This window comes from Aristolochia californica, unplaced genomic scaffold, assembly GCF_029961685.1.
Source record: "Aristolochia californica isolate CCGP_79_NKW_82.1479 unplaced genomic scaffold, dmAriCali1.0.hap1 SCAF_1, whole genome shotgun sequence".
Classification (NCBI taxonomy): domain Eukaryota; kingdom Viridiplantae; phylum Streptophyta; class Magnoliopsida; order Piperales; family Aristolochiaceae; genus Aristolochia; species Aristolochia californica.
This window is the reverse complement of record NW_027181770.1, coordinates 9576191-9648279: the sequence shown is the minus strand read 5'-3', so window position 1 is coordinate 9648279 and position 72089 is coordinate 9576191. Positions and strand designations below refer to the sequence as shown.

The window sequence follows — 72089 nt, the reverse complement described above, 5'->3', positions numbered from 1 at the left end:
TACCTAATTACTCACATTTACAAGTATTTGGATATTTATGTTTTGCCTCCACTCATACTCAAAAGCCATCCTAATTTGATGCACGTGCAACCCGTTTCATTTATCGTAATTACCCCTAAGGAAAAAATGGATATACAATAAATGCTCTTGAACTTCACAGAGTGTACATATCCTGAGATGTTACTTTCTTCGGAAAAAAATCCCTTTTAAACACATTTTCCTTGCCAATGAGAGTCACATGATTCCTCTCATAGACTCCATTTTTTAGATAATACGATCCCAAACACACCTCAAAGCCACATTGAGCCAACCCCACCTACTCACCCAGAAAGTCATGAACCTGCAAATGTTGTTAATGCTCATTCCCAACAAATACCTTCTCCCACTCCTACGCTACCTCCTGCTCATTGCCTATGCACTAGACTAATGAAGCGACCTACCTTCCTCCAGAATTTTCATGTGGCAGCGAGCTTACCGTCACTGCCTAGACAATCATCTGCATCCAGCATGGTCACAAATTTGGGTACACCATATGAACTCCCTCAAGTTCTTTCTTATGTTCTATTATCCACCTCTCATAAAGTTTTTGCCAACCCATTAACCATTACCAAATAACCAACTAGTTTCTTACGGGTCATGAAGAATTCTAAATGGTGTAAAGCCATGCATGATGAAATTCAAGCTCTACAAGCTAACCATATTTGGACACTCATGTCTCTTCCACCTGCAAGATACCCATTGCATGTAAATGGGTATACAAAGTGAAGCTAAAATCAGATGGAACCATCAAGTGTTACAAAGCCCGCTTGAGTTCAAAAGGATATAACCAGATTGAAGGATTCTATTATTGAGAAATGTTTGCCCCAGTTTCCAAACTGGTTATTGTGCTTATTCTACTTGGTGTTTCAACTACAAGGATGACATCTTCACCAACTTGACGTCAATAATGTGTTCTTGCATGGTGATCTTGATGAAGATGTATACATATCATACTTTCAAAATTTGGACAAAAGGGGGACATTGAAGTGTGCAAACTCAACAAGTTATTATGTGGCTTAAAACAAGATCCTAGACAGTGGTTTTTGAAGCTTTCAGAAGCCTTAAAAGCTACTGGTTTTCACCAATCAAAGGTAGACTATTCATTATTTGTCCAATCCCATAAAACAAGTTTTACAACAATATTTGTATATGTTGATGATGTGATTTTAGAAGGTAATAATCTGCAACATATTGAAGATGCGAAATAGTTATTATCCAAGCAATTCACGCTTAATAATTTTGGTCAACTTAAATACTTCTTGGGCATAGAAGTAGCAAGGTCTTCGAAGGGGATCTCCCTCTCTAAAAGGAAATACACTTTGGATAAACTAGAAGATGCTAGATTTCTAAGAGCTAAACCTACAAGGTCCCCAATGGAGCAAAACTTGGCTCTTACGCAATCCGATGGAGACCTCCTAAATGATCCTTCATCATATAGGAGTCTTGTGGGAAGATTGATCTACTTGACCATCATTAGACCCGATTTGGTCTACATCATCTATGTTTTAAGTCAATTTATGGAGAAACCAATTACACCACACCTTGAGGCAGCACATAGAGTCCTTAGATACTTGAAACAAACACCAGGACAAGGTATTTTTCTATCCCCCATAAGTCCACTCCAATTAAATACATTTTGTGATGTAGATTGGACTCGTTGCAAGGACACTAGAAAGTCAGTAACATGGCATTGTATATTTCTTGGACAATCACCCATTTCTTGGAAAATAAAGAAGCAAACAATGGTGACTCGATCAACTATAGAGGTAGAGTATCGCTCTATGGCTACTACATGTTGTCAAATTACTTGGTTGAAGAATGTTATGAAGGACCAGGGAATCAAACATACTCAGCCGATGATGTTGTATTGTGATAATCAAGTTGTTCTACATATTGCCTCAAACCTAGTCTTTCATAAACGAACCAAGCATATCGAAATTGATTGTCACGTAGTTTGTGAAAAGATTCAAACATGTTTGATTAAGACAACACAAATATGAACCAACAACCAAACTACAAACTTATTCACTTAGGCGTTGCGTTCGTCCCAATTTGAGGCATTACTCGACAAGTTTGATGTCTTTAACATACACTCTAACTTGAGGGCGAGTATTGAAAACAATCATGTAAAATAGGAAAGTAAATATTTCTTTGCCATTGTCAAATTCGTCAGAGCTAATTGATAGGCATAGTTGTATCATTTTTCTATATAAAGATGTATCCTCATTGCGGAATCATATAATATTCTTTTCTCAGAAATCCCATGGACCATTTGATCTTCACGAAGATTGTTTATGCGAATGAGGCTATGTTGTGTCTTCTGGTCGAGTGCAATGGCCTTTCAATGTAAGAGGTTGCCTTCTCCAGTGACATTATTGGTGAATAACCAACGCTAGTGCATGATTTCATCTCTTCACATTGCTTGCAGCGGCAAATCAGATAGTTTCAACAAGACGCCCTCAGTTGTTTTTCGGCTATTCCGTCTCTACCACTACTAAGTATCCTATCTTGGTCATGAAATATCTTACCATCTTTACCAAAGTTAGAACCCCAACAACAAACCAAATTATCTACTGTCCATTTTCTGCTTTGGAGCATAGACTTGTTTGTGTTCTTCAGTAGTTTTTCTACGGAGATGGTTTTCGAACTCATTACTCCTCACAGTCGGTTGTTGTGTGAGAAGCATCACAATCTCTCGTTGTCTAAACCTCCCAATGGCAACAGAGAAATTTGAACAACTGTATTAAATAGCAAGAAGGAATGATATCAAGAATAGTCATCTTCCTATTTAATGTTGGGAAATTTAGTAAACTAACTAATTAAAGATTTTTAATTAAAAAAAATCCCAACTCTTAAATTTATTCGTCAAAATACCCAATTTTGACTAAAGTAAAAATATTCTGCCACACTAGAAAGGTCAACCAACCAACTCAACCATGACAACGAGTGTGGCACGGAAAGACGACTCCAATTTTTTTTAAAAAAAATTGAATTTAATAGAAGCATAGTGGAAGTGACGCCTCCACTTTTTTAGTTGAAAAATTAATGAAGGCATCACTTTTATGATGCTTCCTCTTTTTTAAATTAAGATTCATTAGAGGAATTGAAGTACTGTCTCCATGTTCATTTTGGTTTATCACATTATTTAAAATATATTCTTCTTTTATTCTAATTAAAAACTTCTCATTGTTGATTTAAGATATTTTTAATTAAAAAGTATTTTTTAAATATTATTTAGTTTTTAAAAATCTTACTTGTTGGTACCTATTTTATTACCTTCTATATATTGTAATAAAAATATAAAATTTATGTATAATAGTGGTCCAATCTAATTATAAAAGTCAGACTAAAACCGAGGTGATGGTTGGCAAGGCAATTGCTCCTCCCTTGCCTGAACCAATGAAGAGCAAAAAGAGGGGGGAGGAGTTAGTCAACATTGAAGTTGATGTTGAAGTTAGACTTGGGTGTTAGCATAGATGAGTTCAAGTGCACTGGAAAACAAATTCTAGTGTTGTTGAATTTATGGAAAAGAGAAATAGTTCATTGACTTCATTAATTTATTATAAGTAGAGTACATGAACCTCTATTTATAATAGAGGAAGGTAACAGAGTCCAATTACAATAAAACTACTTTTGTCCGAATTACACCCAAACTCTGACTCTTAAAGATAAATCATAGCATAATTAAATAACTCAATATAGATAAAAGATAAACATAACTCAAACTAGAACTCTTCTAGGACGTGACCATAAGATAATGATGTCTTTGCCTTTGTGAGTCCTTCTTGATCTTCCAACTTATGTGATAAGGATGCCAGCTAGTGGTAATCATGGTAGGTCCTACTTCTTATGGGCCCATCTTATGGTCTTTTCTTGGTATTGTAGCTCATCTTATAATACTCTTAGATATGTGGGTCTTCCTTGGTCGTGTGGGTTGGAGCCCATCTTCCAACACTCCTCCTCAAGTTGGTGGTGAGAGAACATCATGAACTCCTAGTTTGTTGCTAATGATGTATAAAATCTTTTTGTATAAAATGACACATCTTCCAATATGGCTTCATCTTCCAACACTCCCCCTCACATTGTTGTGTCCTTCCATGAGGCCCTACTGGCATAATATAAGTGAGAGTAAAAATAAGTCCTAGCCGGTAAGACATTGCTCCATACTCCAGTCACTATGAACCATACATAGTCAGTGATGAGGATTGAGATTCATTGGCTAATGGACGTCTTGTCAGGCAACTCAGTCTAGTTTTGATTGGACTCAACTTACTATTGAAGTTGAACTATTCCAATTTATGCAAAAAAACTATCTAAGTCTAGTTTCACTAAATACCTATGGTAGAACCTCATATGACTTCAAAGTCACTATAAACCTTACATCATCAGTGATGAGGGTCGGGATTCGTTGGCTAATAGACGTCTAGTCAAACGACTCAACCTAGTTTTGATTGGACTCAATCTACTATTGAAGTTGAACTAGTCCTCTTTAAGCAAAAAAAAAAAATATCTAATTCCAATTTCATCGAATACCCTTAGTAGAGCCTCATATGATTTCGTAGTTACCATAAACTGTATATTTTCAATGATGAGGGTAGGCATTTGTTGGCTAATAGACATCTGGTCAAACAACTCAGCTTAGTTTTGATTGGTCTCAACTTACTATTGAAGTTGAACTAGTCTTATTTATGCAAAAAACTATGTAAGTCCAATTTCACCGAATACCCCTAGTAGAGTTTCATATGATTTCACAACTATTGTAACCCGTACATTGTTAGTGATGAGGGTAGGGATTTGTTGGCTAATAAATGTTTCGTCAAATGACTCAGCTTAGTTTTTGTTGGACTTAACCTACTATTGAAATTTAACTAGTCTTATTTTATGCAATAAAACTACCTAAGTCCAATTTAACTAAATACCCCTGATAGAACCTCATATGACTTCGCAGTCACTAACCTGAGTCTCTTTGTATCGTAGCTCCCTAGTTTGAGGAAGAAAAGTACAAAGTCTTATAGTAGTGTTAATAAAAGCTATGGTGACTTGTTCAAAACTTTCCAGGATTGGTAGAAAGTGTTTGGTCAGAGTTGTCGATAACCAAAGTCAAGTTTTTCAAAGACATTCAAGGGACACAAGATAATAACATAAATGTTAATGATTTAAGTCCAAGAACCATCCAAGAAGTGCAAGTTCAAGAAAAAGTCACTAAAAAAATGAAAAGTTACAATATTTGAAGGCCCCAAATTTTCAAGCAATTGTGAAATTCCAATTCAATTATTGAGCAACTCTAGAGAGAGAAGCAACGTAGAAAAAACAAAATTTAAACATTCTCGATTTTTAATAGATAGTAATAAATTTTAATAATTTAAAATAATAATAACATCTTTATGATATTAATTATGATATTAGCCAATGTTCTTTAACCAACAAGTCTTCTTAATTTTAGAGAGTAATTTCATAGATTAAAAATGGAGGTTGATGTTCACTCGTTGGCTGATAATTTTAACCAACAAGTCTTCTTAATTTTAGAGAGTAATTTGGCATGCAATTTTATAGGGGAGATGCCTGACTTTTCAATTTTTTTACTTCAATAAGTAACACTTTTTAATTTATTTTTTCTTTGTAACCTTAATCAGTCTGTTTCCGTTAGTTTTTATTTCTTTCTTGTTTTTATTATTCTAAGGAACAACAACCCAACATGATGGAAAGAAACCATAAAAAGTACAAACGTTGAGAACTGCGCTCAATTCATCCATTTTCCCTATGTATGGGAAAGGAAACCAACAAGAATCTATCACCTCTGGACGACGTAGTGAGCCAGACCAAAAACAAAAGCAAGAGTCTCAAGCTAGAGGACTCTTATTAGTTCATATAAATAATATATATCTTTACGTGTGGCATATGGATCTCTACTCATCCAAATACATAAAATTTGACCACTATCACACTTGAAGACTCTTCGTTGCTTAGGGTTGATATTGTATTTAAAATTGTTATATAAGGATTATTTTGAATATGAGATCTAGCATAAATGTTTCTCAATTATAGAATTCCTGTATTTTTGTAGCAAATTCGATCTATCTAGTAATTTAGATCGAACACTAGTTAATGAAAATAAGTGATTATTATTATATTAGTATTTTATCATTTTGTTGAAATATTTTATTATATTAATAAATAATTTATATGGTCAGAGGAGGACGCCCCTTCATCGATTAGTGATCGTCCCCTAGATGAAACTAAAAGGTGAAAGGAGGCCACATTTCTTCCTTCATTCACATAGAAAAAGAGGGAAAGAATAGTGAGGAAGAAGAGGTCCCCCTTCCCCTTACAATTTCACCTAAAGGGGGGGTTAGTCAACTTGAAGTCCGAGATGAAGATCAATCGCATGACGCCATTCATAAGTTGAAGTCGTTAGTGGAGCGTAGATGACATTTCATCTAGATGTTGGGGATGAAGCGGTCCTTCATCTCCACGTTTTCAAATCCTTGATCTCATTGAAGACCATTTTTTATCTTCTTCGAGATGAAGGACGCACGCGGCTTTGTTTTTTTTTTCCTCCCTCTCTCTCGCACTCCCTCTCTCGTGTCCCTACGCCCCTGACGTCGTTGCTCCCTCCCTTCTCTCAGACTCTCGTCTCCGGCCTCCGTCTCTCGGACTCGCCCTCTCTCTCGCACCTCATCTCTTGTCTTCGTGCCTTCCTCTCTTCTCTCAGACTCGCTTTCCTTTTTTCTCTCTCGCTTCTCTCTCTCTCTTATCCCTCTCGACCTCCCTTTCTTCTGTCTCTTCTCCCTCACTTCTCCCTTTCAGCCTCCCACTCCCTTCTCTCTCTGGCTATTCTCCTTTCCCCCAAAATACCTTCAGATTTCATTCGATTTCCTCATTTTGATTTCGATTTTCTTTGATTTTGACATTTGGGCATCGATTGCTTAATTTCTACTTCGATTAGGCATCGATTTCCCCATTCGGCTTCAATTTCACCCTTCGGCTTCGATTTTCCCCAAATTTCAGAAGGTATGACTAAACCCTAATTTTTTCCATTAAATTAGTGTTTTATTTGATTTAATTTTAGTTTTAGTGCCTAATTGGGGGTTATTTGTGCATAATTGTAGGATTTAGGGTTACGGTTTAGGGTCTAAATTCTTAATTCAGGTTGGGGTTTATTTTTAGGTTTTGGTGCTCTGTATTTAAGGGACCTGGAATTAGGGTTTAGGGTTTATGGTTAAGGATTTATGGAATTTCTAGGGATTAGGGTTTTTAAGGTTTTGGGAGTTTTGTGTTTTTAAGGTCTAGGGTTTTTTGGGTTTAGGGTCTGGAATTAGGGTGTAGGGTTTAGGGTTTAGGGCTTTTAAGGTTTAGGGTATTAAGTTATGGAATTAGTGTTTAGGGTTTAGGGTTTAGTAGGTGATAGGATTTAGGGTTTAGGGACTTTAGGGTTTGATTGCTTAGGGTTTAGGTTTTATTAGGGGTTTTTTAGTCCAATTCAAACAAGCCTGAGTCGCCTACACGGGCGTCCATTAGCCAACGAAACCCGACCCCCATCACTAACGAGGTACACTTTGTAGTTACCGCGAAGTTATATGGGGTTCTACCAGGGGTGTTCAGTGAATTTGGACTTGATGTGTGTGTTTTCTCATTGTTTAGTGCATAAGCAGTAGTGAAAATAGTTTAATTAATTTTGAAATGTTTTAGAATGTTGTTGAGGATTTTTGAAGTGCTATGGAATTGTTTTGCCATGTGGTGAGGAGGTTCTGGTGTTATACATATCCACCACATGGTATTTTCTTTTTTTTTTGTGGTTTCGATTTAACCCTTCGGCTTTGATTTTCCTCAAATTTCATAAGGTAAGCCTAAACCCTAATTTTTTTTATTAATTTAGTGTTGTATTTGATTTGCCTTATAGACTACTTGTGATTGATATATCCTACTTTTGATATTATTGAGAACTTGTTGACCAATGCCATTTCAACCATTGTTATAAGATTTTGTTTTCCAATCTTATTTTTTTGGAGTAGGAGACTTTTGAGTCTGGAGGCCTGCTTGAGAATGTCTCATCAGGGTAATATTTATATCCCTATTCAGAATTTTTAGATTGTTAAAAGTAAACTAGTAAAGAATTGGCCCTTTTATTTTTTACCATAATCACGAATTTATTCTAGATGTTCTTACTTGCAAGTCAGGGCAATGCGGATGATGTAACAATTGCAGTATTGAAGGAGTTGCCTCCTCTATAAGAGAAAGATCACTCTAGGGGAAGATTTGGAGATCAGTTCATAGGGGGAAATGGGCGAGGAGGTAGATTCAGTGGTGGTCGAGGTGGCTTATCTGACAGAAGAGGACATAGTGGTGGCTCTTTTCATAGAAGAGGAAATAGTGGTGGTGGGAGGTTTTCCAATGGGCTCTAGCAGTTAATAAAGCTTTTATAATCTGATTTATTTGTTTCCTTTACCCAATTTTGTACTTCTATTTGGAAGTAATGCACAAGGCTTGTATTATTTGACAAGAGCATAAGTGTTTTCTTATATTTGTATGTAAGAAAAAGAATTTTTTTCCAAATAAACTATTTCCTAGCATGGACCAAAATTTCTAGTTGTTGAAGTTATATGCTTGGGTAGCAATAATACAAAATGGTTGACAAACAATTAAACTAAACAAATTTAAATATGGGATACTTGGTGCAAACAATTAAACTAAACAAATTTAAATATGGGATACTTGGTGCAAACAAAAACTTGAAAGCAATGGCTCACCTAATTACTGTATTAATGCACAATATAATGTAATAATTAAGTAATATAATATCTAATTTAATTAATGAATATATTAATATATTTTAATTATACATTAAATTACTAATTCGTGTAGTAGTAATGCATGTTTTACCTAATTTGAGGTTTAAGGATTATGTTTTACTTAAGTGTACTGTAAGGGTTTAGGGATTCTCTTGTTTTTTATATTTTTCTCATGGTGGGGCACTAACACTAGAAATTATTTTCCAGTGTACATGAAGATGATGATTCAGGTGGCGAGCTTGGTGGAGGAGGTGATGCGGTCCAATTAGATGCAATGGATGATATAGATAGCGACGATTGCGATGGTCTTGAGGATGTGGGTAGCCAAGTAACATACTTTCGGAGGCAGAGTGCATTACAATCCACAAGAACCGCACAATTTCGAGATGTCATATCGACTTCTATGTGGAACGATAAATGATGGTTGTATTTTATTACTTTTGAACATGCGTCGTTCATATGTACTAAACTTGTAACTTGATGATTTTAATATTAAAGGCACGAACTCGTTATTTGAATAATCTTTCTTTTAGGTTATTAATAAAGTTGTATATGTATTTATTTATTATTTTTGTTCAATTTTATTACTATATTAAACTTCAAATTTAAGTCTCTGGTAAATAAAATCTAATTAAAGTATGCATTTGATTCATTAATTACTTTTAATTTTGTGAAATTTCCAGTTTATTGACTAATCCCCCCCCCCCCCCCCCCCCCCCCCCCCCTTCCTATAGAGCATCTTTGACCCTCCTCCTAGTTAAGGAAGGAGGGTTGTCCTCCAATTTTTTAAAGGAAGGTCATCATGGCCTTCATCCCGCCTCTAGAAAATAAACCTTCCTTCTTTTTGTTGTTTTTATTTTCTTATTTTAATTTTCTCTAGCTCTCCTTCCTCTTTATAATTTCTATTAAATTTTAAAAAACTAAAATGAAAAATTTCGCACAAAAAATAGACTTTCCTACAAGAACTATGGCCAATTCTCAAGGACTCAAGTTGTCTTCCGATCAATGTTGTTAGGAATTAGATACCCTAATTCAAAACTAGCGATAGCAATAATAATCACAAAAGAAGAAAAAAAACTAGATTTATACAAGTTTGCCTCAACGTGAGCCTACATCATGTTTTCCACCATTGCAACAATTCACTATGAAGATGAAATAGTTTACAAGAGAAATGGCACATACTCAAATATTTTTCTCTAACCTCTCTCAGCCGCAACTGATGATTCTCCTCGATGATGATAAACCCTAATAGCAGCGCCCCAAATAGAAATAGAAAACTAAGGCAACTGCAATACAAGAATAAAATCCCCAAACTACCCTTAATGAGACAACAGTCAATATATCGTGGGCAATTGACTCAGCGCAAGGAGTTAATTACGCTCCACAACTTAACAAATGCCACTAGTGTTAAAGGCGTTCAAAGCAATGTCCATCTCAAGAAGTTCTATTTTCAACCTTCAAATTGAAACCCGTTATTAACCAATTTTACATTCTTATTCAGCACATATGTAGTGGATAATGAGATGGATTAATGGATATTTTGTTATCCATTTTGATTATCCACAACCTATTTCAAATAGTTAAGGAAATTTTAGTACCTATTTATTTATCTGATTATTCGTAGATATTGGGTAAAAAGGTAAACAAATGGGTAAATAGAGTTTATATAATATAATGTATAAATACTATTTACAAATTTATAAAAATATTATCAAATATATGATTAAGTTATTGAACCAATCATCTTTAAATTAAGTTATCTTCCATACGAGAGGGACTATTTTCATATACTTACATATGTAGGACCGGAGTTTACAACGTTATTTCTTCATTTATTGGGTAATCGGTAATCTGGCATGAAATAACTTTTATCCATATTTATTTTATTTAATAACTAATATATGGATAAATGGGAAAATCCTTACATGAGAAAATAATTTTGTTTTGTATCTATTTCTAAATGGATGAGTAGAATAGTAAAAAGGATAACCGAATAGAATTGCATGAATGATTTTTTTGAGTCATTTTCCAAAAAGAAATACATATATTTCAAGATAAACTAAAAAAAGTGTTTATGCATCTATTTATGAAAAGGGAAACAATTAATTGGTCATCGAGTGTAAAAGCATTCAAATTTTAATACTCAAGATTATTTAATTTTTGCTTCATTTATCAGACCTAAAGGCTAATACTCAAGATGCCTGAACTCCTTCATATTCCACTATCGACAAAAAGAAATGACAAGCTTCCCCTTTTGTGTCCTTCCCTTGAGATCTTTTGTTTTGGGAGTTTAACGTATGTTTAGGTTTGCAAAAAACTTGACATTGCATATGCAATAGGAATGTTAAGCAGATATCAAAGTAACGCAGGTTTGGACCATTGGAGAGTTATAAAGAAAGTCATGCAGTACCTTCAAGGGACTAATGATTACAAGCTTACATATAGGTGATTTGATCATCTGGAGGTGATTAGATATCCAGACTCTGATTTTGATGGTTGCCTTGACTCGAGAAAGTCAACATTAGGATATGTTTTCTTATTAGCTGGAATGGTCATTTATTGGAAAAGTGCAAAAAAATCTTTGATTGCTACTTCTACCGCATAAGAAGAGTTTGTAGCATGTTTTGAAGCGAAATCATAGGTTATATGGTTGAGGAGTTTTATTTTAGGCTTGAAATTGTTGACATAATTTCCAAGCCATTGAGGATTTCGGTGATTATCCTGCTATAGTATTTTTGGCCAATAACAATAAGAGCGGAAGTCGTAGTAAACACATTGACCTTAAGTATTTAGCTATTCGAAAACATATCATAGAAAACAAAGTGGTTGTGAAACACATCAACATTGGATTTGATGATTGTAGATCTGTTAACAAAAACTCTACCACCTATTGCTTATAAGGGAGATATTGAACATATGGGACTCAATTCTACTATGTAGTTTTTATGTGATTGAGAGACCCTTTATGTTTGTATTGCATTTTTTCAATTGAAAATAACTCCATTAATTTCATATTTGTCTTCTCTTTTTTTGTTGTATACATGAAGTTTAGATAATGGCAATGTATGTTTAAATTTTGGTGATCCTAAATGAGCATTGGAAAGTTCATTCACAAAGATATGTTCCACATATGGTTCTCATTCAAAAGAGAAAGTTGTATTGTGATGCATGGAAGGTAATACTTACTCTAGAGGACTTACCGTCATGATTTATGTAAGTTAAATTCTTTTGATTGGGTTTAAGGATATTGTATTTATGGGAACAATTGTGAGGAAGTATCAATATTGAATGATACATATTAAGTATTGAATGGGTCATGTGGGAGAATGTTAGACATGTTCTTAATTTGACCCATTATTATGAAGTATTTTTTTCCTTAGATGTAGGGATAGTGAGACACTTGCTACTGCTTATCAATTATAATTTCTCTTCTTTTGATGAGAAAGAGGCTTTGAGAAGTTGCACGTGAAGTTTTTCACGGTGAATGAAAATTGGATATTTGGTCTTGCAAAGAAGCTTGTATTCTCCATCAATTGCACTTTGGATAGACTAGACAAGCGTTCTAGAAATTCCTGAAATCTAATTGTCATGGCTGGAGGTATGTATCTTCAGCTTCCGCTTTCAGTTTCTGAAATTCATGACATGTTTAGAAATTCTGCTTTCATCCACTTCTTCCACTTGCAACAGTTGTAGTATCCCTAAGCCACCTCCACTTCTTGGCAAAGCTCATGTTGGAATGAAGCTACCTCATTCAGGATATAGCTATGTCCCAAAAGAAACAAAAAAAAAAAAAAAAAATTGTTAAGCTTTTCGAAGAAGGATATAGAGTGGATGTCCATATAGTCACAAATAAGAAAGCCATCATTCTGGCTCATTCAAGTGATCTTGAAACACAAGACTGCGTTTTTTTAGGGGGAACTTGCATGACATTTTTTTTTTTTCGTTGAGCTACTTTTTCATCCTGAGCATGAGCAAAAGGTGGAACATTAGTCGCATCTTAACAAGTTTGGATTACTTTTACAGGGAATTGCATCACCTATTCTAAGGAATACATCAGATCAGGCTAAATTTAAAGATATTTGTGTGCTTCATCCATTCTTCCTGGTCGGTTTGCAACTAATATTCCATTCACCTGTTTATTCATTTTATTGAATGAATGTTACAGATGGTTTTAGCCGATTTCCTTGGTTGTGCTCCTGCATTATTATTAGGATTTTTAGCTTAGAGCAGGGTAATGTTTAACTGAATCTAGTTTTCCTGAATGTTCCCTTGTTCCTTTATATGCAAAAGCCCTCCGTAAACTGCCGCATTGGACCCACTATATTTTCATCAGAAGTCTGTGTTCATGGTTAGGGACTGGCCAAGTTTAGTGCTTTAGTCAGAATGTTGCTATTGTTTATTGTTTGTCCTTTACTTGATGGTCTTGTCTAATACATTCTCTGTGCAATCACTGAAGAAGGATGGTATCAAATTACTAGAGCAGGCTTTTCATTAGAAAGATAATGTGATTGATGTGCTTCAGCTGGCAAGAGAGTCTGACTTTCCCTTTTCTGTGTGGCGTATGATCGTCAATAATTTCAAAACGGTCTCCACCCACAACTGAAGGTTGGAAAGTAATGAAGCAAGACCCTGGCCTGGAACAGGAGCTTCTATGGTTAGTCGTGGAGGCTGACTCTGTAAGTTACATTGGCTAACTACTTCAGAATGGTTTACTGTCGTTCTGCATGTTTAGCTCGACAAATTTCAAACAGATATTTCAGCTATTTCAAAGAAAGACTTCCTCTGTCTATCTGTTCTCAATGTCCATTTAGCTTAAACAATAGAGACTGAAAAAGATCGATGGGAGAAAGAAATATCTGAAAATTTATGAAGCTCCTGAGGCCCTCTTGCATATTTATAGAGATGGTTGCAGAACCATCTAAGGGAATGTTTGACAGCCATAGAAAAGAAAAAAAGAAAAGAAAAGAGAAAAAATGATTTTATTGTTTGGTAACGAAGAATCAAGAGAGAAAATCATGGTTTCTCTCTTAGTTATAATGTGTTTTGTCCTTGAATGATGGAATTCGGAGAGAGAAAAAGAAAGAGAAATAGGGTAGAAAATGTTATCAGGCTCTCCTCTCTCTCTCAACAACCTTGCGCTATTTTGCCGTGAAGTGACCTTCTCGTCTATATAGCTCTGCTTCTTCTATTCTTGAGCCTCGCCTCTTTAGCTGGATGTTTCCAGATATGTCTCTCTTTCTCTCTCTCACTCTCCTCTATACTTCCTACCACCTTCATAAGCCTCTCAGCCTCCTCCCTTTGACCTCCCTCCACCTTGTTAACCTCTTCTACTCTAGTAGTGAACAATCACTTAATATTTGATACAATTCCTCTTTTTCTCTTTGTTTTTCCTTCTTTGTGATTTTGTTCTTTTCTTTCAAAATCACCAACACGTAAGCTTCTTTTCTTTTCTATAGCTGATTCTCTGCTTTCAACTTTGTGAACTTCTCCTTTTTGTTCTACATATCGCCAGGGTGGACCTAGAAGGAGGTAAGGTACCTCTATTTTCTTCACTTTCCCACCATTTTTGTCATGTTTCCCTTGATTCGTTGGATCCCCGATCTAAAATATTCTATTATAGCTTAAGTAAGATTTAATTTTGACATACCTAGTGGGCATTTTGATATTTTCATAGTTCTCCATTTCAGTTAAGCCTAAAAGCTTCCTATTATTTGAGCCTGGTTTAGTCTCTAGTCTCCTTCATCCCTTTCCTGTTGTTTCACATAGCTGTCCACCTGACAAGACAAAAGTAAAGTCAAGCTGCTGGAGAGAAGAAAAGAGTTTTTGTATGCATTTTTATTATTTTATGACGTAGTCGAAGTGTTTGACGAAATGTCTCACAAGTTGGTTCTAAATTTTTTGGTTCTGATGTGTAGAGGATAAGCATATTAAGTGTCCTTATTGACTGAATGCTACAACATATTCAAAAGTGGCATCATATTTTATGAGTTAAGCTGGTTAGGAATCAATCATTTAGAACTTGTTTTGTGTTGAATGTTTTTCTTTGCCTTCTCTACTTCTTGGCTTCTTCTACTTTGTGACTGTTTTTTTGAGCTATTAAACTTGGGTGTTAGTGTAGACGAGTTCAAGTGCACTGAAAAATAGATTCCACTATTAGTGCCCCCGAATGAAAGTTATGATATAAACAAGAGAATGAGTAACCTTTTATAATATACTTAAATTGAACATATACTTAAACAGATAATTAACCAAAATAAACATGGTTACGTGATTTAACATGTCGTATTAAAATATGTTAATATCCTAATTAACGAAAAACTATATTATATTACTTAATGATTATAGTTTATTATAAATTAATACAATAACTACGTGTGACTAGAATAAATTATTAAAAAATTAATAAAAAATTAAAAAATAACAGAAGCGCATATAATAAATAAATAAATTATTTTTTAATAACATAAGAAATATTTTGACATTAAAACTCACTAAGGGGGGGTTAGTCAACATGACTCATGACATGATCTTCATGCGCATTACTTAGTTCATATCCTGATGTCGTTAAGGAACGCCAAACTTTATGTCATGTACATGATCATCCATGACTCAGGAGTTCATGTCCTAAGAGTAAACGGTGGAAAGTGTTTTTTGCCCGATTTTGAAATTCATGTACATGACTTACGCGCGGGGCTCTCTCTGGCGCACACCGTCTCATTCCCGCAACCCCTTTGTTGTCTCCCTAAACATCGAGCTCTCTACTCCCTCTCTCGTCTCCACCGTCCCTCTCCGGTCTCCCTCTCTACGGTCTCTCCCTCTCAACCTCCATTGTAGAGTACGGAAAATCGAGAGGCTCTGCGACGGAGATCGAGAGGGAGGGAGGCCTTCCTCCCTCGGCGACGGCTTCTCTTCTCTCTCAGTGTTCTTCTCCTCCCCCCCTCCCCTCGTCAGCCATCCTCCCTCTCCTCTCCCTCTCGACCTCTGTGGCAGAGCACAGGAGGTCGAGCATCTGTTGTAGATCTTCTCGGGGTCCCTCTCGGTGTACCGTCAGAGCACCGCCTCTATTGGCGTAGCCCGCCGCCGTCGTCGTTGCCCACTGGCCTGTCGTCGTCGCCCGCTGGCTCGCCGTTGAGGAAGATGACGATGGTTTAATTTTTCCTAAGTTAGGAAAAATTAAACTATCGTCATAAAAATTATTAATTTATAAATTTTATTTATAAAAATAATTATTTTTATTTATTTAATATATTTATTTTATAATTACTATATTAAAATAATGATTTAATAGTCATAATTAAAATATTGTTAAAATAAATATTTGATAAAATATTTTGGCATAATTATCTGATTGCTATAGTTAATAAAACCAATGGTTTTAAATTTTGTGATAATATATTATTAATTAATAATACATAAAATATATTATGTACTAATTTATAGTGTGTTAAAGTTATGATTAGATCAATTTTTCTCTTCTATTATTTATTTTTAGATTAAAGTATAACATATGTTATTAATAAATTAATAACTCAACGTATTACTTTCTTTTTTGTTATTTATAACGTTATTCATTTATTATTTTTAATTAATCATGTGCATAATTCATTGGCTCATGTAATTACCATATTAATGCACAATAAAATATCTAATTCAATTAATACATATATTAATATATTTAATTATACATTAAATAACTTATTCGTGTAGTAATAATGGTTGTTTTACCTAATTTGGGATTTAAGGATTATGTTGTAATTAAGTGTACTGTAAGGGTTTAGGGATTCTCGTGTTTTTTATGTTTTTCTCATGTTGGGGCACTAACACTGGAAACTGTTTTCCAGTGCACATGAAATCGTCAACACTAACACCAAGTGCGAAGATGATCTTCATGTACATGACTGGCATGATCTTCATGTACATGACTGATATGATCTTTATGTTGGACATAAACTTGAACTTCAAAAATCTATTTGGGGGACTAACCCCCCCGAATTAAACTTAAATGAATTGATTCAACTTCAACTCATCTTTGGATGTTATTGTAGGTGAGTGCAAGTGCACTAGAAAACAGATTCCAATGTTAGTGTCCCCAAATGAAAAGTATGATATAAAGAAAAGAATGAGTAACCTTTTATAATATACTTAAATAGAATGTATACCTAAACAGATAATTAACCAAAATAAACATGCTTACTACACTTATAAGTTATTTAATATATAGTATTAGAATATAATAATATCCTAATTAATGAAAAAATATATTATATTACTTAATGATTATAGTTTATTATTAGAATAAATTATTTAAAATAAATAAAAAAAGTTAAAAATATTATAAGTGAATATAATAAATAAATAAATATATTAATTTATCAATAACATAATATATATTTTACATATTATTAATTAATAATATATTAACAAAAAATAAAAAACTAATGGTTTAATTAATTAGATAATTAAACCAATTATGACGATGGCTTAATTTTTCCTAACTTAGGAAAAATTAAACAACATCTTCCTTAGCGCGCATCGTCTTCCTCAACGGTAGGCCAGCGGGCAATGATGATGGCGGCGGAGGCGACGCTCCGACGGTACGCCGAGAGGGAGAAAAGAGGGAGGCCGAGAGAGAAGAGAAGTTAGGAGGCCGAGAAGCTCTGCGACAAAGGCTCGGCCTCCCGTGCTCTCCGACGGAGGTCGAGAGGAAGACGCGAGGGAGGCCGAGAGGCTCTGCGACAGGAATCGGCCTCCTGTGCTCGCGTGCTTCAATCAGTTGATTCACAAAATAGGTATGAATCAGTTTTCCTCGATTTTTGTCTGAGCGAATGAAGTGGTGTAATCTCACTTCTATGTAATTCATTCTACATTAACGCCATTATTTAATGAACTAAGTAATGTGGGGGGAATTTATTCCACTTCATTGTGGACTAACCCCCCCTAGGTTATTCTTAAATATTTTTGCCAAAATAAAAAATATTTTAATCCTCTTCAGCTAAGTGAGAGAGGCTAAGTATTAAGGAAATGTTGGGTCTCATCCATAGGAAAATTAAGTCAATCCATAGGAAATTATTTTCATAGATATTTTTATTTTATACGGCTACCAAAGCTATACCTCCACAACCTCTTGGACTAATGAGGTATTTTGGTTTTTGCCTTGTTCCAGAAATGAGAGAAATAACAATGATTTTTATATATTTCTGGGTGTTATTGCAATAACAATTGTTGTTTTTAGTTTGTCAAAATTGTCTTTGATTACTTCTCAACCTTCTTTTAGTATATCATACTGTAATTGATATTCTTGCAGGGTAGAAAAGCTTCATGTGTTACTTTTTTATGTAGTTGAAACCATAGGCTTCAACCCTCTTCATGCAGTTATTAGATATGGTTTCAAATGTGATATTCTTTGAGCTATGAATACAATCTGAACTTGAAGATCCTAGGGTGTCTAAAGTAGTGAAAATGAGTTAGAAAATTCAAGTGTGAAGTTGAATATGAGCATTTGGTTTGCTCTATGATAAATCACTCTACATTCCAAGTCATGTAAGAGAGGAATTTTTACAAAAACAGGCCCCATTGACACCCTAAAGGGTGTCTAGTGTATTTTTAATTATTCTGCTAACACCACCCACTCTTTGTAAATGGACTTCGTTAGGATAAATATTAGTGTAAAGATGGGGGACTATATTTTCATGGAATACCTGCTTTAAGAGAGAAAATTGGTGACTCCTGAGCTGCCTTGATCATCTCAAACTGCAAGGATATGTTTAAGGACTAATAAATGTTGATGTAATTTGGAAATGTCAAAGAATTAGGTGGAAGATTTTTTTTTCATTGATGGTGTTATTATTGAAGGGTTGGAATCCTTGAAAAAGCTCAACTTACGATATGGTTGCAACAATGTTGCTTACTTATCATAACAAATCTAGTCTAATTAACTCAAATCGTAACATATATATATATATGTATATGTTATTAATAATCTATCCTAGATTATTAATTAAATAATGCATTTATTATATTATTATCTTCATTAATTTTATTACTATATTAACTTAGAAATTTAAGACTGGTAATTAAAATATTGTTAAAGAAAGCATTTGATCGATTATTTTGGTTTAATTATCCCATTTTTATAATTAATTAAACTAATTATTTTTAATTTGTAAAAATATATTATTAATTAATACTATGTAAAAAACCATCTTCTGTTTTTTTTTACTTATTTATTTATTTTTTATAATTTATTATAGTCAAACGTAATTATTATATTATTTTATAATAAAATATAATTATTAATTAATATAATATAGTATTTTATTAATTAGTATATTAATATATTTTAATAATTAGTATATTAATATATTTTAATAATACATTAGATCACTTATTAGTGTCGTAACCATGTTTATTTTGGTTAATTATCTGTTTAGGTATATGTTCTATTTAAGTATATTATAAAAAGTTTATCATTCTCTTATTTACATCATATTTTTCATTTTGGGACACTAATACTGGAATCTATTTTTAAGTGCAGTTGAACTCATCTACACTAACACCCAAGGAAGAGTTAAAGTTGAATCAAATCATTGCCTTGAATTTAAAGTCTAACTTCAATTTCAATGTTGACTAACCCCCTAGGTCCAAATCTCTCCTTCTGGAGTCTTTGTAATTCTCATAAAGAATCTTCGACCAGTCAGGGATATTTATTGGCAATGACGAAACCACAATGTGATCGCCGTTGTCGATCCTCTTCTTCGATTTCTTTGAGATTCAAGAACTGGGTATCGACTTTTTGAACTTAGTGCGAGTGTCGCTGAAATTCCACAGGTCAACCTCTTCCTCGATCTGACATAGGAAATTTGGAAGGGAAGGTCTAAGGGGGAGACGCAGAGCTACAACAGACAGAGAGCAAGAGGAAGATGAGAGGGGAAAAAGAAGAGAGGGTCGAGAGCGAGAGTCAGAGAGAGATGGGAGTTCAAGTGGATGAACCAGAATTTTGGTGGGAATCCTAATTCACCCACTTTACTCATGGGCGAGTTCAAGTGGATGAACCCGTTCATCCACTTGAACTAGCACCCGATGCATACACTAACACATATGGGTCAAGTGACAGTGTAATCAAATTCACTTTCAGGTGGGGTTAGTCAACATTGAAGTTGAAGTTGAAGTTAGACTTCTAGGGGGCGTAGTCCAAAATGAAGTGAGATGAATTACTCCCGCATTATTTAGTTCATTAAATTATTAGTGTCGATGAGTTCAAGTACATTAGAAAAGAGATTTTAGTGTTAATACCCCAAAATGAAAAAAATGATGTAAACAAGAAAATGAGTAACTTTTTATAATATACTTAAATAGAACATATACTTAATCAGACAATTAACCAAAATAAACATGGTTACTATATTAATAAGTGATTTAATGTAGTATTAAAATATATTAATATACTAATTAATGAAATACTATATTATATTAATTAATTATTATAATTTATTATAAAATAATATAATAATTATGTGCGACAATAATAAATTATAAAAAAAATTAAAAAATAACATAAGCGAATTTAATAAATTAATTATTTATTTTTTAATAACAAAAGATATATTTTAACATTAAAATCACTAATTTAATACAATAATAAATTATATATATATATTATTTTATCAATAACACAATATATATTTTTACATATTATTAATTAATAATATATTACCACAAAATTTAAAACCATTGCTTTAATTAATTATAACAATGTGATAATGAAACCAAAATAATTGATCAAATGTTTACATTAACAATATTTTAATTACGACTATTAAATCACTAATTTAATACAATAATTATAAAATGAATATACCGAATAAATAAAAACAATTATTTTATTAATAACAGAGGATGGATTTTTTATGTAGTATTAATTAATAATATTTTTTTACAAAATAAAAAATGATTAGTTAATTAATTATAAAAATGGGATAATTAAACCAAAATAATTGATCAAATGCTTTCTTTAACAATATTTTAATTACTAGTCTTAAATTTCTAATTTAATATAGTAATATAATTAATGAATATAATAAATAAATTATATATATATATATTATAATTATAATTATAATTAAAACTTAAAAAACATGCTTGAAAATGAACCGATTTACTCGTAATAATTCATAATTTATAGCATAAAAGCAAACTTTTATGCCTTGGAATATAACAACGAGTTTGTGCCTTAAATATTAAAATCATCAACTTACTAGTTTTGTACATATGAACAACAAAATATTTGGTCAAAAGTAATAAGATACAACCATCAATGATCATTCTACATGTGAGTTGCTATGTCATCTCGAAATTGTGCGGCTCTTGTGGATTCTAATGCACGCTGCCTCCGAATGTTTGTTGATTGACTATCTTCATCTACAAGACCATCGCTATCATTGTTATCTTCATCATCATTTACACCTGCTAATCGGACCTCATCACCTCCTCCACCAAGTTCATCACCCAAATCATCATCTTTCAATTCAAACATATCATTGTAATTCTATCAACGTATATAATTATGTAATATGCAACAAACTATTACAATTTTTATCTGATTTATCCTATAAACTTTTAGAAATTTAACAGGTGACTTCTCTAATGCCTTTTGCAAATAAAGCGGACCACCAATCCCACAAGAACGTGGTGCATGTCTATTGCAATGGCTGAGATAGTATCTTCCCATGGCATAATAATTTTGTTTCTTCCTGAAAGTCATAAACACAAACAAAAACCCCTATCTTCAATCATAACCTATTTTCAATCACACCTCTACACAACCATATCCAATCACACATCCATTTTCATCTACATTCCCACGTTCCTACCTTCAATCACAACCATACACAACTATGTCCATTCAATTGTCCACGTCCATATTCATCCACAATATTCATCTACAATATTCATCTACACAATAAGAACCCAACAATCATGAAAACCCAAATCTTAACCATAATGACATTCATAATCTATCAATGATAAGTCTTACAATGTCATAATTAAAAAAAAACATCATTAAAATACAAAACACTCGTCCCAAAGTAGATAGTATAATTAAAACTCATTACTACATTTCACCAGAACAATATTTAAGCTACTAGTGTAGCTCTTCCACTGTCAACTTCGTACACATGTCACTCTTAATTTGCATATCCAACCATTTAGGAGCGTAAAACTTCAACTGTGTCAGTAAGTCTGGGATTTCCGTGAAGGCTTCGAACCAATTATTTATGACATTACCATCTTTAGGTTTGATAGCATCACTAAATATTGCGGCGATTTCCTTTATTGCATCAATATGCAAGTCTTGTCAGTGGACATTTCGGTTCTCTTTCTATAACGAGTTGAAGTTGGCGGGTTACCACTTTGAGACTGATCAGGGGCCGACTCATTCTCGCTAAGGAATGGTGGAGTATCCCTACCTAAATCGATATCCTCGAGTGGGTTCAAGGGTGAATGTTTTAACTCACACTGGACATCATTGCACATGTCTACGCTTATTGTTCCCATGGCCATTGAGTTTCCCACTGCCAAAGCCAATTTGTCGTAAAGTGGGCACCCTTTACGTATATACTTCTCAACATCTTTATGCTCCTACAAGAAAGAAACACTTTTTAGACTTCTTGGAATAGAGTTCTAGTAATGCAAAAAATATACAAAATGTTTTACAATTCAGCGTGATTTACTGACTTTGATGTAGTCTTGTCATACAGAATAACATGCAATAACTCGCTATGTGGTTGCATCCCAGTCGAACCCACTAGTGTTAAGACAATTCGTTACTATTTGGTAAGTTTTCTTCTATGATCTTGTTCGATTTTTTAGCTGTTCCACAATTTTTTATTAATTGTGTCTTCATTAAACCTATTGACACAGTTCATATACACCTCATGCTTCCAAACGATTTGGCAACTTGTTCCCGATATACTTGCTCAACCAAGAGATCAAACATTTTGCTGTCATTCTCGAAGGTCCAAATGTCATATGATCGAGGAGTTTGTTGTCTTCTTCCAGACATTTATAATCTAAATCCGAGATGGTCCTCATGGAAAAAACTTTATCAGAATACTTTTACCCGTCATAGTAAATAGGGACACATGGAAACACAAATAACCACTAAAAAAAACCACGTGGTGGATATTTATAAGTCATCCAAATCTCCTCACCACATGGCAAGATCATTCCATAACACTTCAAAATTATTCAACAACATTCTATAACATTTACAAATTAATTAAACTAATTCCATTGCAGATGACTAGAACAATGCAAAAAGACACTCAAGTCCAAATTCACCGAACACCCCTGGTATGGCCCCATATGACTTCGCAGTCACTACGAAACGTACCTCGTTAGTGATGGGGGTCGGGTTTCATTGGCTAATGGACGCCCCGTGTAGGCGACTCAGCCTAGTTTGAACTGGACTCAACCCACCAAGTAGCCCCATAAACCCTAATAAACCCTCCATTAGCCCCTAAACCCTAAACTTTTTACACTAAACCCCCTAAAGCCCCAAACCCTAAATCCTATAACCCCAAACTCTAAACCCCCAAACCCTAATTTCTATTAACCCTACCTTGACCGTGTTTTTATTAAAAAAAACTCTAACCCTAAATACCATAAACCCTACCTTAACCATTCTCTAAATACCCTAAACCCGAAATTATACCCTACCTTAACCCTAACTCTAAATACCCTAAACCCTAAACCATAAAGACGAAATTGAACCCTAAATACCATAAACCCTAACCCTATATCCCGAAATTATGCATAAACTAAACAATAAATAAAAATACCGCACACATTAAGATTAAATCAAATACAATACTAAATTAATAAAAAAAATTAGGGTTTAGGGTTTACCTTCTGAAATTTGGGGAATACCGAAACCCAATGTGGAAATTGAAGCCAAATGGGGAAATCAAGGGAAATTGAAGTAGAATCGAAGAAATTGACGCTAAAATGGGAAAGTCAAAGGAAATCAAAACTGAAATGGGTTAAATTGAAGGAAATCAGGAGGTTTTTTAGGGGAAAAGAGAAAAGCGAGAGGTAGAAGGGAGAGGGAGGCTGAGAGAGACAGGGAGAGAAGATGTGAAGACGATGAAGGGAGAAGATATGCGAAGACGATGAGAAGGGAGAAGAGATACGAAGATGACGAAGGGAGAAGAAGCCGAAGGGAGTGCGAAGATGAGAGGAAGAAGAGAGAACGGGAGAAAAAAAATTTCGGGAGAGGAAGGCTGAGAGGAAGAAGAGAGTGCAAATGAGAAAAAAAAATTGGCGGGGGAGGGAAAGACACGTCCCCAACGAGGCTTCAAGTGGATGATTCACAAATTTGGTGGAATCACGATTCCACGATTTTAGCCTGAGACGATTACCTGAATTTTTCAGATGATGTTGGCACTGGTGCACTACTAACAACCTAATTGAATGAACTATGTAATGTATGTGAACTTTGGGGGGGTTAGTGCCCCAAAGTGGATTCTTGAAGATCAAGTCATGTCCAACATGAAGATCATGTCATGTCATGTACATGAAGATGAGGTAAGAATTTGTGTTAGTGTTGACGACTTCATGTGCACTGGAAAACAGTTTCCAGTGTTAGTGCCCCAACATGAGAAAAACATAAAAAATAAGAGAATTTCTAAACCTTTACAGTGCACTTAATTACAACATAATCCTTAAACCCCAAATTAGGTAAAACAACCATTATTACTACACGAATAAGTTATTTAATGTATAATTAAATATACTAATATATTTATTAATTGAATTAGATATTTTATTATACATTAATATGGTAATTACATGAGCCAATGAAATACCTACACGATTAATTACAAATAATAAATAAATAACATTATAAATAACAAAAACGAAAGTAATACGTTGAGTTATTAATTTATTAATAACATATGATATACTTTAACCTAAAAATGAATAATTTAAGAGAAAAAATTGATCTAATCATAACTTTAACACACTATATATTTGTACATAATATATTTTATGTATTATTAATTATTAATATATTATCACAAAATTTAAAACTATTGGTTTAATTAACTATAGCAATCGGATAATTATGCCAAAAATAATTTATCAAATATTTATTTTAACAATATTTTAATTATGACTATTAAATCACTATTTTAATATAGTAACTGTAAAATAAATATATTAAATAAATAAAAATAATTATTTTATAAATAAAAATAATTATTTTATAAATATAAATTAATAATTAATAATTTTTATGACGATAGTTTAATTTTTCCTAACTTAGGAAAAATTAAACCATCGTCGTCTTCCTCAACTGCGAGCCAAAGGGCAACGACGATGGCGACGGGGACGGGCTAGTAGGCGACGGCGACGGCCAGCGACGACGGCGGGCAACGACGATGGCGACGGGGACGGGCTAGTAGGCAACGGCGCCGGCCGACGACGGAACGAAAGAGGGTTGCGGCAACACCGAGAGAGGGCTGCGGGAACGAGAGATGGTTGCGGAAAGAGAGAGGGTTGCGGCAACACCGAGAGAGGGCTCCGGCAACACCGAGAGAGGGTTGTGGAAGGAGAGAGGGCTATGGAAATGAAATGGCAAAGAGGGTGTGCGGCAGAGAGCCCCCCGAGAGACAGCCCCGCTCGACGAGAGAGAGCCCGCGCGAGAGTCATGTAGATGATTCTCAAAATCGGGCGGAAAGCACTTTCCGCCCGTTACTCTTGAGACATGAACTCTTGAGTCATGTATCTTCATGTACATGACATGAATTTTGGCTCTCCCTAACGACATCAGGACATGAACTGCGTAATGCGCATGAAGATCATGTCCTGAGTCATGTGCACTAACCCCCCCTTTATTTCACTTGTGTGCACTAACAGCCCCATAAACGCCTTTTCCATTTCCACACCTTTTGTGCTCGTCTTCCTCAAACTTCCTAATAGAATTTACTCGACTTAACAACTTGAATCCAAGAAACACTTAAAGCCCGTCCAACAACAACTTAATCTACACTAATGGGGGAGTCAGTCAACAAAATGAAAATTTGAAGTTCATCTTCATCTCTTGATTCAAATTTATTTCATTCATCTACATGAATTTCATCTTTGAACTTGGTGTTAGTGTGGACGACTTCATATGCACTGGAAAACAGTGTCCAGTGTTAGTGCCCCAACATGAGAAAAATATAAAAAACAAGACAATCTCTAAATCCTAACAATATACTTAATTAAAAACATAATCCTTAAATCCCAAATTAGGTAAAACATGTATTATTACTACACGAATAAGTAATTTAATATATAATTAAAATATATTAATATACTAATTAATTTAATTAGATATTATATTATTTAATGATTGTATTTTATTGTACATTAATATAGTAATTACGTGAGCCAATGAAATACACACATGATTAATTATAAAAAATAAATAGATAACGTTATAAATAACAAAAATGAATGTAATAAGTTAAATTATTAATTTATTAATAACATATGATATACTTTAACCTAAAAAGGAATGATTAAATAGGAAAAATTGATCTAATCATAACTTTAACAAACTATATATTTGTACGTATTATTAATTAATAATATCTTTCGGTTAAATTTAAATTCATTGATTTTATTAAATAAAAATGGGTTAATTAAACTAAAATAATTGATCAAGTGATCGATTTAACAATATCTTAATTCCACTATTAAATCACTAATATAATAAAATAATTAAAAATTAATATAAATAATAAATAAATAATTATTTTATTAATAACAGAAGATGGCTTTTTTACATGGTATTAATTAACAGTATATTTACACAAAATTTAAATAATTAATTGATCATATGAATATTGTAACTATATTTTATTTACCAAACTTAAATATCTAGTTTAATAGTAAAAATTTTTAAAAAAATAATATATAAATAAATATACAACTTCATTAATGATCTGAGAATTTTTTTTCTAATAACGAGTTTGTGCCTTTAGTATTAAAATCATCAAATTACAAGTTTAGTACATAAAAATAACACAAGTTCGAAAGCAATAAGAAACAATCATCATTTATCATTCCACATACAAGTCGCTATGTCATCCTGAAATTGTGCGGCTCTTGTAGATTCTAATGCACGTTGCCTCCAAATGCTTGTTGGATTGGGTATCCTCTTCTACAAGACCATCACTATCATCACTGTCTGTATCATCCATTGCACCTAATTGGACCCCATCACCTCCCCCATTACAATTTTTGTTTGCATCTTAAAAGAAAACGGAGGAGCGCCATTCAACATTTGAAATCGAGTTTTTAAAGCACCAAAAGTTCTCTCAATAGTATTCCGCAAAGATGAGTAACTTTGGTTGAATAATTCTTTTTCATTCCTAGGAATATTATCTCCAAATTCTTGTAGATGATACCGAGTTCCTCAATATGGAGTCAAAAATCCTGAAAGATTTGCATAAACTGCATCAACTAAATAATATTTACCTACAATAGAAATTATATTTTGCATAAAATAAATTAAGATAAAATAGATAAAAGATTACTGCATAAAAATATATTATTTACCTTCAGGTACAAATAGTCTATCTCGGCGAGTCAATGCATCATTCAATACACGGGAATCAGCTGCTGATCCCTCCCATCCAGCAAGTACATAAATGAATTGCATATCAAATGTACATATTGCCATCACATTTTGTGAGAGATAGCTCTTTATGTTCCAGAACCTTTGTTGTTCTTCAAGTGGGATGTTTGTTTTGATATGAGTTCCATCAGTAGCCCCAATACAATCTTAATTATACAATTTCAATTAATATTGACTAATTTTGTATAGTAATCTACATTTGTTTAGTTAGAGGGCAAGTGATGTTACCTTGAAGTATGGATAAAATATTGAATTGTTTAAAATGTTCGAATGTGTGCGTTACGAAGGCCATTTGATGTAATCAGAGTGAAGTTTGAGAATAGCATCCAACACTTTGTTGAAATGCCTACTTATAGTCCAATTCGATCTATCAAACATCTATGTTATGACACTATAGGATTGTTGTTGACCAACAGTCATGAGGAAATAGGCAAGTTGTTCTTCCACTGAGATGGTATTTGTGGCTGATAAAAACCCTCTACTATTAAGTATCTCTGCCAATTTGCGAAATATAATTTGATTAATCCTGTAAAAATTTCGAAATTTAATAGGAGATTTGTCTAGTGCCTTTTGAAAATGCAACATACCATTAATCCCACAAGAATGTGGTACACGTCTATGACAATGGCATAGATAGTGTCTTCCTATGACGACAATAATACATGTCAATCCAACAAAAGTTGCAACCCTTTCTTCATCTGTCATAATAGCCATGGAAATCTGAAAATTTAATCTTCCTAAAAGTCATAAACAAAAATAAACATCAATCTTCAATCATAACCTATCCATCCATACTCAACAATCATATTCATAGCCATGAAAATCTTTAATTAACCACATCCATACTCAACCACCATATTCATCCACATAATATATTAACACAATAATCATATAAAATAAAAATATTAACCATACTGATAAGTATTGCAACATCATAATTCAAATATCGTCACTAATACATAAAAACTTTCCAAAGAAGGTATTGTACTTAAAACGCATTACAAATACTTTCTTGCAAAATATTTAAGCCACCGACCCGCTTTTCCACTGTCATTGCCGTAAACATGACCTTCTTACTTGGCGTATCCAACCATTCAGGAGCGCAATACTTCATGTCGTTTGACAGGTCCGGGATTTCCTTGAGGGCATTGACACAATCTTTTTCGACATCGCCCTCGTTAGGCTTCATAACATTATTCAATGCCTGAGCGATACGGTTAAACGCATCAATGAATTTACTACTGTCATTAGTGGGTAATTTGCTTCTCTTTCTACGAGATGGTGTGTTACTTCTTCGAGATTGCTTAGCTGTCGACTCATTTCTACTAATGAATTGCGATGGAGTTTCCCTAACTACGTCGACATCCTCGGGCTCGTCCATTGGGACAAGATCTGACTCATGGAGGAGTTCATCGCCCAAATCTACAAGAGTTATACTAGCTGTCCCCATGGCTATTGAGTTTCCCACTACCAAAGCCAATTTGTCGTAAAGGGGGCAACTTTTGTTGTCTATACTTTTTTGTATCTATATGCTCCTACAAGAATAAAACATCCTTTAGACAACTTGGAATAAAGTTCTAGTCATGTGAAAAAAATTAAAAAAAGTTTTACGGTACATCATGATTTACTAACCTTTATCTTGTCTTGCTATATAGAATGACATATAATAACTCATTGTGTGGTTGCATCCCAACCGAACCCACTAGTGCTGAGACATCTCATTACCGTTCGGTATGTTTTCTTCCATGATCTTGTTCGATTCTTGAGCTGCTCAATAATTTTTTTATTGATTGCATCTTCATTGAACTTATTGACATAGTTCATATATACCTCATGCTTCCAAACCCTATTGGGCAACTTGTTCCCTATATTGTCCTGCTCGACCAAGAGATCAATCATTTTGTTCTCTTCTTCGAAGGTCCAAATGTCATATGATCGAGCAGTTGGTTGTTTTCTTACAACCATTTATAATCTAAATATGAGATGGTCCTCATGGAAAAAACTTTATCAGACAACCATTACTCGTCACAGAAACAAAAACCAAAAAAAAGAAAATACCGTGTGGTGGATATTAATATTCCAAAATTAATCAAACTATTTCCATTGCAGATGCACTAAACAATGCAAAAACACACACACATCAAGTCCAAATTCACCGAACACTCTTGGTAGAGCCCCATATGACTACGCAATCACTACGAATTGTACCTCGTCAGTGATGGGGGTCAGGTGTCGTTGGCTAATGGACGCTGGTGTCGGCGACTCAGCGTTGTTTGAACTAGACTAAACACCCCAAACTCTAAAGCCTAACCCAAAACCCTCAACCCTAATTCCAAAACCTAAACCCTAAACCATAGATCTTAAAAGCCCTAAAAGACCCAAAAATTAAACCCTATCACCCCAAAACCGAGAACCCTATTTTTTTTAAAACCCTAAAAATACCCTAAACCCTAAACCCTTAAATACCAAGCACTAAACCCTAAATACACTAAACCCTAACCCTAATCCCAAACACAAAGACGAAATTGAACCATAAATACCATAAATTAAATCAAATACATGACTAAAATTATTGGAAAAAAAATTAGGGTTTAGGATTACATTCTGAAATTTGGGAAAAATCGAAGCCAAAGGGTGAAATCGAAGCTGAATGGGGAAATTGAAGCTGAATCAAAGTAGAATAGAAGAAATTGACGCCGAAATGTCAAAAATTGAAGAAAATCAAAATCGAAATGAGAGAAATCGAACGAAATCGAGAGGTATTTTGGGGGAAAAGAAAGTAGCGATAGGGAGAAGGGAGTGGGAGGCCGAGAGGGGTAGGAGAGAGGGAGAAGCGAGCAGGAGTTAGAGAGGGAAAGTGAGTGCGAGGGAGAGATAGGGAGACCGAGAGGACGTTCGCAGTGAGAGGGAGAAGGGAAAGGGAGGCCGAGAGGGAGAAGGGAGAGGGAGCGGGGAGAACGGAGATGGTTGCAGAGAGGCAGAGGAAAAAATTCGAGGAGGAAGAAGTGACGAAAGAATGAGGAGACTGAGAGAGGGAGGGTGCGGGAGAGAGACCCAAAAAAAAATGACGAGGGTTCGAAGTGCGGCACCCGCTTCATCTAGATGATTTTCAATATACTAAGGGAACCAGATTCTCGAAATTAAATCGTGGAGATGATTTTTGGATTCATCTTAGTCATCTACATGACTTGAACGCTAGTGCTCCACTAACGACGTCAAGAGATGAACTGAATAATGCGTCTGAAGTTCATCTCCTGGGTCAAGTTGACTAACTCCCCTTAAACAAACAACACAATTTTATGCACGTTCCCGGACACTTGTAAATAGATGAGCAACACTTCTTAGCATTAATTCTCAAATGAAAGTAGAAACCAACAACTGGGTAAATTACGTAAGAGTTAGTGAGTTAAAAGTTAAAAAAGCAGTCATTCCATGCATTTGGCTCTTGACATATTCTCGCCCATTATAGATTTCAAACTTTCTCCTCCTATTTTCAAGAGATGCTCTCCTCAACTGACGCTATTCAAGAGAAGCGAGTAAGTGTTTGCATCTTAATGTGTATATATATATATATAGAGAGACATATTCTCGCCCATTATAGATTTCAAACTTTCTCCTCCTATTTTCAAGAGAAGCTCTCCTCAACTGACGCTATTCAAGAGAAGCGAGTAAGTGTTTGCATCTTAATCTGTATATATATATATATTTGTTGTTGATGATATGACTATATTCAAGCCCATTTAACTAAATGATTTGGATGGGATTCAGTTTAGATCCTGAGCTTGATTTAAATATTTCGAGCCGAGCTTCGAGTCGAACCTCGTCTCAAGCCTAAAATTGTTATCAAGCTCGAGCCCAAAAATTTTAACCGAGTTCGAGCCGAGCTCGAGCTTAAACATACATTTAAAACTTTTAAAAAAAATATAAAATAAATTGTATATAAAATTATGCATACATTTTATATAAAATTGGACATGACCTCTACATAAAATTGGGCATAACCTATATATATATATATATATAATACATGTACAAGATTGGGTATGACCTCTACTTAAAATTGAGCATAATCTATGTATATAATACCTATATAAAATTCAGCATAATCTCTACTTAAAATTGGGCATAATCTATATACATAATACCTGCATAAACACTCCATAAATACTCCATAAAATTGTCTATACTTTCCATAAACACTCCAGGAAATTGTTTATACACTCCATAAAATAGTCTAAACATTCCATACACTGCATAACATTATGAATAAACTCCATACAATAATCAAACACAACAAAATTAAATGAAATATCACTATCAATTTACAATCACCCAAATAAAAACTATAAATCCTTTAAATAAAATTCTATTATTATTAGAGACTTACTAGAAAATTACAAGAAATATTTTAAATTTTTCTTAGGAAAGTTAAATGGACCTCTTATTGCCTCTTCTAAGGAAATAAATAAAAATTAATAATTAATCTAATATATTACTATACTTATTAATAAATTTATAATCAAATAAAATGTCAAACACAAAACTGCTATGAAAATTGCCTCATGCTAAAAGATTATATCATCAACTATCAAATACTTATTCAAATATTTCTATACGGTTTTCTAGCCCATCTTGGCAAGAAAATCTTACCTAGAAAATTATATAATTTTTTCACAAAAATTATAATTAGAAAAATATTTTCACAAAACATGAGGCACTAATGGTCCCTATATTTCTTCTAAAAATGTCTTTTCAACATTTATTGAAAAAACCACTAATAGTCTCTAGAAATGTATTTCTACTAAAATATCTTTTCAATTTCTTCAAGAGCCATGAGGGACAAAGAGTTTTTTTCCCTTGTTTATGATCTCGCACGTGTGACTTTCACATGCGTGAAATCGGTTTTATGATCTCGCATGTGTGAAATTCACACGTGCAAAATCGACTTCGGGGAGGTGGGGGGGGGGGGGGGGGGGGGGGGGAATTATTTCTCCCGAGACTCTAACTATTCTTTATCCGGTTTTTTGCCAAGATGACGGGGAGCGAAGGCATAGCGCCGTGAGCACCTGTTGTCGGCGATGATGGAAGCGGCGGCGAAGAAATCGGAGGGGATGTAGCGGCCAGCGAGGAGCTATCGACGACGACAGAGGCGGCCAGAGCGGCGGACTAGAGGGGCTCGATGTTCCCCCCACTCCCGATCCCGATCTTGCGACTCGCCCGTTAACGAGCTTTCGAGTCGAACCTTGATTCGGTCGAGCTTGGCTCGTTAACTCAAACTCAGCTCGAGAGATACCCAATTGAACCGAGCCGGGACCGAGCCGAACTCGAGCCAATCACGAGCCAGCTCAGTTCGAAGCCACCCTTACTAGTAACATCACTATCCAATGTATATAATCTACTACATGTAGTAAAGGAACGGGGTTTGAGAAATTTTTGGATTTGGCTGAGATGGCAGCCTCCCTCAAGCCTTCCATGGTTTGAGAATTTTCTGATTTTAAACAGACGATGAGTGATGAAAACGACGATAAGTGTTTCTGCGGTAGACGAATGTTGAAGAACGGCACGGCGATAAATTTATCTAATTACAGAGATTACAGGATACGTTTCTCTGGTTCCAGAGATTACATGATAAATTTTTTGTGATTTACTTAACTGAAATAAAGAACAGGATAAAATTTTCTCATTCAATCAACAGAATTCCACTATCTTCACCTGGCAATTCTCTCTTTCTCCTCAATCTTCACTCGGTAATCGTTTCTCTTTTTCTCCTTCTGGTTTTTTCTTCCCTGCTGTTTTAGTCTGCTTCCGTCTTCTTCACTCACCAGTGCTGCTCTCTGAGAACGCAACGGGTACGTTTTTTCCTTGTTTGTTTCTGGTCTCGTTTTGTTGTTCTTCTCTGGTTTTGACTTTTGTTTGTTCTTTTATAAATTATAAAGGGGGGCTCCTGTAGACCCCTCTCTCATCTTATCAGCGGGAGAGAAACCTTCCAGGAGTAGTAAGGGGCCCGACAGGAAGACCCTCAAGATAGCCTACCGGCGTGCTAGGTTTCTTATTCTATTCTTAATTTTTATTTCCTATTTGTTTATTCCTGTTTTAATTAAAATAATATTACATTTAATAAACTATTTAGAAATAAAAAATAGTAAATAAGAAAATGATAGAGTTGAAATAAAAATTGATGATATAATTTATCAATAAAATTAAGATGCTAAATTCAATATTTATTTAAAATATTATCAGAATGAATTTTCAAAACTTATTAGCATAAAATGCTGAATGGTGAATATTTAAAATATGAAATTAAATTCCAAACTCCTGAAATATTTAATTGAAAATTTGACAGACAAATGAGTGGACGAGAGTTACCATGCAAGATAAGGGAAATATTATTTTGTAGGGTGAATGAGACCCCTTCACTGCCACGTATTAAGTGAAAGATTGCGTGTTTTTTACTTAAGAAATCTCCCCTCTCCGCGGCATCCAAGAGTTTCATACTCACTAGGCACTTCCAACAAGATCCAGGGGAGTGGCAGTCACGCAATTTTTGAGACGGGTTAGTCGGTTTTTTAGGATGAAGTCGAAAACTCGAGGCAGCTGTCGGTAATTCCACTGGCAGTTGCACGTCATTTTTGCGGTCCCCGTAGTCGGACCTACTACGAGGATGGATGATGAATCATAAAAAACGTCGAAAGATCAGCATCCCTTCTCCTCGTCGCTCGTAGCCTCACCCTTTGACGCTTTTCCTACTGTTTCTTTCGCGTTTATTGGGGGTTCATTCAACGTACCGAAGCGCGATATCTCGTACATTTTATCTCCCGCATAAAATTCGAAATTTGGAACCCGGGTATTTGTGTGCTAACCACGTGAAATTCAACTGTAGACTCTCTCTCTCTCTCTCTCTCTCTCTCCTTCTCCTGTCCAAAGTCCACACCTCTTTTCACCGTCGACTACGAAATCACCTCACAAATTTCCCCCGATCCCATCACCCGACCGGACTCTGCGGGTTTCGGTACCTTTCGTTGGCACGCTGCTTTGCATCTGCCCTTCCAATTTCGCCGATTCTAGGGTTTTCTGACGTGTAGTTGGTGGAACCAGCTGGATTTCCAACGTCTCTGGATCTTCGTCAATTCTTCTGTGAAAGACGGCGACTAACTGCTGATTTTCTGGGGTTTTGGTTCTTTCAGTAGAGCTTCGGAAGATGAGTGGTGTTTTAAGGCTTGGAAGTGGCTCGCTGTGGATGGAAATGGACAGTGGCGTGTGAATTCGGCTTTATTGGGTTTTGGGCTAGGGTTTCTAGCAGTTGTGGTTGAAGTTGGAGAATTTAAGTAAAAGCGTTGAATTTTGACGTGCTGGATGGGTTGTTAGAGTTCTGGGAGGCTGGGAGGTGAAGATGTTTTATTCACAGTTTATATTGGCGAAGAAGGGGCCGCTTGGCACGATATGGATTGCGGCTCATTTGGAGAGGAAGCTTCGGAAAAATCAGGTTGCTGATACTGATATTGGCGTCTCTGTAGGTCAGTCGTCCAAGTCTCTCCTCTTCGCACCTTAGTTATTAGTGCAATTCTTAGTTCTAGCCAACTTTGTGTTTTCTACTTGTTTTTCTCTCTCTCAAGTTCACAAACCCGCGGAAAATGTAATTATTAAATAGATTTATTCTTCAACGTATTCTTCTAAACCCTGTCTATGTAATTTTAGTCTTGGGGCGCCTTTTAAAATTGCCAAAACTTATGATACTTGGGCTCTTTAAGAGCTGGTCAATATGCTTCGAAATATCTAGACGTTAGCTATGTAAGTTCATGCCAAGTGTCACTGTTGAAAAATGCGACTATAGCTGTTCATCGCAAACCAAGTTTATTTTACCACGTGTTGGTAGGGCAGACAGATTCGTGGCATGATTGCTGATCATGCTCACTTTCCAAATTTGAAGATACTACCAGTCTGAGTTCATTAAAGGCCAGTAAAACTTTTAGTGACTGCATTGGAAGTCTAAACTTGCACCAACATGATATCTTTTAGCAGATCATAATATAATATCACTAAATGGTAGCATGATTTAGTGCCATACAAGTGGAATTGTTCAATTCTCATCATGAAGTATGTAATAACAAAATCAATTTGGTGGTGGCTATTCAAAGAATTCATGTGGTGGTCCACCACTATAGAACTTTAATGACACGTTAATTCTGATCATTTAGGATTGCATGATGCTCATGCATAGTTTGACATTTCTGTGAAGCATAACGTTATGCTGTGGATTTTTTTTGAAGTTCACAAATACTTGAATTGATTATGAAGAGCGTTGGGACTCGTCAGTCAGATGTCCGCTGGGATGTATGCCTCATTGAATGGAATTAGAACCTATAAACTTCCTAGATATGGGCATTTGTATTAGCTAATCTTTTAAGGGTGGTTACTGGGCTTTTGAATCTGTGGGCAGTTATTTTTGGCAGGGGGGGAGGTAAGGCTGTCAATCTTACCCGATTTTCCATCCATCATTTATGAAATGGAATGGTAACAGACCAGTTTATTAATTGGAATGGATAATGCCCATTTGGAACCTGATTATACGATTAAGTTGAGGGTAATATGATAAATTATTAGTGCCTTAATCTCATTTCCATTTGCACCTTCCCTCTCAAGACCTGGCAAGTTTTTCTCCTTCCCTCTCTCAATGTGTGATCTCCTCCCTAGTTTATCTGAATCTGCATCTAGACCACTCTTGGTCTAAAAGAGGGAGAGCTACTCACCCCTGCTGCCGGAAATGCTGCTGCTGCAGGGGCCACCTCTGTAGAGCGTCTTTGTCGCTGTCACCAGTCTACTGACTGCCAAGTTCTCGAGGTTAAATCTCGCTTCCTGGTATTGTTTCTAACTCCTCAGTAGACCAATAACTTGGCTACAATTACATCCCCTTTCACTTGGATCCCAAGATGCTGCTAATGCTGCCATTGCTGATTCCACAGACCCACTTCTGGCATCACCATCGGACATGTCAAGGTAGAGATTTGTGACTGACTGAAAGAGAGTATATGCTATGGACAATAAACAGATTTGTTATTATTACATCTATTTTCCATATATATATATATATATATTTGTTTAGAGGACGACAGTGATGGATGTCTATCAGTTTTCAGTTGTCCTCTAATTGAGAAATGCGAAGAGCTTCTTTGATCCAGAAATGCAAAATGCCTGGTGGGAGGGAATGCCCCTTCTGCCATCTCACTTCTGGTTCTCTGTCTCCCAATTTTGGTGTTATTTTGTTTATTTATCTGATTACCCATTTAACCAAACGGTAATTAGTAAATAAACTGTATTTGGAATAAAAAATTAATTGGTAGATTGGTATGTGGAATAAGTGGTATATAATCGGAACAGTATGCAAAATAGTCTATTTTGTTCCATTTATATACCTTTTACACCCCTTGAGGGGGGGGGGCGCTAGCGTAAGGTATTAGGATCAACTCCCCCTAGGTGAAAGGGTTATCTTAAGAAGGTATTTTAAATGCTTTCTGTATTTCAGCTGGTTGCTTTCCCTGTCTTTTACATACACCCCACACATTGAGTGTGGATACAAAAATTTCAGTTGGTCTTGTTGTCCGTAACTACTAGTTAAAAGATGGGTATTTATTATCCTGTAAAAAGAAATTGGAGCCCTGAAGTACTATTATCTTTCCATTTGAAAAGAAAAGAACTATTATGTTTGACAATAAGTTGGTTGAGCTGGTTTAAATGTAAGAACCTGATTCTTGTTATCGTGGATTGGAGTGGATCTCTATGCTAGAAGCATTACATTCAGATTCCATTGCTTGAAGAAGTCAGTGATGTATGACACTGCTTTCAGTGCGGGAGAGATTTTCTCACAAGCCATTATATTACCAACTAATGGTTCCGTATCTGCAAATTGAAGCTGGAAAACATAGCTTAATAACTAAGTGGCAAATACTTGGTGGCTTAATCAAATGCAAAGGCCCAGTGTTTGCCTATTATCTTCAAAGATGTGATCTTTCTAGTTTTAGCGTTCACTTGATGAAGCAGCAAGAATAGAAATAGCAAAGTGTTGTGATATTCTATACAGTTTGCACTATCTAAATAGTTTGACTATTAGTAAATCTTGTTTCTGCACAGAGTATTTAATAAATTGAGGTGTTCCAGTTCTTGAGATCAGCTAGTATCATTGTACATTTTCGAGCAAGAGGAGGAGTTGGTAGTTAATGCCTCGTAGCTCCATTATTTCTAGCTTTTGACCCATTCCTTTTTTAATTAGGGGCTGGATCCTCTCAAAAGGGGCGGGGTGGTTGAGAAGTTTTTATTTTTTTTGCCTGCAATACCTTCTTGTTCTTTCCTATCCTCTTAATAAATTCATTCATTTTATGTAAAGAAATAGTTATTGGTGAACTAGTGTCATCCATATTCAAATGATTCAAAGCTTTAATCTATCTGTAAGTTCCACAGGTTTGAGAGTGACAGTCAAGGGAGGCATTTGTATTATTAAAGTTGGTTCAGAATATTTCTTATTGCCAATGAGAGGTTTGTACCTGTTGCCAGCACCTTTAAGTATCATGGGGAGGGAGAATCTTATTTTCAAAATCTTACCTATTCGTTTACCATAATTTAATGGGGGTCTTCGAATAGGAAATTTTTTCCAAGGTAGTGCTGGTCTTCAAAATAGGGGAGTGGAACTCCATTTATTAGTATCCTGCCAGATATAAAAGGGTCAGGAGGAAAGAGAAAATTGCATGAGATCTTCAAAATGAGAAATGATGAGGAACCAAGTGACTTTTTCAACTCCTCATGTAAAAACTCTCGTGAAAAATTGTTTATCAGTACTTAACTAATGTTAACATGTATGACACTATTATTCAAAGAATAAAGGGCACACATTAAATTATTTGTTTATTGAAAGACATTTTATGGCTGTTTTTAATGCTGACAGTAGCACCCCTAATTAGTTTTTGTCTGCTTCTTATGCAAGCCCTTTCCAATAAAAGCCTGGTCATTGGGAATTACAGTTTTCAATAAAAAAAATCCAATGGGAAATGGTCAAACAGCAGTTATTTGCTTATGGCTTGATGGGCCAAAAGCTTCATTGAGCATCCATTTCAGAGATTTCCTGCCATTTCAGTGCCAATTTTATGCTTTGCACTGCCTCTTCTCCACCTGCATCTCAAATTTTAGTTCATTTGAAGCTTAACAATGTGAACTGATAAATTGCAGTTTTATGTTTTCTCATTTTTAGATAGTCGTTAATTTTTTTTATTTTACTCTGTTTTCCCTGTCTAAATTACAATTTTACTCTATTTGCCTTGTTTCTTGGCATAAGAAACTCCAGTTGTCATCTAGGCACTCTAGTTGGATGTGAAATGATTTGTAATGAAATACGTTTTTTTATCATTTGACTGAAAATACTGAAAGGCATATGTATTTTCTTATTTTAGCTGACAAATATGTGGTTATATGTATATCTGTATGATAAAGAAAAGTAATAGAACAAATGTGGTTAAGGTAAAAAAATAAAATATATGTGATGTTAAGAAGGAGATCCTTCACAAAGTCATTGAAATTAAACTGTTCGAGAACCAGTTAGTTATTATTGTAGTTGATATGGTGCATCACAGGCAATAGTGTCTCGCTTCCACGGGTTTTTCGCATTACGGCTGTTGATTTAAGATTATCTGCAATGTAATAAATGCATCATGTTCTCATTATTTCTTTCTTTTACCAAAATGCTTTCAGAGTATTAGTGTTCTTGATGTGTAAGGTGGTAATCTTAGAAGTTATTATAACATATGGAAAAAAAATTACAGATTCCTCAAGGTGAAAAGCCTTTTAATGCCAGTCCCCTCTTTTATCGTTTAGTTTTAATGTCTTGTTTGAAGGAACTGAACAGCTTTGGACCATGATATAACTTTCCAGGTTTGAAGGTAGAAATGATCATGTATCTTGTTGCACAAACTTGTTTGTGGCACAAGTTTACTGCCTGAGCATTAAAGTTAATGGCTCAAAGTGGTGAAGTGTACATGGCTATATTTATCATTTCCATGAAAGGGTGCTGGCTTTGAGCAGAATGAATTCTGCTCTAATGTTTTCAAATTATTCAAAAGTTGAATTCAATAGAACTTTTGAGTTAGAATAAGCTTGTGGTTTGGTAATTGTAACTAATCATAGCAACCAGACAAATTTTTTAATGAAAATTTGGATATAATTACTGTATGGGGTTTTACAGTATGGAAAATTGAAGGGTATTGTATCAAATTTGTTTCTAAAAATTTACTTGGAAGTTTGATGCTATCTGGGTGATTTGTGGTTTAGTACCTGAAACACGCTCGTACCAATAACTTTAACTGGTCCAGTTTGATCAATAGGTTCATTTGATTCACTTATTGGTTTCCGTTTTATAAAAAGAATTTTAAAGAATTGTCAAAGTAGTCATTATTGGTGTATTGTTTGATGGCTAGACTAGAGGAGGGGTGTCAAAGTAGTCATTATTACCATTATTATTTTGAGGGAAAGGAGGCTGGACTTGAGGGGTGTTAAAGTAGTCATTATTACCATTATTATTTTGAGGGAAAGGAGGCTAGACTCAAGTCCAGCCAATTTTGGCTACACCCAACTTTTTCTTCTTTAAGGAAGTTATGCTATTTATAATAATGCCATTGACTTCATTATATTTATGACAATGCCATTATATTTGTTTTATCATTAAAAACTGATAAAAAAATGAATGCATGGGATAGTAACTAAATGTAGATTAAGAAGAAATCAAGCTTTAAGTTATTCAAATTCAAATTGAATTGTTAAAGTAAAAATTCAGTGCAACTAAGCTTAGATGGACTTAGGTGCACACTTCTTTCTTCAATATTAGTTTTAATATTAGTTATTTTATGATTTCTTTTGTCCAAGTTAAATTGAACACTGTTTGACTTAGTTGGTTCAACCAGGTTCTGTGAGTTTATGAATATGCTTGCATGGTTATGATTGACTTGTCTTACTCTTGGGTGCAGGTCAAATTAGTTTAAACGGGTGAACCAAATCAGAGTAGTTATTTTCTTTTAATAAATAATTTATTTTTTATTAATCAAAGAGAATAGTTGGACGGAAGGAAGACAAAACGGTTTTTAAACATTGAGATCAACATAAACTCTTACTTTATGGTGTTAAAATATGAAAATTACTTAAATAAATCTAATTAAGAAAAGAATTGCTTGAAAATAAAATCGAAGTTCCTTATTGTCATTGTTTATTTGACTTTAGCACATGAATAGTACTTGTTACTTGTTAGTGGATTGGACAATTTGAAATTGAGGAACTAATTTCCAAGCCTTTCTGTGTATAAGTGAGCTTTTATATGGAACTAGCCATTACCTCTCAGAACCAAGGACATGGAAAAATGACCTGCTGTATCATCTTGATTCCAAACCCAAAAGGAAAACAAAAACATAAGAAAACCTAACTTTCTGGTAGCTAGTGTTTAATGCATTTTGGTTTGGATTCTTTGACAGTCCTTGCTAACTTCAAAGAAAGTTAACATTAAACTAAATGGAACTTCTATTTATAGTTTTGGTTTGTTTCTATTATGAAAAGGAAAAAAGTATGCCAATCATAACCTCAGTATAATAAAAGAATCACCAAGATGCTGGCCTCGTGGCGTGCACAAACATTCACACACACTGACACAAGAGACTCTTTCAACATATTCTTTCTCTCTCTGCTTGAGCATTGTTATCTATGAAAACTTATACTATAATTTCAAGAAGCACAGTACCAAACTTTTTCTTTTTGTCTCTATATTAATTGCTAACTAGGATGTAGGCCCTCACGGTTGTTTAGTCACTTAATAATGTTCATTGTAATCTTGACATGGTGCATCTAAAGATCTGCATGCTTTGTTTCTGTGATGTCGATTAGTCATTTCATAAATGTTGGAACCTGTCCTAAGTGCTTCCCAACAATGTAGGAACGATCATTTGGTTCACAGCTCATAAGAGCTCTCCAATGCTACATTAAAAAAAAAAAATGTTCTCCAATATTGGCCCTGTACTAAATATCTATTTGAGAGTTCATGATTTATTTGAGGCAGTACTCAGGAAAATAATTTGTGAAATTAATTAACATTGAGAATTGAACTATTAATGTGTTCAAACTTGTGAGCAAAACAATTGTTTATTCCTTAATTGACTCAGCTGTTGCTATATTCTCTTTGCCTTAAATAGTATTATCATTATGAGCGGCAGGGGAATTGAATAAGCTATTGCTTTATTCACATTGCCTTAAATAGTTATTGGCATGCTTTTTGACAGTTTGAATTCTCTTCAGATTCTATTCTTTTTCCTGAAGTACCGATTGCACTTCGGTTATCTAGTCATCTTCTGCTCGGTGTGGTGAGGATATATTCCCGAAAGGTGAATTATCTTTTCCATGATTGTAGCGAGGCTTTGCTTAAGATAAAGCAAGCTTTTCGCTCAACTGCAGTTGATCTCCCACCAGAAGAATCTACAGCACCATATCACTCCATTACCCTTCCAGAGACTTTTGATCTTGATGATTTTGAGCTCCCAGACAATGGCTTGTTCCAAGGGTTTGTGCCACTGACACTGCTCTTTTTTCTACATGAGACAAGTGAGTCCAGTGACCTTACTCATGCTTAAACTCAAAATGTTGTACAGTAACTTTGTGGATCACCATATTAGTACAAGGGAGCAGATTACACTTCAGGATACAATGGATGGCATGGTTTATTCGACATCACAGTTTGGGCCTGATGGTTAGTAATGTGTTGATATGAGTTGTCTAAATTTCTGTTCATGCAGAACTTTTAATAAATTTTAATTTTTGACTCCAAACAACAGTTAATTTATATTCTGCCTATGATTTATTTCAGAAAGATTTGGTGATGGTGATGCTTCCCAAATTGGTTTAGACCTTGATGAGGTAACTCTTCAATTCTTAATATGTGGCTTCCAACAGTTCTTGCTTTTTGGATGTGATCAAGGAAAGTGGGATGGCTCTGTAACATCAACTATGTGCTTTGCATCACAAACCCTCTCTCTTTGGAGATGCATCAGATGCATTGATTTTACCAAACCCATAATCCTTCATTCATGTTCTTAGTGATTGGCCTCTCCTTTTAATGTAATTTGATTGTGTACTTCTCTCTTTTCTTAACGAAATTGTCATTATTCTCAAAAAAGAAAACTTCTGTAGTTTTTTAATTCTATGCTTTCCTAATATTTCTGATACCTTAACTCTCTTCTGCATTTCTGTTTTGTTTAACAGTGTTTGTTAGTGGACAAGGTACCATCACCTGCACATGCTTCTAGCCAATTGGCCGAGGAAAATGAGTAAGCTCTGTTGCTCTATCCAGGATATCATGTTATTTGTTTCTGATGGAGTTCTAAAGAAGATTTAACTTCTCATCATTACCCAAAAAAAAGAAAAAAAGAAAAAGAAAAAGAAAAAGCAGGCTTTGGTTCAAGGAATATTCTGTAATTATCAGATAACAAAGTTAATTTTTTTGAAGCTTAGTCATCTCGACTTAACTTATGTTCTACTTCTGTTTTTTTGTATTCTTTCTATTTTGTGTTAACATTTTGACAGGGTATGAGTACACTGATCCATGCTGGACATCCATTTTCACATGTCTTTTGCATACTGAGTTTTGTTAATGTGTTGAGAGTATTTACTGAAAAGACTCTATGTCATGTTGCATATCCTTGAGCAAACTTACTATCATGATACGTTATTCTTAGGGTTTTTATGTTAGTTCACAATCATTTCTGTTTTTTAATCTTCTTTGTTATTTCAGTTAAGTATGATCTTCTTTGTTATTTCAGTTAAGTATGATCTTCTTTGTTATTTCAGTTAAGTATGTACTCTTGTTCATTGTTATGAACTTGTCTTTCTCCCAGTGAGGATCCTCGGACATTTCGTCAAGAAGATCCACTTTTTACTGAAATGGATGTTGATGACCATCATGTCTCTGAACTGCTTGTCAGTGGTCCACATGCTCAAGCTGTTCAAACTCCAGATCTAAATGAGGTTTTTCCTAGTGATGAGCCCATTGAAGGTTCTTCTGCAGATCTTGATATTATGGACGTTGCTCACCCTGCTCCTAATTCTTTACCATCAGATTTGACTGAATCAGCGCAGGCTCCATCTACTCCTGGTTTAGTGCAAGAGGCGATTCCTGCTCATTTTCAAGAAGCTGGTGAAACTTCCCATCTGGAATCCGAAGATCTTGATTCTTGTAAACTTGTTACTAAAGACTCTCATAGTGGGAATTCAAACCATGAGGTAGATTGTCCTCTGAATGATAAGGGTCCTGAGACTCCTATATCATCAGGTATTCCCCAGTCAGATTCTTCACCAACTTCTGCATGGGCTGAAACAAAATTAGTTAGTCAGGTGGTGGAGAATACTGCTGGAGTATCTGGTGCTCCTGATGAGGGTTGCCTAGGCCATGGAGAAGAGATACTGGAAACTTCACAAAATGGTGTTGAGTGCAGTGAGACACATGATCGTCCATCCCTTGATCATTCCAAAATTACTATGGGGCCTCAACAAGTGTCAGATGCTGTAGACCTTCATAATGATGAAAGTGTTTCAAGGCTGGACTGCCATGAAGTACAAGTGCCCCAAATAATCAATTCTGTTGGGACTGAGGAGTTGGGCTCCACTTATCATGTTCCTGAGGCATGCAACTTGTTGCAGAGTGAAGCAAATTTGTTGCCTGCAGTTGATACGGTGGAATGTGAAAAAGATCCACCATCTAAAGAAGCTCAGTTATGTACAAAGCAGGCATCACAGGCAGGTGGTGAAAGTTCCTCAGATTGTGTTACTGCCAGAAGCTTGGAGGAACAGCTAACGGAGAAGTCTTCTTCATCCAACGTCGATGAAGATATTCCTAGTTTGGCTGCTGCACCTAAGGATAGTCAAGTGGAGAACCTGAACTGTTTGATTAGTTCTGAGTTTCCAGCACCTGAAACGTTGGTTTCAGCCCCTCCCTGCGGACCTCATTTACCAATTGATCTTGTGCAGTCAAGTTCTGAGAAAGATGTCATTCCTGAAGGAAATAAAACTGTTGACAAGCTGGATGAAGTTTCTGGCAAGAAACGCAAGTTTATGGAGAGTACACCAGATCTTCAAAATGATGACACACATAAGTTATCTTTGGACCATCGATCAGCTCAATCTATAGATTTTATACCTGATGATGATGATATATTGGCTTCAATTTTAGGTATTAATGAATTTCTTCGCTTATTCAGCGCTTTCCAAATTTCTGTGTATTTTTCAATTAAATGTATATGTGGTTCCTCCAGTTGGAAAGAGGACTCCCATCTTGAAAGTGAAGGCTACTCCCCCACCAGTGGAAGTGACCTCTTCTAAGCGCACTCGTATGTCTGGCAAGACTAGTGCACCCAAAAGAAAGGTGCTTGTGGATGATGCAATGGTCATGCAGGGCGAGTATGTAATTCTTTCTTAGTTTGCTTGGAATTCTGCACCTCTTCTTCTGACCATAGTGCATTTTCTCATACTTGGTTGAGCCTATTATGTAGTGGACATAGGAATTTGTGTCCAAATTTTATGGAAGCTATTAATAACAAGTGATGATGTAACTCAGCATGATCTCCTTATACTTGGTACAGTTATTTCTAGTAATTCCTTTTGTAGATCTTCTGACACACCATGGTGGTTCACCACAAAATATGTATTGCATAAGGGCAGTTCTGTCTTGACATGATTTTCTTATGCCATTTTATCTTTTAGTTTCACTTCTTTTCATAACTCCCTCATTTTGTTATGGAATTAACACTGCGAACCTATTTATTTGCTCTTTCAAAGCTGTTACCTGTCCATTTGGTGAACAAGAACACCATTCCAATTGCTTTATAGAAATGGTTAAATGTTGTAATGAGCTAAATGGATAATCATGCCACATAGTGGCATGTTAACTTCAAAATTCTTTGATGGGAAGGTCAGACAACAAATATAGTTAGTTCGTCAACTTAAACAAATAGTGTATGTTCTTATTATTTATGATATTTTTGCAGTGCAATACGCCAACAACTAACGAACACCGAAGATATACGCCGAATACGAAGAAAAGCTCCTTGTACTCGTCCCGAAATTCAGATGATTGAAAAATCTTTACTGGAAGATGAAATGTTTACAGAACCTGTACTTAACAGTAAGCTCAGTAATCTTTATTCTTTTCATGTTAAAAATATGGGTGTATTGTGAGTCTCCTATTTTGGTTTTATTCATCCTTAGTATAATTATTTTCTGTTATTATTTTTTTTCTAAATTGAATATTTTGAGATGTAATGTGAGCACTTGAAAAAGTTCTGGCCCAAATGCTTTCAGGTTTATCAGCTGAGTTGGCTAGTTTGCCAAATCAGGAATATGATACAATCGAGGATCACAGGCTCTCTGGAGATGCTGCAGCTCCTCTAGAGGCTATTGCTGACCGAGTGGGAAGTCCTATTGCAGTTATCCCTGGCAAAAGTAATGGTGTGGTACAAGAATCTCATGGTTTGGACTTACAGACTGAGAATTTCCCATTTGAAATTGATGGTAGTTCCATTGCATGTGTTACTCAAGTGCAAACAGAACCTCAAACTGCTACAACTCAGGTTAACCCATTGGAAAATGCTAAATCTTCAGATTTGGTTGCCATGGAAATAGATATGCAGGACGGAGTGACCGACAATGAAATTCATGTAGATTCTCAGATAAATTATGGATTGACTTTATGTCCCGATTCAAACTCTACTGCACAGCTACCTGATAATTTTGAGACTAAAGGTGAAACAGTAGATCCAACCATAGATGAGGTAGTTGCTACCGTTGAACAGAGTGTTGATGTCTTAGTTCAGACAGAAAGTTCAGGTGCACCAGTGATGAAGGATGTATCAGTCAGTGAGGATAATAGAGGTACAGCCTCACTGGATGAGGGAGTGTTGACTTTGTCTCAGGAAAAAGTGAAGAATAGAGAGGAGTTGACTAATGTGGTTGACAGTGGAGAAATTGTCCCTCTAGTTTCTTCCGTGCTAGATGGACCTGTGCATACTTCACATCCTGATGTGACTGTAGAGGGTGGAGAGGGAGTTGAGCAGGTAATGGCAAAAGGAGAGGAGGTTACTGAAGGACAGCCTGATTTAATTATAGAGGAAAATGAGGTTGCAAACTTATCTTCTCAGCTCAATTTTGATGGTTCTCACATGAAAGAGGAAACAGCAAACATTCCCTCGAATGAAGGAGACGTTCCAGGCTCCCATGAAGCTGATACAGAAATTGTCGTGGATGGAGAAATGCTGGTTACAGTGGGAGATGCTTGTGTAAGTTTTCTTTCTGATAATGTTTTGTTTGTTCTGTTAGATATTCAAGTTTCTACTTTGCTTTAGTTATTTTGCTTTTATACTTTTTAAGCTCTCTTATGTTAATTAGTTTGATTATCATTCTTCTGGTTCAGGATTTTGGCACCATATTGGAAGAGAATGACACAGGTCTGTTGTTCCTAGCCTTTACATATTCGTTTATGACATCTTGTTCGATACATTGTTGTTAATTGCAATTGTTCTTTCATGATTCAATATTTACTCTGGTCCATGCTTATTCGGGACATTTTATGTGGTCTGTAGTATGAAACCCAGGCTGATCATTGACCTGGAGCAACTAGGTCTGGGTCTGATGAGACCACCCTTTTTGACCCCAAATGTTCTTTTTTGTTTTGATCATCATCCTGGTGCAACCTCGTCTGACTCTGATGAGACTACCTGTTTTTAACCCATTTTAACCAGGCATGCTAGCTTATAGGCTACTAATAAAATCATCATTTTCAGAACAAAAGAATATAACTGACATTTTTTAATTTTTCTCTTATATTTTCCACTTTAAAGTTAAAAGCCTTAGATTTACTTGCTGGGTCACCCGGTACATATTTGAATCACTTGGTTGAATGTGACTGTTTGGTTTTTATAATTTGACTAAACTGATTTTATCTTACCCGGTCATAAGTAGGGATTATGGTTTAGGGGTTTGTCAAGCTGAGATGGTGCCAGCTTTTAGTACATTATGGTATAACTCTGGCCAGCAAGAATTTGGCCACAACCTAGATTTCATTAGAAGCTGCATTTTCAATGAGATTAGGAACTTTATATCCTGATTGAGTTACATAAATTTCCAGATGTTTAACTTTAGATTCAAATGTCTGTCCACCTCATGGATGTTCATAAGTCCAGATATTCTTTTTGACTTTACTAATCAAAAGATCCTCAGAGGAGTGCGAAGCATTTATTGTTGGACAGAGAAAATGTTCTGCTTCTTTGTCATATCATATATGCATTGACGGCTGTCTTTGTTACCATCTTTGAGCTTTGAACAATGGGCAATTCACTGCAGGGGTTTGCCCCTTTTATTGCATGTACCTGGAGCTATGTCTTTTATAAATTTGTTGATTAAATTACTTAACAATGAAAAAATGTTTTCTTTTTTATTTTATTGGTGTTTCTGCTACTCCCTTCCTTAGTGCTGAGTGTTAGTTTTTGTTTTTCAGAATTTTTGAATGTAGATGATGAAGCAGAGCCTGTGGAAGAGGAGGATAATAATATTTCAAACAATGAAGTGGATCGTTTTTTTGAGAATAGTGGATGGTCTTCTCGCACGAGGTTGGTTAACAATTTATGCTTCTTTCCACACGTGTTCACTTTCTATGTGTTTTCCCTGCCTCAATATTTATCATTAATTTCCTCGGCACTCAATGACACTTCTTATGATGGGACCAAAGAAGTATGGCCTTAAAATCCATCTAAGTTTGGTGTACCTAATATTTTAAGGTAATTTTGAAACATGACCTTCTTAGATGTCATTTTCTAAAATGTAGCCAACTAGATGTAATTCCGAACATGGTTAGATTTCAAATATGGCTGACAGAATCCCTCGAGTTTAGGGGTAAATTAGTCATTGACTTCAATTGTTTTTTAAATAATAAAGGGGCCCACCAATGAGGCCCACTTTGAGGAGGGGAGATCCCTCTTGGGATGACTTCCCTCTTCTCTCTTCTTTTGGGTGAGAAAGGAGGGGAGGAGGGTGGATGCTCCCCCCTCTATTTGTCTCTTGGCCCTGGGGCGGGGTGGGGGATGGGGAGCCACTCCTGACCGCCTTCTCCCTCATTGTGTGGAAATGGGAGGGGGCCCCCTCGCAGACCTGGAGGGAAGATAGCCCTCCCCTGTTTCTTTTTCTCCCTAGCGTGCTGGGAAAAAGATGACCGAAGTTTTAATAATATAAATAATATTATTCAAAAAATAATAATAAAAAATAATTTTGTAAAGAACAAGTAATTATTTAGTTAACAAAAATCTTGTAATGCATTACCTCAATTGTTTATTAAATTTGAATTGCAAGGCCACGTTTGGAACTGTAAATTTTTTTTTTTTTTTTTAATGTGAAAGTGATTTTATCAAGGAGAGAAGGGGGAGGGCAACAGTAACAGATTAAAGGAAAATTAGAAATGCTATTACAAACTGAATAAAAAAGGCTAGGGAAGAGAGAGGCTCCCTCTTTGGAACTACAATATTCAATGGGCCACATAGCACATCTAAGAAGGTCATATTTGGAAATTGGCCAATTTTTTTTTTTTATCACCCCTCAAATTTAACTTGAATGATTTAATTTATTCTTATTTGACATTTGAAGTTTATTCTAGATTTATTAATCTTTTATTATTCTTGAGTCATAAATGGAGATAATAGCATTGCTATAAATAGAATGACATAAATGTCATTAAGGAAGAAAAATTTCTGGGTATGGTTGACTGGACTTTGAGTTTGACCTTCTTTTCCTTGATGATGATACATGCCAGAAAAGCTCCTCTTCTATCAGAGGCTATATAGCATGGTGCAGTACTCAATGAAATGTGGTAAATGACTTGTGGATTACTTGTAGGGCTGTTGCGAGGTACTTGAAGTCTTTATTCGACAATGAAGATGGGGGTAGTAGAAAAGTTGTCCCAGTGGACAACCTTTTAGCTGGCAAAAGTCGCAAGGAAGCTTCGAGGATGTTCTTTGAGACCTTGGTATTTTATTTGCAGAATTCTTCGTGCTGCAATGCAAGTTGATTGGTTATTATTTTATTATGTTCATTGAAGTTACTTGCATGCAGGTTCTGAAGACGAAAGATTATGTCCATGTCGAGCAGGAGGACCCCTTTGGGAACATTAACATGAAGCCCAGGACGAAGCTAATGAAGTCAGATTTCTGATCATCAGAGGCGTTTTAACATTAGAAAACTTACCCTGTAACTCTTTATGTAGCACTCAAACCCTGCCCAAATTAATTGTTCGGTAGTGATTTTTGTTTTATAGTCTTAAGCTATCCGGTTTCTGTACTAATATTTGATACTGGAAGGCGGGGTAGAGCTCGGGCATGTATTTCTGTAAGTGTATACGTAGGGCATTCTGTTGTATATATGGCTGTAAAGTTCTTCTGAATAATTTATTTATTCTACTGTTCGCGCAAGGCCATTGTGCGCATTCTGGGAACAGCCTAAAATATTAGGATTGTGCTTTTCTTTATCTCTCTCTCTCTCTCTCTCTCACTACAGAGCGCGTGAAAGCCAGGTGGTATTTGAACTTCTGAGACGTGTGCATATCTAGGAAGAATACACCACTAAAGCAGCTACAGAAGAGAACAATAGCATCATAGATTAAAAAAAACATTTTCCACCTCTAATAGCTACTACGAGAATTCTTTCTAGCTTTAATCCAACTAATTAGCTACTACCGATTTCTATCTTAGTCATTCTTTCCAAGGTTTTAGTTTCTAGGTTTCATCCTTCACATTCTCTTGATTTTAAATATCATTATTTTTTAAATTAGAAAATTTTAGTTTATTTATTGTCCTATAAAAAAAATTATAGGAGTTTCATCTCAATTTGTATTATTTAAGAGAGATATTAAAGAACAAGTACGAGAGATGATTCTCAAAGAATAATAATTAATATGGTAGAATCTTACAAAAGTCTCTCACTAGAGTATTATAGTTAAAATGTGTATTTTAATTGTAATCATATCCTATTTGTTTCATCTATTATAAATAAAAGTTTATTGTACTCAGATTACAACAATTGAGTGAATTATTTATCTTTTCCAAAAATTCAACAAGGTATCATTGTAGGTTCCATGAGTTGACTTAGTCATCCTATAAAGTTAATGTGATCATTTTCTACTTTATCATCTCTAGCAGTTTAGGTTCATATTTTACCTTTTTCTTCTTTTCTTGTCCCAATACCTGCCCCTTCTTTGGGTTTCACACCTTCATGCTTAACTTTTCATATTTAAAATTATATATTAAAAAAAATATATTGAGTCTACTTTCCAACGCTAAAAGAATTTTGGTAAACAAAGTTTTCTGCTAAGAGAAATCAATATTTGAAGCAACAAATGTTAAACACCAAGAGATGTTCAAGTAGCAACAAAAAAACTTCAATTTTTGAGGCATTTATACCATCAAGAAAAAAAAATTATATAGAGAATTATATGTCAAAAGAAATATCTCAAGTCTATTTTCTAATCTATTAAACCAAATCTCAATTTGAACTTTCTATAGGGAAATATCAATATCGGAAGAGTTAATGGTAATGCTGGCCAAAGAAGAAAATTACTCAATTCGATTAGATTACTGAGTCCGAAATCTATCAGATCCTCTCTTAAAAGAAGTATATTTCTTAATATACTTGAATGAACTATATCAAAGCATAGTTTCAGAAGGAGTGAATTTCATGTCAATCTCATCTAATATGTAAGAAAATATTCTCATTGAACTCAGTAAGGGTCATGCTACAAAATAAAACGAATCAAGTGGTCATAAAAAATTAAAAAATGAAACTTTTTTTTGTTGAATTGGGTATTAAGTTAAAGCTCTTTGTGTCTAATTTCTTAAGTACAAATTATTTTTTATTTTGAGCTATATTTTGGGACATATCAATATCAAAAGTATAAAAGGTCAATTCTATAAAAAATCCCTCGTTTTCCTATTTTCTATTCTATTACCTTCCTATGCATTGACATGAATTGAGTTTCTTTTTCTCATAGAGACCTAGTTTTTTAGGCAAATTTCCATTTTAATCAAAGAGTTTTGGTTAGGCTTAATCACTCCATGATGTGTTTGTTAAAGATATGTGATATCCAGCTTGGATGCTATTTTCAATTTTTTTTAACGTTTTTCTTACTTGGTTGTGAATATTCCATATCATCATTTCCAAAAATTATGCTCACACAAAAAGTTTCTTTGAGGTCATACATTGTCAAAGTGGTTTATTGAATTATTTTTACTCTTCTACCGTCACCGTCTCCCCTATTTTTCTCAAAAAAAAAAAAAAAAAAAAAAGGTCACGTTTAAGATTTGTTTGGAAGTATGAGTATTATATAGTTGCCTCCATCCAGTTAAAGTTGTTTTTTCTCTGGTACTTCTTCAATTTATCATCATTTATTTTTATCACTTCAGAATAATGCCTAGACGTACTACCCAAAAAGTATAGGAGGGCACCCAACATGCAACTCAAGTCAATTCTTTTATTCTTCATCCAAGAGTAGATTTGTGTTTGAGCTACCCTTACAAAGTGAGTAGTCTCTTTGTCGTGCCCTAAAATTGGCCTGTTTTTTCGCTTTTATAATGGAGTGGAGTGTGTTTTATATTATGGCCATTTTGACTGGTGTATGAAGGTGCAAGGAGTGATTTTCTTCTCCCATATTGTGTTTTTTCCAAGTTGGGTCTATACGACCTTTTTATCCCAACTTGAGGGGGAGAAGTAGAAGAAGTACAAGAAAGAGGTATTTTATTTCACTTGTTGTGGTAATTTTTTGTGAACAAATATTCAAGAATGGGGAAAACAAAAGATGAAATTTTGCATTTGTGAAGAACTTTTTCAACAAAAGAAGATTGAAGACCACAAATTTTTTACTTTGTAAAGTAAAGTTATAAACTCCAGCTTGAGGGAGAATATCGAAAAACAGGTTTAAGAGAGTCTTATACCACTCTCACAAAATAATAATTAATATAACAAAATCTTACAAAAATCTCATGGGAGATGTCTCACAGAAATGTTAAAATTGAAATGTGTTTTAGTTATTTCAATCTTCTATTTATTTTCAGTTATTTAATTATGTTAGAACTTATATTTAAGTATTAGACTTTGGGTGTGACAAAGGTAGTTTAAATGTAATTGGATTCTTCTTGTTTTATCTATTATAAATAAAGACGCATTCTACTCAAATTATAGCAAATCAGTTAAATATTTATCTTTTTTTAGAAATTCAATAAGGGAGATCACTGAAATTTTTTAAATATTTTTTTTCACTTGTCGTGGATCACAATAAAATAAGAAGTGATAAATTTAATGATTCACAAATACAAGAATATGTTTTGGAGATGTGTTGAACATTGAGATTACTAACATGGTAGTCATCCCTATATATTTATTGAGAAATTAAAACAAAGAATATGACTAGAGGACGAGTAGAGTGAATATGTAGGTCCCATAATAGGTGTTGAAGATACGACACTTCGGCACAATACTTTGACTTCCATAGTGGACCTAGAGATTATTGGATTTTTTTTATTTTTATTTTTTTTGAAAACCAAGAGCCAAGATTTGTTCATAGAAAAATAGTGTGGTGAGTGGTGGATCATCATGGTAACAAGCATCCACCCTAGTTTGAATCTGTGTAGGCTAAAATGTCTAAGGAAGATGGCATATTGAGGACTAAACCAGGGTTAGAGGTTCCTTTGAGGTAGTAGAAGTATTGGTTTGACTAGGGTAAAAGTAAGTTCAAGAATACATGGCCCAGGCGACTAGGTTAACGAAGTATGCTATGTCTAGGCAAATGAGAGTAAGGTATCAATGAGCACCAAGAAAGTGCTGGTAATGACTTGGGTTCGAGTAGGGTAAGCAAGAGGCATCCAGAGGCATCTATTTCAGTGTAGTGCATTAGGGGTGTGACAACTTGAGCTCAAGACTCAATATAGACATGATGTAGTAAATCAAAAAAGTATTTCTTTAATTTAGGAAAAGTCCATAAGAAGTTTTAAGGACCACCCCAAGAAAGATATGAAGACGTCCTATTGACTTGATAGATAATGTATCACACAAAGCTTGTTCACAATCATTAAGTTAAGATTATTATTGTAAGAATAATATCATCAACATATAAAAATTAATAGAGAGAATCATTTGTAGAAAAAGTATTAGAATAGGGATGAATCTACTGTATTGGAGACAAAATAAAAATCAATCAAGAAAACACTAAATCACGAAAGTCAAGCTCTTAGGATTTGTTTTAGACCATAAAGTGCCTTGTTGAGCTGACAAACACGAGTTGGGTTGTTTGAATCCTCAAACCTAAGTAGTTGGCGCGTATGGATTTCTTCTTGGAAGGAACCATGAAGAAAAACGTTGATAACATCAAACTATTGTAAGGACCAGCTAGGGTATAATGCTATAGTGAGAACTACATGAATAGTTTGGGTGCGCACTACCAGACTAAAAGTTTGATTTATTCAAGTCATCCGGCAGTGCCCTTGTACAACAAGGTGATCTTTGTATCTATGAACGGTTCCATTAGGATGTCTTTTGGTTTTGAAAACCTAGCTAGATCCTACTATGTCTTTTGGCTTCCTTCCAATGAGGAATGGCAAGGACAACCTATACGATTCAAAATCATGTGTGACTAATTGATCAAGAAGAGTGGATGCAAATCGTTAGGGTGGAAGTGGGTATATGTGAAGTGTGAAGTGGTAAAACTATGTATATTCAACTACATGAGTTAGGTGATGACGATGAATCGTCTACAGTAGTTTTTTGAGTGTATCTTACAATGATTACAGTGCCCTTAGGGATACAATCTTCACAAAAGAAGAGACATAAATCGACATGTAATTACATCTGCATGCCATCTTTATGAGAAGTCTTCTTATTCACCTAGATTCCACCTCTTGGACGTGTGGACTTGAGCCCATCTTCTAACTGCTCTCATTCGAGGTGTATAAGAAATTTGGATGGCGTATCTATGCATATCCTCAAGCATTCAGACCTACATATTTTTTCTACTATTTTTTCCTGGAAGCATAGAGTATTATAGATTAAATCACCAAGGACTACTCAAACCTCAATGCTTTATCATCTTCAAGTGTGGAAAGGATCAGATCCAATTATTGAACCAAAAAAAATTCCTAACAACGGAATGTAAAAATAATTAAAAAAAAAGTATGCCATAGCACACTGGAAACTACTAAATGACTTCAGCTTCATTGTACACTTTTTTTTCATTGTCATTGCATATCATGTCAACTACTACTAAATTTTATTGTTTTTGGGTGTATCAATGCTGTAAAAATTATGTAGCTAACTCGTTGATATCCAGATCCAAGCCATTGTATGGAGAAAACAAAAGATCTTTTAAAATTGTAAACTTCCATTTGGTGTAAAACTCCACTTATTTATAAGTTGCAAACTTCCATTTGGGACCAAGAGGAAGAAGCTTGAACACTCTACCCCATGCCTTGAGGTTGTATTTATAGTTGTATGAAGATGTTTACAATGACTACAATGCCCTTAGGGCTACATGATACAAAAGGAGAAAAACATAAGAAGACATACACCAACTTGCATAATTACAATTATTTGCCATCTCTATAGAAATTCTCCTTATTTAATAGCCATGCCACCCCTACACACGTGGGTATCTTTTAACACAAAGATGAAAAATTAGCATTTATGAAAAAAATTCAGAAAAAATTAGATCAAATACCAAACATTTTTTTTGTTGCAAGCTAAAGTTCTAAACTCCAGCATGAGGGGGAGTGTTGAAAAGCGGGTATGGAAGAGTTTTACATGACACAACAAAAAGTCTCATTGAATAGAAAGGAGTCCCATGGAAGAGCATCAGTTTAAAGGAGTTTTAGTTATGTTAGTATTCCATTTATGTTCACTTGTTTAATTGTTCTAGGACTTATCTTTTAGTATTAGACTTTGGGTGTAACTAGGACATGGGTAGCCTAGTTGTAATCTCATTCTACTTGTTTCCCCTATTATAAATAAAGGCCCATTATACTCAAATTAAACAAGTCACTGAAGTATTTCCCTTTTCCAAAAATTCAACACACTTTTTTATTTGTTCTCATTTTTACCTCTTTTCCTCACTTTGCACTTAAAGACAAACCTTTAAATCATTTAATCACAAGGCTTTGAAATCTAACATGGTATGAGAGCAGAGATTCTAGGGTCTTCTTGTTATTGCTCAATGATGTAACCTATTGTTGTTGGAATTGCTTCAAGATTGGTTTTCATGACTACAATACAAGCATAGATAAGTTTTTTTTTTTTGGTTGTGTTTTGATTCGGCATTAGAGTCCTCTTCACCATAATTGAGTCCACATCTTGGGTCTCAAATCATTTTTTGTATATGAGTAGAAATTTTTAAAAGTTTATTGGTTTGTTGATCACATATATACAACTTTTCTATTTATTATTGTGACTTAGTATGTGAAAAACATGTTTTTTTCCTACTACTAGATGAATTTCAAAACCCCCTAGTTTATTCTAAATCATCCTTTTTCATCCTTATTGTTATATTTAGGATCCTATGATAGGTACTCAGCCAAGAGCGTGAGCGAGGAGAGAAAGAAGAAAAAGAGGACGAGAAAAGGAGAGGAAGAATGAAGAGAAGAGAAGGACGGCTAAGGAGATGGAGTGAGAGAAAGAGAGAGAGAGAGAGAGAGAGAGAGAGAGAGAGAGAGAAGTGTAAGGATGAATTTGAGAGAGAAGAGGGGAGATTCAATGATCTATCCCTTGCCTTGTGTCTCTATTTATAGTTTATGGAGGAAGGTTACAATAACTACATTGCCCTTAGGGCTACAAGCTCTCGATAGGAAAACACATTAGTAGATATACATCATCTTCTCTATTTACACCCTTGTGTCATCCTTATGAGAAGGACACTAATTTACACCCTTTGCCATCTCTTTGACGTGGGGAAGGCATTTACATTAATGCCCCTGTGAGATGTCTTCCAACACTCCCCCTTAAGGTAGGGGTGAGAAAATGTCGTAGATACCCAATTTGTTGTATATAGTGGTATGTATCTTGGATGTAACCTTCTTCTTGAATATATCTGTTGTTTTTCCTTGAGATGAAACATGTTTGAGAAAAATAATATCAACCTGAATTTTTTTCGTATGAAGTGGCAATTTACCTCAATATGTTTTGTTCTCTCATGGTAGATTGGATTTGAAGTAATGTGGATGGCTGCCTAGTTGTCACAATAGAGCCCCATATGGGTCTTTTTGTGGAACCTTACTTCAGTGAGGAGATATTTGATCCATAGAAGCTCATTGACTACATGGGCCATAGCCCAGTATTCTGCCTCACCACTGGATCTAGCAACCACATTCTATTTTTTATTCCTCCATGTAACCAAGTTCCCTCTAATTAATGTGCAATACCAAGTGGTGAACCTCCTGTCATCATGTGATCCAGCCCAATCATCATCTACAAATCCTTGAATGTTGAGGTGACTGTGACATTTATATAGAAGTCCCTTGTGGGAGCTCCTTTTAAGTATTGAAGGATTCACTCCAGAGCTTGCCAGTGAATAACTTGTAGTTTATGCTTGTACTGACTAACCACACTTACAACATATGCTAAATCTGGTTTGGTTACTTTAAGATAGATGAGTATTCTACAAGTCTCTGATATTTTCTTACATCCACATCTTCATCTAAGCTTGCACACAACTTGGTATTAGCATCCATAGGAGTATTTATTAGTTGGCATCCCATCATCCATGTGTCTTTTACTAGATCAAGAACATATTTCCTTTGAGATAAGATAATTCCCTATTTTGACTGGAAGACCTCAATACCCAAAAAATATTTCAGAAGTCCAATGTTTTTTGTTTTGAATTCATTGCATATATTCGCTTTGACTTCTTGTATTCCTTTTGCATCAATGTTAGTTAAGACAATATCATCTACATAAACTGCTAGTAACACAATTCCCTTCGAGGTGTTTTTGACAAATACAAAATGATCAATGGAGCATCTATGGGATACAAGCCACAACATAGCTTGGCTAAATTTGTCAAACCAAGCCTAAGGAGACTGTTTTAAGTCGTATAGTGATTTCTTCAGTCTGCATAACAAATCCCCCTCAACGACAAAACCAGGTGGTTGATGCATATAGATCTCCTCCTTAATATCACCATTTAAAAAATTATTTTTCACATTGAGTTGATATACAGACCAAGAAGAATTTACAGCAAATGATAATAGGATTTGTACTGAATTTAACTTGGCCACTAGGGAGAGGATTTCCTCATAATCAACTCCTGGCACTAAGTGTAGCCTTTGGTGACAAGGCAAGCATTAAAACGAGCCACGGAACCATCAGGATTGTGCTTGATGGTAAAAACCCATTTACATACCACGAGTTTTTTCATGGAAGGAAGCGGAACCAAGGTACATGTCTGATTCTCATATAAAGCATTCATTTATTCTTCCATTGCTGCCTTCTATCCTAGATGTCTCAGAGCCTCCTGATATGATTGTGGAACAAACATAGAGGAGATGAATGCAAGAAATTGACAATAAAGAGAAAACATTCGGTGGTGAGGAAAAAAATTGATATAGGATGAGAAGTGGAGGGCCTAGAGCAAGTCTTAGGTTCCTTTCGTAGAGCTATGGGCCTAGTATCAAATTATGGGCCACAGATGATAGGTGAAGATGGGTTTTACCTTGGAGGGATTTGTAAACTACACAGGTGTGGTATCGATTGTTGCTTCAGAGGGTTGAAGGAGATATGCATAAAGTGGCACAACATGTCTCTAAGTTTTTTTAACCGATGAGAGTCCCGGAGGAGCATCTTTGGAAGAATAAAAAGATGTGTCACAAAAAAAAGTAACATCCCTAGAGATAAGTATATTCCAAAGAGAAGAATTATAGTAGACATAACCTTTTTGGGTACGAGAGTAACCCAAGAAGATACACTTAAGAGACTTAGGATCAAGCTTCCTCTTTTGGGGGATGTGACATGTACAAAACATGTGCATCCAAAAAATTTTTAAATAAGAGAGACGAAGACCTCATAGGGAAACAATAATGAATAAGGGGGGATTATGTTTAATCACTGAGGAAGGCAACCGATTAATAAGGAAGCATGCAGTAAGTATGGCGTGAGGCCAGTAAAAATAGGGCACATTCATAGAATATAGCAGGCCACAGACTACCTCTAGGAGATGTCTGTTTTTACATTTGGCTACACCATTTTGTTGAGGGGAGTAGGCACATGAAGTCTGATAGATAATGCCATGATACTAGCAAAAAGATTGAAATTCACTAGAGAGGTACTCTTTGCATTATCGGAACAAAAAACTTGTATGTTTTTACCTAACTGAGTTTGTACCATGGCATGAAAGGACTTAAAGATGGAAAAAATGGCATACCTTTCACAGCCATGTGACTCGAGTAAAATTATCCACAAATGTGACAAAATACTTAACTTGTGAATATTTGAGACACTCACTATTCCCCATACATCAGAGTGAATTAAGGAAAAGAGAGCAACAACTTTAATTTCAGCTCAAGGAGAGTACGTTGTCCTCTGGTGTTTGCTCAACTGACATACTCCACAGTTTAAACCAGACAATGTTTTTAAAAAGGAAATAATAATTGAAGTGATGTTGTTGACGGATGTCCGAACCGGTTGTGCCATAATCTTGCCTCTGTCTGAGAAGTAGAAACTAAAGTTATTGGAGACAATTTCAAGTAATAAAGGCCCCCTTGTTCATGACCTCCACCAATCACATGTTTTGTTGTTAGATCCTTAAAAACACAAGAAGAAGGTGAGAAGGTGATGGAACAATTGAAACATTTGGTGAGCTGGTTAACAGACAATAAGTTTAAGGGAAATTGGGGAATAAATAAGATATTGGTAAGCAAAAGAAAAGGTGTAGTAGAGGAGGATCCTTTCCCAAGAACTTTTTTTTGGGATCTGTCAGCTATGGTAACAAGCTTGTTTGATAAATAGGGAGACATGGAATGTAATAGACTTTTGTTACCTGTTAGATGTTCGAAGGCTCTTGAGTCAATGATCCAAGATGAAGAGGAGGAAGTGACAGAGAGCATACTTGAATCGGTAGTGGCAACAACAGGTGGAAGAAGTTGCATGAGAAGATACCATCATAGTATTCAGTCTTTGAAAGAATTCATAATCTTCATCGATTATAGTTGTCTTGCCTTTATGTGACTCAGGTTTTTCTTCATCTTTATCAGTGAGAACCGAGGTTTGGTTGGCAGTGGCCCAGTCTAGTTTTCCATACAGCTTCCAACAGGTTTCCACTAAATGATTTTGTCCTCCACAATGAGTGCAAACCCAATTATCAAACCTCAAAGGACCAGAATTAGACCTTCCACCTCTTGCTCGACCTCCTCTGTAATGTCTACCACGCCCTCTGGTGGTAGAGGGTGTACCCCTATTACCGGAGTACATAGCTAAGGATACCCTAGTGTAAGTGGTGGAAGAATGGTTTGGTATCTGAAGTAAGAGGGCACTTATGTCATCAAAAGTTGGAAGTGCCAAGGAGCTGAGAAGTTGAGTCTTGGCAACCTCAAGGTATGGTTTGATATTTTCTAAAAGGATAGCAACCGCTAAGGCTTCCCGCTACTTTTCTTGAACCGATATATCAGTGGAGTAGGGCTCAACAATTTTCCTTCCTGAATTAACCCCCGAAACCCAGAACTCATGTAGGTTGCCCACTTGTTTGGTATTAAACATGTTCTGAATAATATCATACAGTTTATGGAGGTTCTTTGTGATGGAGCACAACTTCACACTAGTATCCCTTATCTGTTTGGTTGTCTCAAGGTGGACCATATTATTAGCCACATGCTCCTCCATGCTATTTATCAACCAATTGATTACCAATGTATCATTATTTAACCACTTAAAAGAGTTGTCCTCCTCATCAATAGGTGGAGCTGGTGAAATATCATAAGAGGTCATGTGTAATGAGAAACCTTTTAACCGACTGTGACCACCTCAAGTAATTAGATAACCCTTTCAAGGTTAGAGTAGTAATCTTGAGGAGGTCACTCTTACTCCCCATGTGATCTTCAGTCATTAGAGATGAAAAAAACTTTACGTAGAGGAGAGTTGTAACCCGAGAGGGAACAACCAAAGAAGACTTGTTAAAAGAACTTATATGTTTGATATGAATAATGGAAACACCTTGAATCAAGCCAATAAGGCAACCACAAAGAATATGAACCAACCCAAGAGGAGGTAGACCAAGACCAACTCGGGTTTGAACCAACATGGAAAGAAGGAACTAACCAACTCAGGTTGGAACCAATTTTGGGAAAGATCTATGACAAAAAATCAATGAAATCGTTGCAACAGCTAATCATGCACTAAATAAGGAGAGTGCATGTTGGCTGAGATCAACAAATAGATTGGGCATGTGATGTTTTTTCACTCAAGGAAGAATATTCACCAAGGAATCAAATCAAGGAAGATCTTCCTTCAATCAACCACTTTCCAAAAATAAAATAGGAAACCTTCCTTTAGTATCTTAGGTGCACTTCAGCAAATCAATCTCAATCCTTGATTTGCCTTAACTATTTTAGGTAAGGGGATAATTAAGGGAGGTAATTAGTAATCATACCAAGAAAAAAAATCTCTGATATCTTCAAGATCAAGAAGGAACCTTTCCTCCTAGTTGTTTGGTGTCAACCACTAACCAAAAGATCCATCCTTTGTTACCTTTTTCCTTAAAAATAATTTTTGGTAAGGCTTTTTAATCTTGTCTTACATGGGATATGCTCCAATGAGAAGATCAAGGTATGTAAAATTATTCCAAAAAATAAGAGATCTAAATCAATCTTGTTGTATAAGTCATGTGCCAACTAATCATGTAATTCCAACCTTTTCTTTCCCTTTTTTTCTTTTTAAACTTTTAGGAAAGAGGATCAAGAACAAATCTTAATGACAGAAACCCAAAACTGTGAGAGAACAAGATGTATTTAAAAAAAAAAAAATTCCTTGCACCAATACAAGCACCTTCACGAGTTCAAAAATAAATAAAATTGAACTATGATATCAACCTTCAATCTACAACATATGTAAATATCGCCTTTCAATCATGAAACACCATAGAACCATCAATGTGTTAGGAATTAGACTTTCTAATTCTAAACTAACTAGAGCAATAATAATAAACGCGAAAGAAGGAAAAAACAAGCACGAAAAAGCACAACAAGATTTATACAAGTTTGTCTCTAAGGTGAGACTACGTCATGTCTTCCACCGCTGTAATAATCCACTATGAAGATGAAATATTTTACAAGAAAAAACGCACACTCACATGTGTTTCTCTCTAACTTCTCGGGCTGCAACTCGAGATGCTCCTTGGTATAAGATGATTAAAACCCTAATAGCAGCGCCCCTCGATTATAAAGAGAAAATTAGGGCAACCATATTACAAGAATGAAATTTCCAAACTGCCCTTAATGAAACAACAGTTAATATATCGTAGACCGGGCAACTAACTCAACGTAGGGCATTAATTAGGTTTCATAACTTAACACAATGGAATAGCAAGTCTTCATTCATCAAACAAAAAAACCATAAATCCACAAGTTGTATCAGTCTAAAAATTGATCACTTTAACCGAAGATAGCATAGATTAAACACACTAATATTAACCAAGTTGAAGCTAATATGTAAGATGTAGTAACTCAGTCTTTTCTGATAAAAAAAAAATGCTTAATAAACCTTCTTCTTTCCAAGATATACAACAACATTCATCTTAAGGAAAAGAAGAAAAGAAAAAACTTATCTTTGTGAGCCAAAAGAGGAACCTTGATCAATACGTCATCTTCCACCAAGAGAGCTCATAAAAACTTGATTAATTAGCATCATAATTTTGGTGGCGTGCCAGCTTTGGTGGGGGGACCTGATATGGTTTCACCTTTAACACTTTTCAGTGGTCTCTCCAAATATGGCCGAGTTTGGAGTTCGGGCAGAGTTGACAACCATATTCTAAGAGTAATAGCATTATTCGAGCCGAAATGACCTTCTCATCCATGAAAACACATGGAGGTTCTGCAATTTGCTTCCATCTTTCCAGGAACTCCTTCAATCGATCACACGGCTATCCCTAGTTATAAATACTCTACTGCAGATTGCACAACTCCCTCAATCTGTATCCTCCACCACCGTGAAATCCCCTTCAAACCTTTTCAGCTCTCTCTCTCTCTCAGGCTCTTCCTGACGTTCCACCAAAAGCTAAACCCTGTCTCTTTGCTTTTCGTCTCTCTTCTAACGCAAAGGGTTGTTTTTTGGTTAGGTTCAACTTCCCAGAAGCAGTCCAAGTGTACTGTACCCAGAATGTCGAACTCCTCGTATGGAGTTCCAAAGTACTCCCCCAGGGTCTCTGAGATCAGAGCCTATTCATCGTCGTCTGGCTCCACTTTCTCACCTACATTTGAACACTGGCCTCCCATTGATGCCGGCTCGGCTATCAGAAAGTCGTTAAGTTTACGGACGGAGGTATACCACTCCTCTGTAATCAATGTCCTCTCGGAAGCTCGACGCTGCATCTCTCGTCACATCCTTCTCGGGACAGAAGACGGGCCCCTGCAAACTGAACTCACGAAAACCCCACACCAGAGCAGAACCAGCATCATCTATAATTTTTCAGACGATAATATTCTCAGAGAGCAGTATACTGATCCATGCAACGAGATTCAAATCGGGAAATTGCTTGAAGATTTGGATGCCCTTGCAGGGTTGATTGCTCGTAAGGTACGTAAATCGTAAAAGATTAATTTATTCTTTTTTTTATTGCTTCCATTGATCCATCCAGACATGCTTGGGATAAAAAGGAAAAATACAATTAATAAAATTCACTTTCACTCTTACTCTCAACACTCTAGTCTCCCCATTCACTCCCGACGCCCTTCCTCTTGCTCGTTTTTTTCTCTCGCCTTGCTCCTCTCTCATCGTGCTTTGACCCTCTCTCATCATCGGTCTATTAACCCTCTCCTCTTTTGCCCCTTTTAACTTTTTACAAAAAAACTTACATGAATATTTATTTATTTATATAAATTCATGATTTTTAATATTATATTTAATTACTAACTTAAGAATGATAATTTAAATATCATAAAAATAAAAATTTGATTAAGCATTTGGATATTATAAAATAAATATTTTTGTTTAGGTATTTTATTTTTTATATTAAATTAACTTAATATTTTTAGTTTAATTTTTATTTATTTTATTAATTTAGACAAATATAAAATATTTATTATTTTAATAATAAAAAGTTGAATAAAACCGTCTTATAAAACTTAAATCTATCAAAGTATTTTATATAATAAAATACCTTATTTATTTATTTATATAAATTTATGACTTTTAATATTATTTTTAATTACTAATTTAAGAGTGAGAATTTAGATATTATAAAAGTAACAATTTGATTATGCATATGGACATTATAGTAAACATTTTTTAAGTATTATATTTTTATATTAATTAAAGTAATATTATTTTTATTTTACTTTTTACTTATTTATCTTATTTTATTAATAAAAAAATAAAAGTTTTCTTGTGAAAAAGTAGACCGAAATTTCTTTTGTGATCATGAATTCCTCCGAAATTTCTTCTGCGAGCGCGGAGAGACTCCGTTAATTTTCTTCTCGCATGTCTGTCTGGTTACTCGATAACACAGGTAATTTGCAAAGAAACTGCAAGAACCGTACACAACCATGAAACATCCTTCAAAGCTCTTTCTCTCTCTTTGGAGATCTTTCAATCCCACGAAAACCCACCAATATATCAACCATCTCTCTGCTACACAGCCTCAATGTTTTCTAGCAGTTCCAGCTACTCAAAATCGTTCCGTCGTTCCCACTCTCTCGAATAGTTCGTGCCCATATAAACTGTCAAATAGTTTCTCAGAGGCTGCCCGGGTGAGACGCTTTTCGTCGTCACAGGACTCGATGGACTCCGCCTCCTCTCCGCCCAATGCGATCCCTGTGGTCTCCTCTTTCGCTTGTCCTTATGAACAATCTCCTGCCATTGATGCTAGCTTATCTGTCAGAAAGCCATTGAGTTTGTGGCCGGGGATGTATCACTCCCCTGTGACGAATGCCCTGTGGGAAGCTCGAACCTGCATCTTTGAGCGGCTAATTGACGGGAAAGACGGGCCCCCGCAAACTGAATTGCTCACGAAAAACCCTTCTCAGAGTAGGACCGGCATCGTCTATAATTTTTCCAGCGACTATATTCTTAGAGAGCAGTATAGGGATCCGTGGAACGAGGTTAGAATTGGGAAATTGCTTGAAGATCTGGATGCGCTTGCGGGAACGATTGCTGTCAAGGTGCACATAGAATCTACTAGTTTTTTGCTTTGAATTCATTTCTTCATTGATCATTTATGTTATAGTTTATTTTGCTCCTGGATTCAAATATTTTACTGCTTATTTTATAACTTGCAAGATCTACTGGCTCCGTAGTTTATATTATATCTTCGAACCTCTTCCTGAATATGGCCCTTTTTGTCCTTATCGCAAAACATTTTGCTTTCCCGTTGTTCAGGTTCTTTACCTTTTTCGTTTTTAAAATCTTGTTCCTATTCTCCTGACCTCGCAATCCTGTGCATAGCTGGAAGTCGGGCTGCAGGCTTGCTTCCTACGAGTGTTATAGCGCAGTCCTGTCGCGTAACTGGCAGTGTGATTTCTATTAATATCTTGTAGCATTCCGCTATCTAAATTTGGGTATGAGGTCCGAAGCACTACACAATGTTGAACAATCCGAAATAGCCTGCAGGTGATCCACTTGTTTCTATGAGTCTGAACAGGGTATTATGTTTACTAGGCAATTCTGATTGTTCTTCCATCATTGTTTACTTTCCAAACACATTTGGAAACTTTTTTCATATATTTCTTACTCTTTTTTTTTGTATATTAATATCTTCAGCACTGTTCAGATGATGATAGTACAACAAGGCCTCTCATTTTAGTCACTGCTTCAGTGGACAAGATGGTCTTGAAGAAGCCTCTCCGTGTTGACACCAACTTAAGAGTAGCAGGAGCGGTCACCTGGGTTGGTCGCTCATCTATTGACATCCAAATGGAAGTTACTCAATCTAATGAAGGTAAACTGACTCAATTTTGTAGTATTTGGGACTTCCATGTTTCTCATTTGTGTAGTCTAAATCACATGCAGGTGGCAGCTCCAATGCTCTTGACCCAATAGCTTTAACTGCAAATTTCACATTTGTTGCTCGTGATTCAAAGACTGGAAAATCTGCTCCTGTTAATCGCCTTATGCCTGAAACTGAACGGGAAAAGAAGCTTCTAGAGGAAGGGGAATTAAGAGATAGGCTGAGAAAGAAGAAGAGAGAAGAAGACAAGCAGAAATTTGAGCTGGGAGGCCATGATTTGCGTGTTGAAGTTGGTAGGTTGAAGGCTCTTCTAGCTGAGGGACGAATCTTCTGTGACATGCCTGCATTGGCAGACAGAAACAGCATTCTTATTAGGGATACTGGTCTTGAAAATGCTTTGATTTGTCAGCCTCAGCAGAGAAATCTGCATGGAAGAATTTTTGGAGGTTTTCTGATGCACCGAGCATTTGAATTGGCCTTCTCAACTGCATATGCCTTTGTAGGCCAGATGCCTTGCTTTCTGGAAGTTGATCATGTTGATTTCTTAAGACCAGTGAGTATCCTAATCATGCTCATACAGGTGCTACTTTTTTAAGCGACTTCTATACTAACTTTTAATACATATACGTTTTTTCATTTCTCAAAATAATCTGGCAAATTTTATATGTGCTTTGCAGTTTAACTCTTTTTTCCCTGCTACCATATCATGGTGACCTCCAATTTCCAAGAATTGCAAACCATGACAGAACTTTAGTACTAGAACATAAAATGAAAAATATGAGATTTGGGGAGAAAATAGAAGAGAAAAGAGGAGAAAAGAAGACCTGGGAGAAGAGCAGTCATGCTGTCTTGGAGAATGTGCCTGAAAAGCACTCTCTTTTTAATCAGGGTTTAAGTGATATTTTTCAAAAGGACAGAAATGCCCTTCAATAATCAAAATTACATCTCCTAAAATACATGTCTAAATTGAATGAAAATTGAACCAGAGATAAAATAAGACATTGTCTATCTAAGAGCCATACTATAAGAGAAAAATATAATTTAATAAATGACCAAAATAGAACTGGTATTTTAACATTAAAGAAACATGTTTATCCATCTCTGTAGCAGATTTCTTACTAATCATTTTGTTGTTTTAATAGTCAGAAGACTTCAGGCCATGGATGTTATAAAATAGCAATCGTATCACTCACTCTATTAGCATGTTTTAGATTCAAAAGAGTAGAGCAAGTAGATGTTTAGTTCAGATTTATTTATCAGCCCTTGACGCAGCCAGTGCAATCTTAGATTATCCTAAGGATCCAGGCAATTTGTTGTGGTGGCGTAGTGGTGAGAGTCATAACTTTAAGCAACAATGTCAGCGTTTTTCTTTTCTTCTTTTTCTTTTGCTTCTGAAAACTATGAATTTAAGAGTTAGTTTAGAGAGAGAAACTGAGAGCAAGAAAAGAGGAGTGGAAAACGAGAGTTCTGGAAAGACTCTTGGGAGTCGAGCTCGATCCCCGGCCTTTTGTAATAAATCTCAGACAAATTATCGAACTGCCCCTATCACTTAAAGATCACTTAAACCCTAATATCTCCCTACATACTTGTTCAAATTACATGAAAATAGGACTAGCGGCAAAACTAAACACATAGAATAAGAAAACGTAGCTGCTGGACTTTACAGTAAGTGAAAATGACGATATTGCCATTCAATGGATTTTTCTAACAACTTTTTTGGAGGTAAGGTATAAATTTTTTTTCCTTTTTTATTGGAAGGATTGAGGTAATGGCATGACTCTCCTCACTAAACCACCTCTTCCAGTTGCACAAATGATGCAGGAGAATCTATGATCCTTTATTTTCCTTGCTGTATTTAACCTTTTGACTACAGGGTGTCATGAACTATTGGCATTTTATTGTTATATCCTTGCTGAAAAGGAAGAGCTAGTTAGAACTTTATTGTTACATTGGATAAGGGCTGTAATGAAACCACCAAATAGTCGATGTTAGTACCAGTACGAGTAGTTTTAAGTTTGCATTTGGAGGCCTCTTGCTGCTGCAGACCTATTAACATATCTGATTCTTGAGGTGCTAAATTATACCTTTATTTTCTCCTCAGTTTTTATGCTGCTATTGCAAGCATTTTTGCAGCTTCTGCTACTTTCTATGGTTATCTTATGCAACTTCCCTATGGTTATTCAAAATGAGCCTTTTCTTTCTGTGATTCTTTTGTGTGTCATAGAGCTACTAGGGCCTTTGAAATGACAGAGAACATATAATGCCACATAACTGTATGTATTCTGCAAGCCCTTGTTCTACCAAACCTGGAGGAGATTTTCTGTCATAGATGCACCAACTAGACACAACTGCTATTCTGTTTGTTCTTTCAAACCTGCTTGAGATTTCCTCTTCTCTTGGATATTGATGTTCTTCGAGTAGTTACAAACTGCAGTTCTGTGCTTGTGCTGTAATTTGTTCAATGACAATTTTCTTATCTAGTTGTCCACAAGGGCTAGTAGAATGTAGTTCTGTAAGAATCACTGATGGACTTTGTGAATTGAGTACAACTTGACAGATTCTATGTCATAAATGTACCATGGATCTTTCCAGTAGCAGAGTTAGAAAAAATTTATACAGAGAAGATTGTCTCTGAAATCCATGCTCAGGAGTGAAGCCCCAGGTTCCACTGGGTTCATGACCAAGCTCTTCAAAGCAGGTTGGAACTTTCTCAACCATGATGTCCTAGCCACTTTCAGTGACCTCCATTCCACTGGCATCACCAGCAAATTCATTGGGGCTACCTTCATTGCCCTAATTCCAAAGAAAGATGGTACTGATGACCTGAGAGACTATTGCCTTCATTAACTTGATGTCCTGCCCCTACAGATTTATTGCCAAAGTCCTTGCCAACTACCTCAAGAAGGTCCTCCCCTCAATCATTTGCTACAAACAAAATGCGTTCTTCTCTAGTAGGCAGATTTTGGACTCTACTCTCCTTGCTCATGAGCTCTATCATTGAGTGATTTAAAAGGCTGTTACGAATCTTGGACTAAATTACCCTTGACTATCTTTCTGATACCTCTCCCCCCCCCAACCCACTTACACCCAAATTCTTTATTTTACCCATATTAAATTACTAAGTTGCCTTTGGGCCAACTACCACTAACATTGGTGTTAGGTGCAACTCCACTGCAAAGAGCAAATATTACTCTTGTGGGAAGGGTTACCCTTATCAAATCCACCTTTGTCGATCTTCCTATTTACGACTCTCCCTTCTCCAATGCCAGCCTTGGTGGTATAGAAGATAGAATTAGAAAGCACATATTCACCTGTTGAGGGGATTGCAATCACTTCACGCACCTCCTTGTTAACTAGCATAAAGTGTGCCTTCTCAAAGATAAAGGAGCCTTGGTGTTCAATCCATCCACCTCATGATTTCCTCCTTGAAACAAATGAACTTTTGAAAGTAAAGCATGGTTTGTGGTTGGGGTAATAGAGAAAAATTATCATTACACTTCCTTCTTGGCTAATAAGCTTGTCTAGTTCCACCATCTCGGGGCAAACTTTAGGGAGAACTGGAGATTTGTGGCCACTTTTAGTACTTATTGTATGGTGAAATTAATGGAGTGTTAGATACCTAGCTAATAGGTTAAAAGCTCCAAAGCTAATGGAATGCAAAATACTAGACCCTTAAACCAATCCTGTACGAGGCCTTTCCCCACTCCCATATCCCTGCACCAAATCATAACAATATATTGTGCTTCCATGTTGATGTCCACAACAGCCACTCTATGATAGCTCTCACTTTGGACCAAGTAGCCCTTTTAAACTTTGTGACGACGGGTTGTCTTTTTGCCTTTTTCATAGGTCAGCTCCTTTGGGATTCGAACATGTGACATTATGTGTACTCTGATATTTTAGGTACCTACCTAATACACCAAAAACTCCAAAACTGATGGAATACAGAAAACTAAACCTTTAAACATATCCCGCAATTCGGCACCCATATCCTAGGTCCCACGAGACCATAACATAAAATGGCCCCTCTTGAGGATGCATGTTTAAAGCTTAACTTTGATAGAAGGTCCACAAGAAATCCAGGTCCCTTCTAGTGGCATAGGCTTCATTCAGGAATTTATTTGGATGTTCAAACTTTGATACTTTGCCCCTTTCGGAACACGGATTCCATAGAGATGGAGTTGCACTCTCCATGGTTTGGAACTCTTTAGAGATTCGTTCTCCAGCCTACTCGTAGTGGAAGGGGACTCAACAGTTGTTAGCAGTTGGATCTCAGGCTGTTCACCTCCCCCACGGCATCTTCACTAATACTTGGACGAGATCATGAACATTGCATGCTCTATTTACGTCACTCAGCTTCGTACACAACATGAGCCCAACACGCTTCTTAGGGTATCTCTCAATAACAGCCTGTTGGGATCACTCCTTTCTATTTTAGCATTCATAACTTCTGTTGATCTTTATTTTGTGGTGTCCATTGTTTTTTCACGTTCTCCTATCTTTGTCTTGACGATACATGAATATTTTCTCATCATTATTCCCAAATAAAAAAACCATTGCATCTTTCTGTTTGGGAAGACCATGATAGAGTTTCTTTCTGTAATGTGAACTGTTCATGATTAACAGACCTTTGAACTGTTTTTGAGTGGCCACCTTTATGCCACACGGGTGGAAATTAGTAATATTAATATTATTTTGAGTACGTTAGTGATAGTAGTCAATCATGTTTTTCCTTAGTTCTGACCAAAAATTAACATAAAGATTTCAGGATTTTTTGCTTATACTAGGCAAATTTCGAGTAGAAAGATGTGACATTGTGCTTTGACAGCATAATTATTTCATATTATCGTTGGCAGGTGGATGTGGGAGATTTCCTCCGTTTCAAATCATGTGTGTTGTATACTCAATTAGAGAACCAGGAGCAGCCTCTGATCAACATTGAAGTTGTTGCCCATGTCACAAAGCCAGAGCTCAGAACCAGCGAGGTATAAGACTTACTTGACATGATATTCCTGATCTCTTTAAAAAAAAAAAAAACATTGTTCTGTTTCTGTTTCCGTGTAGTTTGGTGTTCGATACCTAAGAATCTCTACGTTGTATATGCTGATCAAGCAGGTATCCAACACGTTCTACTTCACATTCACTGTCCATCCCGATGCCTTAACGAAGGGACCACAAATTCGGAATGTAGTTCCTGCTACCGAAGAAGAAGCTCGGCGGGTGCTTGAGCGTATAGACGCTGAGAATGCTTATTTTTCCAGTTCATAGTATACTCTTTACTTTGCAGGGAAATGAAGAATGAAGAATTAGACATTGTTTGTATCTCCCAAAAGAAACTCGAAAGTAGGTCTTTTTCCCAGGTGATAGATATAAGCTTAAATATGAATTTTTACTCATTATGAAATTCATGAAATAAAATTACACGGAAGCGTGAAAGAACATCTATTCAAATACTCCTCAATGGATAAGTCGCAGGCATTTTACTAGACCAGATCTGTTGTTCGTGAAAAACAGGAACTGTTATCTCTTAAAGGGATAAAGGTTATTCCTATAAAGTAGCTAACATTCTCCCACTTGTCCCATTTAATAATTTTATGCATTATGCAATATTGGTATATTCTCAAAAAAAATTCTCATATATATAATATCTTTATACTCAAACAAAATAATTTAAATTACATGATTTGTGGTGGTAAGTCCTTTGGAACAAGTATTATTTTCCTTGTATCACAATGCAATTTTTTCCTTTTAAATGAGAACCATATATGGCATATATCTTTATAAATGAATTTTTGAATGCTCATTCAAGATCATTAAACTTAAATTGTTATTCTAAACTTTATATATATAACTAAATACGAGAAGACATGTGAAATTGATTGAGCTTTTCAATTGACCAAAATTACGATACAAACATAAAGGGAATCTCAAAGAGTTAGTAGAACTAAGTCTTATGTGTTCAACATGTCCCTTATAAGCCTTATAAGCAATGGGTGGTAGACTTTTTGTCAATGGATTAGCAATCATTAATCCAATGTGCTGCACAACCACTTTGTTTGCTTTGACATATTCTCGAATAGCCAAATATTTGATGTCAATATATTTACTACGACTTCCGCTCTTATTGTTCTTGGACAAAAGTACTGTAGCGGAATTGTCGCAATAGATCTTCAATGGTTTGAAATTGAATCAACAATTTCAAGTCTAGAAATAAAACTCCTCAACTATATAGCCTATAATATCGCTTCAAAATATGCTACAAACTCTGCATTGTTTTGCACTTCTCCAAGAAGACAAATCCCGATGTTGACTTTCTCAAATCAAGGTAGCCAGCAAAATCAAAGTCTGAATA

The 72089-nt window shown here is 35.5% G+C and overlaps 2 protein-coding genes across 3 annotated transcripts; both read left to right on the top strand.

Annotated features, from left to right (window-relative positions):
- Positions 1 to 34390: 34390 nt before the first annotated feature.
- Positions 34391 to 50055, top strand: LOC137944949 (sister chromatid cohesion 1 protein 4-like). The gene is made up of 13 exons (XM_068790778.1): positions 34391 to 35030; positions 41830 to 42091; positions 42180 to 42277; positions 42395 to 42444; positions 42790 to 42854; positions 43422 to 44752; positions 44835 to 44979; positions 45567 to 45703; positions 45880 to 46853; positions 46988 to 47021; positions 48071 to 48182; positions 49459 to 49588; positions 49675 to 50055. Exons 1-13 carry the CDS (start codon positions 34907 to 34909, stop codon positions 49771 to 49773), a joined length of 3561 nt encoding a protein of 1186 aa, XP_068646879.1. The 5' UTR covers positions 34391 to 34906; the 3' UTR covers positions 49774 to 50055.
- Positions 50056 to 62740: 12685 nt separating this feature from the next.
- Positions 62741 to 71195, top strand: LOC137958936 (acyl-coenzyme A thioesterase 2, chloroplastic). 2 transcript variants are annotated; one of them, XM_068806156.1, is made up of 6 exons: positions 62741 to 63369; positions 64566 to 64952; positions 65551 to 65728; positions 65800 to 66317; positions 70594 to 70722; positions 70853 to 71195. In XM_068806156.1, exons 1-6 carry the CDS (start codon positions 62953 to 62955, stop codon positions 71003 to 71005), a joined length of 1782 nt encoding a protein of 593 aa, XP_068662257.1. In that variant the 5' UTR covers positions 62741 to 62952; the 3' UTR covers positions 71006 to 71195. The 2 variants fall into 2 exon arrangements, with proteins under 2 accessions (XP_068662257.1, XP_068662264.1); XM_068806163.1 differs by having other exon boundaries at positions 62743 to 63369; positions 65800 to 66290; positions 70853 to 71194.
- Positions 71196 to 72089: the final 894 nt, after the last annotated feature.

Bases quoted from the DNA above. Each gene is read 5' to 3' on its own strand.
- LOC137944949 (XM_068790778.1), top strand. From the start codon at position 34,907: ATGTTTTATTCACAGTTTATATTGGCGAAGAAGGGGCCGCTTGGCACG. The intron at 42,092-42,179 runs GTTTGTGCCACT...AATGTTGTACAG, and splicing joins GACAATGGCTTGTTCCAAGG to TAACTTTGTGGATCACCATA. The intron at 42,278-42,394 runs GTTAGTAATGTG...GATTTATTTCAG, and splicing joins ATCACAGTTTGGGCCTGATG to AAAGATTTGGTGATGGTGAT.
- LOC137958936 (XM_068806156.1), top strand. From the start codon at position 62,953: ATGTCGAACTCCTCGTATGGAGTTCCAAAGTACTCCCCCAGGGTCTCT. The intron at 63,370-64,565 runs GTACGTAAATCG...TCGTCGTCACAG, and splicing joins CAGGGTTGATTGCTCGTAAG to GACTCGATGGACTCCGCCTC. The intron at 64,953-65,550 runs GTGCACATAGAA...TAATATCTTCAG, and splicing joins CGGGAACGATTGCTGTCAAG to CACTGTTCAGATGATGATAG.